Source organism: Xyrauchen texanus, chromosome 32 (genome assembly GCF_025860055.1).
Source record: "Xyrauchen texanus isolate HMW12.3.18 chromosome 32, RBS_HiC_50CHRs, whole genome shotgun sequence".
In the NCBI taxonomy this organism is placed as follows: domain Eukaryota; kingdom Metazoa; phylum Chordata; class Actinopteri; order Cypriniformes; family Catostomidae; genus Xyrauchen; species Xyrauchen texanus.
Window position 1 is genome coordinate 5,415,426 of NC_068307.1, and position 72,089 is coordinate 5,487,514.

General features: G+C 38.4%; 3 protein-coding genes across 4 annotated transcripts; 2 read left to right on the forward strand and 1 right to left on the reverse strand.

Annotated features, from left to right (window-relative positions):
* Positions 1-3,581: 3,581 nt before the first annotated feature.
* On the forward strand, positions 3,582-30,473 carry lactbl1b (lactamase, beta-like 1b). Of its 2 annotated transcripts, XM_052101995.1 has the most exons (8): positions 3,582-3,659; positions 9,680-9,757; positions 16,202-16,352; positions 19,772-19,878; positions 20,703-20,860; positions 26,903-27,150; positions 28,804-28,909; positions 29,088-30,473. In XM_052101995.1, the coding sequence occupies exons 2-8, from the start codon at positions 9,695-9,697 to the stop codon at positions 30,064-30,066; spliced, it is 1,812 nt and encodes a 603-aa protein (XP_051957955.1). In that variant the 5' UTR covers positions 3,582-3,659; positions 9,680-9,694; the 3' UTR covers positions 30,067-30,473. The 2 variants fall into 2 exon arrangements, with proteins under 2 accessions (XP_051957955.1, XP_051957956.1); XM_052101996.1 differs by lacking the exons at positions 3,582-3,659; positions 9,680-9,757 and adding an exon at positions 15,411-15,602.
* Positions 30,474-41,124: 10,651 nt separating this feature from the next.
* Positions 41,125-46,934, reverse strand: nmur3 (neuromedin U receptor 3). The gene is made up of 2 exons (XM_052102080.1): positions 46,070-46,934; positions 41,125-41,435 (listed from the first exon to the last, which is right to left on the reverse strand). Exons 1-2 carry the CDS (start codon positions 46,932-46,934, stop codon positions 41,125-41,127), a joined length of 1,176 nt encoding a protein of 391 aa, XP_051958040.1.
* A 20,832-nt stretch (positions 46,935-67,766) lies between these two features.
* On the forward strand, positions 67,767-69,334 carry si:ch211-220m17.5 (guanylin family protein). The gene is made up of 3 exons (XM_052101990.1): positions 67,767-68,077; positions 68,631-68,817; positions 68,910-69,334. The coding sequence occupies exons 1-3, from the start codon at positions 68,006-68,008 to the stop codon at positions 68,966-68,968; spliced, it is 318 nt and encodes a 105-aa protein (XP_051957950.1). The 5' UTR covers positions 67,767-68,005; the 3' UTR covers positions 68,969-69,334.
* The last annotated feature ends 2,755 nt before the right edge of the window (positions 69,335-72,089 follow it).

Here is a 72,089-nt window from a genome sequence, read left to right on the forward strand (position 1 = left end):
CGTGCACTAAGTCTGCCCATCCCCAGAATCTATCTGTTCTGTCTGCTCAGCCTGCCATGGCTTCCCACCAGTCTGTCCACCACACTGCAGCGGCCACCCACCAGTCTGCCCAGCCCACCACAGTAGCCGCCCACAAGTCTGTCCGGCCCTCAGCGACTGCTTCCCAGTCAGCCCTGTCCTCCATGGCTGTCCATGCCCTTCCTGTTAGTACCTTCCTCACTTCTGCAATCATCCTCTCCAGATCCCTTCACTCCCTGAGAATGACCATTGCCTCAGTCCCATCCCAGGCTTGTCCGTCCTCAACCCATTTTACCATTCTGACCTCATCCCTGTCCTGCCTGTGCTCCTCATGCCTCCAAGGCCACCAGACCCAGCCCCCTTCCATGAATCCGCTTCCAAGAACTCAAGACCTAGTCCCCTCCCTGAAGCGTCCTCCCAGGCCGCCGGACCCCGCTCCCTTTCTTAAACCTCCCTGGTCCCTCCCACCGTTTCCACCTTGGACTGCCCTGGCGGTTCCTCCCTGGTTTCCTTCCCTTTCCTCCCTTTCTTTTGTTTTGTGTTAGTGCCTGTTATGTTTGTCTTGTCTGGTTTTTGATGTCTCCTTTGTGGGATGCCACAAGGCATCCTTTTTGGGGGGTTGTGTTTTTATTGTCTCTTTGGCTGAGCCCTGACTGTTTGTGCCTTGTCTAGTCTGTGTCTAAGTTGAATGCATTGCTTTGTGCTATTCACCTGGCCATGTGCTCTATCTGTCTTTATTTTGTCTCTATGTGGGCACACGGCTTCGGTTTCAGTTTCATTGCTGTTCGCTCTTCTGTCTGTTTTGTGTCGGTTTTTGGTTTGTTGGTTTTTGATCTTTTCTGTTTTCTCTAGTTTTTCTCCATTGTGAGATTTGACATTGCCTGCTGCATTTTGGTCCTCCCTTGCTCTCTCATCCTGTGACATTTGTATTTAACTTCACAGGAGGTTTAATATTATTTTACAGATCTCATTTACAAAGACGCCTTTGTTCAATTAGTTTTCTGTTCGCCCCATTAACGTTGATGCTCTAAATGTGATAACCCCTTGTTGCCTCTTTTATTCCAGTCATTAAGGACCATGTTCTTTCTCATGCTATAAAGACTTTGCACCAATACTCAAAATGTCCACAAACTCAAGATAAAAATTTCATTGCATCTCCCAAATGAACTACAAAGGTAACAATATGTACCTCTCTCACTAATAAGCATGTAAAAATCCTACTGTCATAACCTGTGCTACAGTCATGGATTCGTCATTGTCTTTGAACAAAACCAGCAATCTGTTCATCTCTTCATCTCATTAATTACAAATGCATTGCAGATGGATAAGACTAGCTGTGAATGATTTGTTCATAAATCGTGGATGAAATCTCCATCAGTATATTGGAACAAAGATCCCAGCTGACCGTCTTTGTGTAATTGGTTTCAAAGATTGATTGCTGTACAATAGCCCACATGAGCATGCAACATTCATATAATCTGTTTTCATCTCTTTTCACTTGTAAAATTAGATGGGATAGGGAAATAAAGCCCAAAGCGAATGACAGATGGTCAAATCATTCAACAGGACCCTCTAAGTTATTTTCAGCAATGCATACCTGGCAAGAGGATTAAATCAAAGAGGACAATGCTTAACAACAATGCATACAACCTTTATTATAACTTTCTAGTATGAAAATATGATTGAATTGAACTGTGACACCCCTGGATAATGTCCATAGTTCATATCTTGATAGCTGTCAAAACTGTGTCTCCTTTCCCAATGTGTAAATTCATTTGGTCCTTTGTACCACATAATAGAAATTGGTTTTCCATCCTGTAACCCACATTGCTTCCAACTCTATTTATTCTTCAAAGCCTCTGTTAAGGTAAACTGTCCTTCGATAAGGTTAAGGTTAAAGTGATTGTGTGAGGACATTTTTAGGTGAATCTCTTGTTAAATGTATAGTGATGGCTCAAGTGGGTCTCAGATTGAAGGAGGTTAGAATTCATGCCCTATACAGGTCTCTTGAGGTATACAAAATAATAACAATGATACTTCTCAGATGTCATCATGCAACATGATCACATGGGAAGATGCTTTTCCGAGTGTTTCATTACCCAACACTCTTAGAAAAAAAGGTTCTTTGGGGTTCTATATGGAACCTTTTCTTCTAAGAGTGTATAGTATTAGCAACATTATGCCGACTCACTGACAACTGGCTCTCCTCTCTCTCTCCCACTGCTGGTCCGTGTTGGCCTTTTAAAAAATGCTTTGTTAATTTGGCACAATTGCCGTTACGGCGTGTAGGTGCCACACTTTTTTTTGTTTCCCTCCCCTTGTCCCCTCCCTCATCCAGGTAGACGGGGATGACCTGCTGGCAGACAGGGTGGAAGGCACGCCCCTTCCCAGGGAAAAGTGGGGAGGACGTATATCATGCCTGGGGCTCCCTGGCCTGAGAGAACAAAGGAGGAATGTGGCAGGGCGGAGGGTGGGGCAGATCGTTATTCCACACACCCAGCCCCTAATCAGGCTAATTAGCCATTGAGAGGGATAAAGGCCGACCGAAGACGGCAGTTTTACAGAGAGAGAGATTTACGGACAGCTGTCCGACACCTGTGTGTACATTTTTCTTTTTGGTTCCGTTTATTATTAAAATTTTATTCATATTGTCAAGCCGGTTCTCGCCTCCTCCTTTCCATTAATCCTTTTACATAATCATTGTTTCATAATCATTGACAAGTGCAATTTGGAGGTTGCATAAATATTTACTCTACTAATGGTTAGGTTTAGGGGTTGAGTTGGGGGGTTCAGTTTATAAAATATGCATTCTTCTTAACTGACCTGTAAACATAATGCAAATGAAAAAGATTTTAAACAAACCAGAAAAAGGGCATCTACATACGTGTGTGTGTGTGTATATATATATATATATATATATATATATATATATATATATATATATATATATATATATACTATGTATATATATAGTATTCATATATGACTTCACGCACTGTAGTATGTGAGTGTATATTTTATTTCATATTTAGCTTTTTTAACCTTTTAACATTTGAGATTTTTTTAAATTGTAAAAATTTCACATTCTATCAATTTATATGATGTCACTGCATTTGTAACAATGATACAAGCTGTTGTCACATATTATAAACACAAAATATTCACAGGTTTGAAACCTAATAATGAAAATAGAGTTTTAGTGCTATTATATAAAATGTATTATGTGTATATATACCCCGTATGTATAAACTTTGATGTATTTTTAGGTTTATGGGGCAGGTCTTTGCACTTTTGCATAAAGTTTGTATATATTTTGCATTGTATATATATATATATATATATATATATATATATATACATACATTGTTTTTATATTTTTAATAAAAATGACTTTAGATCATATATAGCAGCATCACCTGCTACAACTCAATCATAGGGCTGCCCATTCTCCAATTTTGGCAGATGTTGCAGATGGCAGATAATCCTGAATCTTGGGTCTGATACAAGCTGGATTTATTCATGGCCATGAAACATCTGTCGTGACCACACAGTAAGTTGGTTGAATCAGAGTGAGTGTGGACAGAATACGCCTCCATCAATAAAGAAGAAGAACGTTCCTGACACTCATTTGGGAACAAAGGGTACGTTTTAAATATGATATATGTTAACTATTATTTAGTCTGTGTAATTCCAATAGTTGAATATTTAGTATGTCATTCTGAGAGAAAATTCTAACAAGCAGTTAATACTAATGCTATGTATGTAGAGCTGAAACATTGGAATAGCGGTTCTTCGGCTGAACGGCAAAACTGAGATTACTTTTGTTTATGAAATAATGGCATGTCCTGCTGATAAGAGTATTTTACATTGAAATGTAGGAAAAAAAATCTATTCTCACTTTTTGAAAGTGCATTACCGTCTTTGTGTCTCTTTATTTGTTTGAAATGGTAAATTATTGCACAAAACGTGAATAAAATAATAGTAACATAGACAAGCATGACTAAAGCTAGCAAGAAACAGCAAAAGACATTTAATCTCACTGAAAGTCCAAGTTCACATGGATTGCATGCATAAGCTTTTGTGTGTGTGTGCGTACGCGTGTGTGTGTGTGCATGCATGTGTGTGTGTGTGCGCGTGTGTGTGCCTTATTAACAGAACAGTAGAGAGTAGACTGGAAATTAGGGGTAAGATGCAGAAAATGTGGATGCCTCTTGAGCTAACAGCTTTTATGGATCTTGAGCATGTGCATGACACACTGTGCCACAGCTCAACTTGGCAAATTTGTTAAAAAGTGACAACTTGTTACACTGTTTTTTGTTTTGTTTTGTTTTGTTTTTTTAAAGGAAATAATTTTGCTCATAAAAAAATTACATGCATGTAAATCCCAAAAGTATATTTGTGAGCAATGAGGGACGTTTTCTGGTGTGAGCAGTTTGCAGATGGCTTTTTATATGGGCCACTGCGGTGCTGTATATATTATGGTTGTTGCTTTGTGACAGTGTTAAAATAATATTATGAGCTGGCTAGGGACATTGCCAAAATGATGGTCATTAATGAAAATTGATGTAGCATGTTTGTATTCGTATTTAACATGCACTGGTTTTTATCAGATTTTTTAAAAATTCCGGCCACACTGAGATTTGGATCATCTGCTCTATCTGCGAGGAAAGAAGGAACAGGAAATGTAAATCACATTGTCATATCATAAGCCTCGGCTCTGCATAGACAGTTGTATTAAACATTACGCAACAAATACATAATTTAAAATGCGTCAATCACAACACAATTTTTTCAAATGACCAGGCAAGGAGAAGCTTAGTTTTACATGAAAAGTCAAACATTTGTGTCTTTATAACTACTGTCAGAAACAAATTCTTGTCATTTTACTACATGGATACCAGATCGTTTTTAAACCAGATTAAAAAAAAAAACCAAGGATGCAAATGTGTAGTTGCCATATGCTGCGGTGTGACATGCTACACTCCATCTAAAACTAACATGTCATGCTAATCCGATCACATGAAAAGTCATACATAATTTACGAGTTGGCTATTTCGTATGGTCTTGCATAGACTCGGAGGACTTTTCAAATTCCCGGGAATAACATGTTCTGCACTTATATAGTGTTTTTTTTTTTTTTAACCTTAGCGGTTTTCAAAGTACTTTACACTGTGATTCATTCACCCATTCACACACACATACACCAAAGATGGCAGAGCTGCCATGAAAGGCTCTAGCCTGCCATTGGGAGCAACTTGGGGTTCAGTGTCTTGCACAAGGACACTTTGGCACATGGAGTTATGTGGGCCGGGAATTGAACCACCAACCCTGCGATTAGTGGCCAACCCTCTCTACCACCTTTTTATTGTGTGTGTGTGTGTGTATTAACAAGTAAGCGCGAGTTCCACGCACGAGGCGTTAAGGACATACTTATTAATATTATGCCATTAAACCCCTTATCTAAACTTAACCAGACAATAGAGTGTGTAAACATAATAGGAATAACAATTGTGTGTGACAGAAGCAAGTAATTGTCGTGTATTAGATGGAAATGATGTCCAGTGACGTCATTGGCTGTAGTGAAAGTCGTAAGAATTCAAACTAGTGCAGACGCACGATATCATACGAATTAGCCAAATTTAGAAAAGTCATTCCAATCCTGAACATTTCACTTTGAGAGTGTGTTGGTCATGCTATAGGACTGTTTCAAATGAACTAGTAAAGGCAAAAAGGTGATGAAAAATTGTGAATACTGAAATAACACTAAAATATAGTACATACAAAACATCTAGGTTACTGTTGTAACCTCCGTTCCCCGATGGAGGGAACGAGACGTTGTGTCGAGTGAAGCGACACTAGGGGACTTATTTGAAGGCCTCATTTACCTCTGAACTTGAGAAAAGGTCATTGAGAAATTGGCAGACATAATTTGCATGTCCCTCCCCCGGACATACGGGTATAAAAGGAGGGAATCATGCATCTGTCCATTCAGGTTTTGCACTGAGGATCCAAGAATAAGCAGTGGCTCGGTTCAGCGTCGTGGCCACGGGGACATAACGTCTCGTTCCCTCAATCAGGGAACGGAGGTTACAACAGTAACCTTGACGTTCCCCATCTGTCGCTCACTTTGACGTTGTGTCGAGTGAAGCGACACTAGGGGTCCCAATTTAATCACGGCAAGCGCTGAACCGTGTACGTGCGCTGCTGATGCAGGTGCGGGCAGGCAGTTGCCTGCCAAAGCAACAGGCTGCGTCAGACTGCACGTACCCTTCCCCAACGCCCCATAAAATCATCATAAACTTTTTAGGTTCCTGACACCCCGAAGGGGGGAACAAAGCAACGTGCCAAGCATGGGTGCAGGCCTCGCCAGTGGCTGGGGCTATCTTAACGATATCACATGCATCGGGGAAGGCATTTTTTTTCCAACTCCTATTCTTTCAGGGGGAAAAGACTCTGTGGAGATTACCACCTACCCAGGGGGGTAGAGTGTGGCGAAATACGTCACATGGGTTTTCTGGCCACATGTGAGAATGGTGCGAGGGAGGAGTTGCTACAAACACGGAGACCGGGGAGCAAAGGGGACTGCCCAAGGGAGAAGCGGGTCCGCCCGTAGGAGGACCATACAAAAATACACACAGGGGGATTAATCCACAAGGGCCCATCCTGTGGAGCACCAATTCCAGTACAGAGTAATTTTAGTACCCATTGTGGGTCTGGAATTCATGGACCAGAGGGCTAGGGAGGAAGAACATTCAGGGAGCGCAAATCTAGTAGACTCTCCTGGGGAAAGAGCGCACGTGATCACCTCAGTGGAGGGAAAAGGCACTATGTGCAAGCGGAACACCCGGTCAGATGCTCCGTATTCCCGAGTTCTACGTGCTCGGACCTGAGAGAATATGGGACGAGACCGACTCAACCCTGAGATTGTAAAATCTCATAAAGGTATTGGGTGTTGCCCAGCCCGCTGCTCTGCATATGTCAGCTAGGGAGGTGCCATTTGCTGCACACCGCCTTGGCGATTTATGTACGCTATCGTAGCGGTGCTGTCTGATGGAATCAAGACATGCTTGCCCCGTATTAGCGGGAGAAACCTCCGCAGAGCAAGGATTACAGCCAAGACGGCCGTAACCGGAAGCCAGTGATTATAGTTTATTAAGTTATAACTATGGATATTTTTCTTACAAACACATCGCTTTGCTTCAGAAGGTCTTTATTAACCCCCTGGAGCCGTATGGATAATTTTTTTGATGGATGGGTGCACTTTTTTTGGGCCACTATAAAGCTTGGAAGAGCCAGGATATTTTTTAATATAACTCTGATTATGTTTTGCTGAAAGAAGAAAGTCATGTACATCTAGGATGGCTTGAGGGTGAGTAAATTATGGGATAATTTTCATTTTTGGTGAACATGACATGATATGAAATGAAATGAAATAAGACTTAAAGCCAGTAGGTGGCTAAAGTGATCCATTGATTTAGATGGGCCTAGTCTCTGTAACCCTGTAATGCTGAAAATAACGTAGATGTATTTCACAATTATGAATTTGATATAAACTTACACATCATGAAAGACTATTATTTGTCAAAGTGTAGCTTTTTTAAACCACTTGTTTTGAAGTGTCAGTTCTTGCAATAATGTTACATTATGCTAACAGTCAATCCTGAGGTATTTTGAAGAGAAGGCATAAAGCATTTTGTTACCTAATTAATTAATGAATTAATTTAGATATCAAACATCAAAATTCAACAACTCAATACAGAAAATAAATAAAAATGTCAATAAAACAAACAGCGGGGGCCAAGGTAGCTCAACGAGTATTGACGCGGACTACTACCCCTGAAGTCACGAATTTGAATCCAGTGTGTGCTGAGTGACTCCAGCCAGGTCTCCTAAGCAACCAAATTGGTCCGGTTGCTAGGGAGGGTAGAATCACATGGAGTAACCTCCTCCTAGTCACGATTAGTGGTTCTTGCTCTCAATGGGGTGTGTGGTACATTGTGCATGGATTGTAGCATGAGCCTCCACATGCTGGGAGTCTCCATGATGTCATGCAGAATGAGCCACGTGATAAATTGCGTGGATTGACTGTCTCAGAAGTGGAGGCAACTAAGAATTGTCCTCTACCACCCTGATTGAGGTGAGTAACCGTGCCACCACAAGGACCTACTTAGTGGTGTGAATTGGGCATTCCAAATTGGGAGAAAAGGGAATAAAAAAATCTAATAATAAAAAAAATATATATATAACAAACAGCAATAAACAGATATGAACAGCTATGTACAGTGATAACACAATTTCTGTACAGATTTTGCAATGGCAAACTTTTTCGAACATCACTTTTTCAAACATAAATTTTTTTAAACTTCATTCTAATCAGTGAAGTTAACAGCAGTAATGTGGGGTGGGACTCTGACATTGATCTAAAATAAAACAAAACTGCTCTGCATTGTAGTCTCACAAATTCATGTGTTAGAGTCTCACCCCATCATTTCTAAGTGGGTGTGTTCTGCATTGTTGCTGATTGATTGATTTTAATTGATAAATTAAAACAAAATGCTCCGTGTTATAGTCTCACCCATTCATTTCATATGGCGTGTCAAATTTGACCTGGAACAGTAGGAGTGTTATAAATGTTTTTTTAGCAACCACTTAGACTCATCAAATTAAGTCCAGTTTTTGTGTGCGTGTGTTAGTGTGTGTTCAGAAGGCAAGTGGAGGAAATGTAACATTTTAGGCAGAGTGACTTGTCACCATTCATTTTCATTACATGGAAAGACAAAATAACCGAGGCTAACACACTGTAACATCTCCTTTTGTGTTCCATGAAAAAAAGTCATATGGTTTGGATTATGGTAGGCTGTATAAACAATGACATTTTTTTAATCTTTAGGTAAACCATACCTTTAATTATCTTAATCATTAAGATACAAATTATTTTAGTTTTTGAAAGTTGGATTCGAAATCCACTTGGCTTGAACACGACGCTTATGTCTCACAGGACACTGACTCATCTGATAAACAACAGTTTTCATCCAGCATTTATCAGAAGTGAGAGAAGCCTTTGGCAGACACGTTTTGCCTTTAGGGATCCTGAATATGCGATTGCTTAATGCTAGCTGACAGTCAAGTTAGCTAGTTCCTGAGCTCCCTCGTCTGAGTAGAATACATTTAATGCCCATAAGAATGATGTGTAGTTTCCTTGAGGACTAAAGTGCTTGTAAAACAGCCTGACTTTGGGAGTTCAAATAGCTGTGATATGTGGATGAGAAGAAATATGCCCGACAGTGTAAAGCCATAAGAAAGGCATCAAATGGCAAAGGAAGCCTTTATTCACAGGTGGCAGGAAAAATGACAAGATTTAATCTTGATAACACCTGATGTGATGACTGTGATGACACCTGAGTGAAAAGCAAATGTTGTGATTATAGTAGAGTGCAGAATATATTGTGCTGCTAGATTTTGTTAGAACAAACACAGACATTTATAAAATGTAGGTGTTTTAAGTGATTCTTTTGGAAATGGTGCATCAAATAAAAAATAAAAAATCTTTTAAATTTCGCCAACTTTCAATCAGTATTGTTAACAAAAACGTTTTGAAATTAGATGTATGACTGTTTGCGTGTAATTTAACAGAATAAGTACTTTTTCTTGTGTTTTTCAGTTGATCTGAGCAAACATGGGAATGATGGGGAGCAAGGTTGTCCTGAGGGAGACATCTGTGGACGGGGTCCAGCCCCAGGTAATGTCCCTCAAAATTTAAGCTTCAGAGCCTGATATCAAATCTCAAACCCACTGTAACCTGTGATGTAATTCACTCTTGTGCAGTTTTCTATAGCCAAATGGAAACACAAATCCTTTTCATAAAGAAAATAGTAAAGTCATTCACTTACGTACACCTTGTCAGATTCTGAACTTTGCTTCACAAAAAAATTGGTGTGGCACACTTACTTTTAGCATTATCCACATGCTTTTTTGAATGAACATGCTGCGTGATGTGGGTGCTGCCTCCATGGGCGATGAAAAAGCGAGCTCCACACATCTCACTCCTCACTTTACTAGGCTTTAAATAATTTTTGAAGATCCTTATTAAATGGCCATGCACGCTTCCTTGACATTTTTCAAACTTTCAAACTGACTCTTCAATCAGTTCACTAACTGGACGTCTATTGATAGGGGATCGTGATTGGACAGTTTAATGTACTTCAAATAATACAGTGTGATTTTATTGGTTTTACAAGCTGTATCCTTGGCTACCTTTGATGAGAATACTCATGTGACTGAGAAAGCTGCATAGGCATAGCTGCATATGAAATTTGACAAGAGGGGAAATACGGGACAAAACATGATTTTTCAGAATAAGTCGGGACACTAGAGAAAGTGCTTAAATACAGGACTGTCTGGGGAAAAATGGGACATTTGGCCAACCTAGTTGTCACGATTCCCCGTTGTCTGCTCAGTGTTTCACCTGTCACCTCTCATAGAACTACACTTCCCATAATCCCCTGCCCTCATCACTTTCATTGTTCTCACCTGTATGTCATTTAATCATTATCACCCTTCTGTATTTAAACCCTGTTTGTTTGTTCATTCATTGTCGGTTGTCTAATGTTAATGTTTCAGATGTGTTTATGTTCAGATGTTTGCACCATTGCCTGTCTTGTTTGTAAAATATTTGTGTCATGTTTTAGTTTCAGTTTTTCCCCCGTGGATGTTTCTTTTGTTCCTGTTTGTTTTGTCTTCACTTGGATTAAAAATAAAGAACCCGCAGTTAGATCCCCACTCCTCGTCTGCCCTCGTCTGCATTCCTAACAGACAGTCCAAGGGAGCTCAAGGGGCCACAGAGGGCAAGAAGGCAGTCCAAGGGGCCACAGGGGGCAGACGGGAAGTCCAAGGGGGCACAGAGGGCAAGAAGGCAGTCCAAGGGTGAAACACTGAGCAGACAACGGGGAATCGTGACACTAGTTTTAGGGTTTGTTGACGTTACATCGTTATGGCAACAAAGTTGTAAAATTGGCTATAAATTTACACAGAAACGATTAGTAAGAGATTTTATCACACTATTGATTATGTCTTGTGGCTATACTTTTGAAATAGTGAATATTTTAAAGTTTACGGATTGGCTCCAATCAATTCCATTGTAAGTGCCTCACTGTAAACTCGATTTTGGCAAGCCAAAATATTTTTTTATGGTAATCAATATTATGCTACAAATGCTGTTGATTGAGCTTAACTTGAACTGAACACAGACTATTCCTTTAAATCTTGGTCCTGAAGCAAAACTAGTTAAGAACCACTGGACTAAACAATAAGATTATGGCTTCTCTTGTAGAGTCACAAGGTTTGAGCTGCAATCTGCTCAAGTCATTATTGTTTAGTGTATGACCATCTGTGCATATATTTTCATGCAAGCATGTGTGCAAGGCAGACGTACTTTGGAGCTCAGTGTGCATGATCAGAGTGGTTTTCACTGATATCCCTTCAGCTCTCTAATCATGCAGTCAAACTCACTAGCTTTAGTGATGCATGGCTCAGCAGGTTACGCAAGTGGGATCAAGTTTCATGTTCATTTGTCCTGAAAATATGCATGACCATGCCTCTATAGTGCATGACTGTGCTTAACTAATATAGCTTTAGCTGTATCATCTGGACTACCATGCAAGGCTCAAAAACTTCCCAGTTACCTGTCGGATATCACTGAAATAGCATGAAAAGAAAGAATCTGATCCTAATCTCTGTAGTTTTGTTTGCCAATCAGAAGACTTTGTGATGTCCGCTACCGGTCAGTCATTTTGAGCATTCTTGTTAGTTTTTGGAGAGAGTCTGATTCAGGCTCTCTGAAGTCTGAATGACTCTGATGGAAGATTGCTTAAAGTTGCACTCAGTAAATGTTTTTCCTCATTTAAAAAGTTTTACTTCTGAAGAAATTAATTGTAATTTTAAAACATATGTATAAAATCATATTCAGTCATATCAATAACCGTATAAAAAATATTTTATTCTACATGGGGCAGGGAAGCCTCATGGGGGCAGCCATATTTGCATCACATGACCAGCCAAACGCCACTAGCTTAATCTCAGCAACGCCCTAAAATTGGACACATTCATTCATAGATTAAATTCATCCTGGCTACTGTGCATAGTGTATTTCTACAATGGCATTTGTAACTGAAAACTACTGTGTTTGAATGGCACTATCCTTGCAGTTTTGGACTTGCCTGCTTACCCACTTGTCTTACATATTCTGGTGTCTGGCCACAGTGTGCAAGTAGACGTGATGACTTCAAGTGCATATATGGCATTTGAATGCACGTTGGGACGCTCGTAGACTTGGCAATGTTGGTCCAAGTTGCGACAGCTGTTTTTGTAGTTGCACTCTGAAGACTGATTGTGGTTGGTTGTGGTGACTGTTATAGCCTACTTCAAATAATAAATAAATGAATATTTTACCCATCCTTTGATTTATCATTACACTACTGGTTGTTGGAAGTGTATTGTGTTGTTGAAAATAAGTTTCATTGTGTGAAATTAATTGTGAATGTTCATTATTTTTGGTAATTTTGATTTTCAATACTTTGCACATTAAAATATGTTTAACTCTAAAATGTTGCTGTCCATAATCGCTGTAAAATACTAAAGCAATATCTTTTCTACTTTGTTTCTCAATATAGTGCATAAAACTGAATAGGTTTTTCAAACTTTATTCTATAAATCTGTATGATCCATCAACAGTTACTACCAAAAATCCTTTAAATTATTTGCGTTGGATTGTCATTTATATAAGACAACCAAAGACTACTTTACACATATGGTGATCACTTGAGTAGGTGGGGTGTCGGCTCCTGAATGTGATGAACTCTGGTCTACGCTTGGCCTGAAAGCACGCTCCGGAGCAGTGTGGGTTTAGAGTAGTTTAAGTGCACTAAGCTTTGGCATGTTTCAGACATGGGACAGTCTTAAACACTTACTCGTTGCCACATGCACTTAAGTATCAAGTCCGCAAGTGTGGGTATTGGGACAGGGCCAATGATGCAGCATCCAGGCCACTAGGTGTTAGTGTAAGCCAATGTATGGCACTTCAACATACTTCAAAAAATTACTGTGTGCATCTTTAAGGCACCTTTTACCATAAAAACATCAGCTTTTGAAACAGGCTGTGAAACAAGTCAGAGCTTTAGTTCTCATTTTGGCAACTTGATTATGAGTGTGTCTTGCATCATTTACCAATCACGTTAAATGGAAGTGGAGCGTAGTTCTAGCGGGAAGACCAGCAGGTGTACATCATCACATCATTAGCTGGGTAACTCCTAGCCAATCGCACGTAAGCCAATGCTTTATATGTCCGCTCACAATCTATCACAGATTGCTGTTTCGTGTGCTAACACGGCAACCTCCACCTCCCCACCACCACCAGTTGAGCCCTGTCCCGCAGGGGGTTAGGCTCCTCGCCCCTGCCTCCTATCTCCGGCAGGACATGACGGTTCCGGGTACAACTCCCTCGGACTGCCGGATGGGGCCTACGCCAAAGAGAGAGACATCACCTCCCGTTTTACATCTATCAAATTAATGGCATCTCAAACTTCACTCAAGCCTGCGTTTCTTCCAGATAGAACCCTATTTCAATAAACATGCACATCATTTAACAAAGAGTTTAACAATGTAAACAAAACAATAAAAAGCCAGGGGGTAAGATTAATACAAACTATATTTAGATAAATAAAATATTTACAAAGCTCATAAATATTTAAAGCATTTTGTATTTTGAGAGTCTCCAATAGCCACTGACACCTAGCAGCTTGGATGAAGCATCAATCAAAATCAATAGTTTTCAGTTTCAGATGCCATTGTAGAAATGCAGAATTCACTGTCAGCAATGATTATTTTAATCAATGAACAGACACATACCTCTGTTTGTGTGAACTGCACCAGGAGAAGACAGACATTTCTCACACATGCTAGTAATCACATAATTAATAAATAGTTTGATTCCGTTCACACTATGTGGAATTTCTGAAAATAAGGTTGTCACTATCTGAATTTTTTAATTAGGTTGAAGAATGCAGTTGTCCCTCCCATAATGTATTAAACTGTGTGTGTACAGAACAGGATTAAAAACTTAAAGGTGAACTAATCTTATTTAGCTGCTGTGTGTACATGGCCATAGAGAATCAAGTTACTACAACTACACTATAGGCACTACAACAACAATTACTTTTATTCCACTTTTCCACAAATAAAGAGTAAAATATCAGATTATCAGTTCATAACAACACTTATTTTTCACCTTGTTCCTCACCAAATGCTATCTTATGACATCAAAACCCTTTTACTGTAGCACATTTAGGGTAGGGACACCTAACTTATAAAACCCTATGCATTTTCTGCTCACTTTGCTTTTTATGGCGCTATCGGTTAGGTTTAGGTATAAGGTTTAGGGTATGGAGGTAGCTAGGTTTTGTTGATTTAAAACTCCATAGAGCATTAACCTCAAAAAACCTCATCTGTTTGGTAGAACATTAACTGTGTTTTAGCACTACGTAGTGGATGTGAATATGTTGTAGCACAAGTAAGTTGCTTTGAATACTGTGACGCATTCAGATCATTCTGACAAAACACATATAAAAGAGCATCAAAAACATTGTATGGGGAAGATACGCTCATTTTATTGGCTTCAGAGAGGATGTCTGTGTTGTCTTCACACTCCAATAATCGCACAGTTGGGTATTAATAGGTGGTGGTGGCTTTCATCCTTCTGTCAATCCCTACTGCTCCTGCTAATCCCAACATTCAGTTCCACCCCCAGGCCATTTTTGTCCAATCGAAGGCTGCTGCAATACTCACATGTCTTACCCAATGAGTCCTCGGTTGAGTGGAGTGCAGTGGTGTAGATTTAGCACCTGATTATGGCCTGATAATATTTGAGTTGTAGAATGTCTGCCAAAAGATCACTATTTTTCAGTGACTTATTCTAGTAATGATGTAGATTCAAAAGACAGCTTTCTAGTTGTAAACAGTATAGATACACTTCTGTCCCTTAAATAACCACTCCTTCCTGTCCTCTCGGGCATGTTCCCTCACCAACAGTCTTGTCTGACATGTCTTGTCAACTGGAGTCTTTATCAAGAGATACACAAAAAATCTCATGGGATTTGAAGTTTGATTCTCCAGCCCTGGTAGTTTGTAGCAGGGATCACCACACTAGAGCAGGAAGCAGAAAACAGCAGCCAAGCGAATTGATTTGCAAGGATTAAGACAAAGAACCGCCCTGGTCTGATGGGTTTTAGAGGGGTAAATCTTGGGATTATGATGTCAGGTTAGGCGTTGTGGTGGGAGCGGAAATTGAATTGCTGTAGAATATCTGGCAGCCAGGATTATGCCACAGAGAGTGTGGAAATGGCAGGAGTCAGGTCTGTGTGTGCCCAGTGGACTTGCATTGTTGTGGCCATTATGGAATGGGACTTATGTGAATTCTATATGGAATTGTCACACTGTGTGATTGGGAAAGCTACTTGAAATAGAACATAATATAGAACTATATGGATTGTTGAGTGTTGCGTACTGCAACTATAAATGGAAGTTTACATATGGTGAGTGATTATTATGTTAATATGTTTACTTGTAATGAGTCAGCTTCTACTTGCAGGTTCTATATCATAATGTGTTCTCTTTGACTAGTGATAACTTTTTCATTTAAAATCTGTTTGTTTGGCTTTCCCTAAAGCAATTAACTGTAATGAACAATATTGCAGACACTAGCAACATGCTTTGCATTTTAAAGGCTTATTATATCCAAGATAAACTTTTTGTTTTTGAGTTAATTGGACGCTCCTGGTGAAATGCATGCATGTCCTTCATGAATGTCCATACTGGTCCAGGCTAGTTTGTTGCCCAGCAAAAATTGACTTAAACGGATGTACTTGTACTTTCTGTTGGAGCTGGTTGATTGAGAATATGTTGCTGGTTAAGCTAGTCAAGAAGATTAACCAGCAAGACAACAGCACACCAGCATTCATAATTTAACATTCAATTCTGGCCTTTTCTGCAGATAATATATTGGTTAGGACTAGTACTTATGTTTGTAACAAAGACCTGGAAATTACACATATAAATTATTAAAATCCTCAAAAGAATGTCTTCCAATTTTATGCCATTATTTTTTTTTATTAATCTGTTTGTTTGGTAACAGCCTATCCCTGCACTTGCCATTGATGGATTAACCAAAACCAGCAAGATGAAGGTGAAGTGGACCAAGTTGGGCTTGGTCTTTTTCTTGCTGTTGTCTCTCGTCATGACTGCTTGCTTCATCTGGCAGTACCAATTGCCAAAACTAGAGCTAGGTGAGTGAAATATCCACCAATCATGTGTTAAAGCTGGGGTGACCATATTGTGGTCATCCAAAAAGAGGTCACTGTGAACTGTGTTATGGTGTGTGTATGTGTCCAAATTTATTTCCCTGCTAAACTTAAATATACATAGACCAGCCACAACACCAAAACCACCTGCCTAATATTGTGTAGGTCCCCCTCGTGCTGCCAAAACAGCACCAACCCGCATCTCAGAATAGATTCTGAGATAATATTCTTCTCACCACAATTGTACAGAGCGGTTATCTGAGTTACCATAGACTTTGTCAGTTCAAACCAGTCTGACCATTCTCCATTGACCTCTCTCATCAACAAGGCATTTCCGTCTGCAGAATTGCCCCTCACTGTTTTTCTTTTTGTTTTTGGCACCATTCGGAGTAAATTCTAGAGACTGTTGTGTGTGAAAATCCCAGGAGATCAGCAGATGCAGAAATACTCAAACCAGCCCATTTGACACCAACAATCATCCATGTGATTATCTAATCAGCCAATTGTGTGGCAGCAGTGCAGTGCATAAAATCATGCAGATACGGGTCAGGAGCTTCAGTTAATGCTCCCATCAACCATCAGAATGGGGGAAAAAATGTGATCTGGACCGTTGCATGATTGTTGGTGACAGATAGGCTGGTTTAAGTATTTCTGTAACTGCTGATCGTATCGAAATTTGTATGTAGATACATACAAATGTTATTTATACAATTAAAATGTGTAAAAATACTGCATGTTATTGTACCCATGCTAGTTTCTGATTCTCTCAGATGCTGGCCAACTGTGTCCCATAATTATATCAAATGTCTTTTCTTTTTTTTTTCTTTTATTTTACTGCTGTCAGTGGTGCCTTTTTCTAGTGATATCAAATCAAATAATTTAAATTAATATTTCTAAGTAGATATAAAGCACACCTTGCTTTTGATTCTAAACATTGCCATAGTCTTGGTTTTCACAGTGAATACAAGTTTTTATAGTGGCATTTCATCTCAAAACTGCGGCAGATAAAACTCTGCAAACCCTTTATTTTGAGTACACATATCTAGGTATCAGGATATCATAGAGACTTGGGGATGGTCTCTTTTGATTTGAGTTAGTAAGCAACCATCTAGCATTTTGTAATGCCCTAGTAATCACCTAGCAACACCCAAGCAACGCCCTAGTCATCACCCAAAACACCCTTACATTGCATAAAAATAAGCAAGGATCATCAAAAAGCACTTCAGTTCAGTCAGTTCAGCATGTATGACATGCTTCTTCGCAGTTAGCAATAAATACAATCCCTATTTATCAGATCTAGATCTGTGGAGCTGGGGAGGTGGAGGGTTTCAGAGAAAACTCACAACGAGTTGAAACTGGCAAATTTGCAAACTGAGCAAAATTAAATATTAAGCAAAGACAGAGTACGCAAGTTGATTGGCTACCCGATTACACGTCAAAGGACCTATACGCTAACATCGTGTGAACCGATGGACTTGACATATCACATGTGAGTGAGCTGATTGGTTAACATAGTTAACCAGTTCAAAGAACCTATCAGCTTGCACCATTCAGAGTTTCAAGCCTGACCTCATATTTTATAAAACGTATATTTTTTTACTTCATCCATCCATCCATCTTCAACCGCTTATCTGAAGTCGGTTTGCGGGGGCAGCTGCTCCAGCAGGGGGCCCCAAACTTTCCTATCCCAAGCCACATTAACCAGCTCTGACTGGGGGACCCCGAGGCGTTCCCAGGCCAGTGTGGAGATGTAATCTCTCCACTTAATCCTGGGTCTTCCCCGAGGCCTCCTCCCAGCTGGACGTGCCTGAAAAACCTCCCTAGGGAGGTTGCCAGGGGGCATCCTTACCAGATGCCCAAACCACCTCAACTGACTCCTTTCGACGCAAAGGAACAGCGGCTCTACTCCAAGCTCCTCACCCTATCTCTAAGGGAGAAGCCCGCCACCCTTCTGAGGAAGCCCATTTCGGCCGCTTGTACTCGCGACCTAGTTCTTTCAGTCATGATATTTTTTTACTTATTCAAGTAAAAAAAAATTGACCAACAACCAACATGATTAAGATGCATTTTCCCACTGTTTTTAACCTTAAACTAGTCAAAAACATAATAAATCCACACCCATAACTAAAAAAATCTCTTTTTCCAATTTGTATTTATTTATTTATATTTATAATTTTTCTATTCTATTCACAATAAATATAAATAACAGTACCAAAATAATTGTCTGTTTCGAAGTCAGACATGCAAATGTGTGAAAGCTTGTACAAGGTGTGTTTGTGTAGTGAACGTAGAGACGAAGGCAGGTGAAGGCAGACGAGGAGTGCGGATCTACGTGCAGTTCTTTAATTGAAAATAATAGACTGTAACAAATAAAACATCCACGATGGGAAAAAACAACATAAACATGAAAAAACCATCAACGGAGAGTACGGGACAGGGGAATGGAGTACCGACAGGATTTAAACACACAGACTATAAAAATATGCACAAACATCAACATTCAATGACCGACAGGGGAATGGAGAAACAGCAGGGTTTAAATACACAAAGGAACAAACAAGGGAATGATGGACACCTGGGGCAACAATCAGGGAAGGAGAACCAATCATAAAAAGAAACTACAAAGGACTACAAAAACCAAACAGGAACTAAACTAAACTTCAAAATAAAAGCACAAAAATAAAAGACAACAGTGAACATGACAGTTTGGTATGTAGATCCTATTAACTGCTCTCTTTGTGAGTGGAGATTGACTTAGAATGCTAAAAATGGCAGTCTGCATTCTTTTGTAGACGATGTAATTGTGGAGCTGTAGATAATTTTGTGGTTCCTAAAAGGTAAGTCACCCAAAATGCAAATTCTGTTATGAAGCACTTACCCTCATGTTGTTCCAAACTTTTCTGACTTTGCCTCTTCTGTGGAACATCAAGGAGATGTTGGGCAGAATGTGAGTCTCAGTCACTATTTCCCCATTCCATTTAGTAATGTTTATAGTCCAGAAATTTCACATTTCACCTTTAAGCTATTTCAGGCCTCTACTAAATGTATTTCAGAGACTCATTGTAAGGATATGTTTATTATGAATGGCTTAGATTTTATCCTCAAATGTCATTTAAACATTTATTTGACATATGTTTGGAATGATTCACATAATCCAGGAGTGTGAAAACAAATTTTCAAATCATTGAAAACATATTTTAAGCACAAAAGAATGACAAAGTGCGCACATTTGTCTCTATTAAAATTCATTTTATTATGGGAATTAAAGGAGTGCTCGTTTGTACTTGTATTCCAGTACAACTTGGATTGTTCTGAATTTCAATATTTATGCTAAATACGCAAAACTCTCGGCTAAACCTTCTTCTTCGCTATTTTTTTTCTCCATGTGCATGTGTATTCTTCAGATGAAAATCTCGGGAAAAATTCAAAATCTGTGAGAATGTGTCCTCGCTTTCCTGAGCCCACACCTCTGGAACACCCAATTCCCTTATTAAAGGAGGCACTTGAGAAGGTAAGCATGTGATGATTGAAGATTGAAAACCAAAGCCATCTTGACCTACATTTACTCTGTCTTATTTCAAAGCTCAAGAATACTAATATCTAGGTCATGAATTGAAAATGTCCTCTCACACCTCAAATGCCATTACCGCAAAAGCCCTGAGCTACAGGAAGTGCACCAGTTTATAAATGCTGCTCGTCACTTTGGCAATCTGTACATTGGGCCATAAAAAAACATGAAATGCCTTCATTGAATCAGAATGAGCTTTATTGCCAAATATGCTAAAACATACAAGGAATTTGGCCAGTGCACAACAATACTACAACAACAACACACATACTATGATAACAAAATTGATTAAAAATAAAAAGTGAATAAAAAATATAAGTATATATAAAAATATGCAATAAGACATTTATGGCAGAAGAGGTGGGGCATGTTGGATAAATATAAATAGATATGCATTGCTAAACATTGCTCTGGAAAGCTGCATTAAAACGTATTTGCTGTCGTTGGAGGCAATCATGATGGTAGAACTTCTGAAATATCTTTCTTCAAATACAATTGCAAGAAATTAAAATCTCACCTGAGGTTATTAATGTATGCATTAAACAGAGGGAGGCAGATTTACTCAATATTAAGGCTACAAAAACACGATTTGAAAACATAATTACTTTACTATCATAAAGACTGCACTCACATGGTAAAGTGCTTTGAACATTTAAACAATGAATTTAAACTTTAAGTGCTATTTAAATAAACCCTGTAATTGCTTTGGATTTTTGGCATCATTGCAGCTGTGAAAATTAACAATGTTTACAATGTTTATCTCAAAGGTTGATGCATTATTGCGCCAGAACATCAACCCTGTCAGTTTACCCTCATTGTCGGCTATTGTTACTTACAATGACACAGTGTTGTGGACTGGGAACTTCGGCAAGAGAAATGGGAGTGATCCTACCTCTGCACCACCAAATGAGTACACTATTTACAGGTAAGTCAACCCATTAATGGACTGATAATGTGCAGTTGGATCTCTTGAATTCTAATTAATAGGAATAGTTTACCCCAAAAAAATATTTTTACAAATTTTGTCAAATAAAATCTATAAATCAGGCACAGTGAAGAACAGACACACAGAAATAAATGAGTGAGATGAACACATCAAGAAGGCACCACACACACACACACACACACACACAAAGATGAACAAAGTCTGAGTGTTCTGTTTTATACACTAATTGTATTTTCAAAATTTATGACACATTAAATTTACAAATGCTAAACTTTGGCAAATACCAGTTTGATAATGTCTCAATAGAATAATTGATCTATTGTCGTTTTTTCCATATATACAGTGAAATTATTTTTTTCACATATCCCAGCTAAGCTGGGGTCAGAGTGCAGGGTCAGCCATGATACAGCACCCCTGGAGCAGATAGGGTCAAGGGCCTTGCTCAAGGGCCCAACAGTGGTGTCTTGGCAGTGTTGGGGCTTGAACCCCAACCTTCTGGTTAGCAACCCAGAGCCTTAACCACTGAGCCACCACTGCCCCCAACTGGATCTGATCACTTACTTTCCATTACTTTTGGATTACCACAAGGGCACATATGTGAATAAAGTCAAGATAAAATCAATACGATTTCTAATACATTAAATTATACCTTGAATGCATACAGAATATGTTTGAGTAATACTGTTGTATCAGTTATTATATCTAAGGAAAAGAAAACAGAAAAGGAACAACTCAGTATTTTTAAGGAAATCAGGCGTTTTCTACAAAAGAAGGAAATTTCTCATAAAGCACTTATTACCTTCTAATTATCAGGTCCTTGGATAATTAGAGCATCTTCACAGCTGGAAGGCATACATTCCACTGAATTTTAATGTTGTTTCACTTTTCTCTTTTAAAGAGCGAATAATTCACTATTTGTTTTGTCAGAAACTAAAACTTGTAATCCAATTTTTTTTTAAATGTAACTGTAATCTGATTACGGTGTTTTTACGTAACTAAAATGGATTACAGTTACCTAATTTTTGTATCCTGATTACCTAACGCCATTACAAGTAATCTGTTACTCCACAAGCCTGTGCATTACTTGTGATAAAATGTAGGATTACTACACAGTAGGTGGATGCAGAGAACACTGCAGCCATCTACAGGCTATTATTGTCATAACATGATTTTCAAGTCATGTTATTTTTATTTTTTCAGCAAATGGCAGAAATCTACATCTACACACGTTTGCTTATTTACATATGCAAATGAATGGTGAAATCGAGAAATGTATATGTTAATTAGATCCAAAAAGCAAAAAATCCCAAAATAAGTTTACAATGTTATTGTTGTTAATTTCTTAAAAAAAAAAAAAAAAAGAAAAGTTACACCTGTACAGTGTCTGGTCAAAAGTGACCACGAACAGTAAAATAAGTGGCCCTTCCTTAACAGAATAAGAAGGTTAAGTGCATAATTAGATCATACCTATGGTAAGTACTAACTAAAAGGAACAGTCTCCCTTTAAATATCTGTGTGTTTTAAAAATAATATATTATATATTTTGTGATTGATGCACTGGCAACCATTTAATGATACTATTTCTACCAATGCTTGAACACCCGGAGCAAGTGTTTTCAGATCTATATTTCATAATGCAAATTGAGGCCTGAAGACACGATCAAGCAGCTTTTAAAAGCATGCACTATTTAAATGATATACTCTTTCTTGTAATAATGGTCCAATTGGCTCGTTGAACTTGTATAATTGCAGGAGCTAGCACACAGAAATCTCCCACATCTAATTTGTCTGACACAGAGAGAGAATTATATCACAACTGGGAATTAAGAGTTCAGTAGTTTGCAAGTTAAAGTAATCCTGCAGTCCCCCACCAGACTTGTTTAGATATTGATGGATGGATGGATGTATAGGTGGAGTTGGGGAGGTGGAGGGATGCAGGAAGCATTGTCATGGTATAGTGGTAAGCAGCTGTTTATATATGCTTACTCTGGCATTGTGATAGGTCAGATTAAATTAACTTGCTCCTCCCGAACTTTGTTAAGGAAACACCATTCTGTGTGAGACTTTTAGCAAGTCCTTTAATTGAACCCATATAGCTGCAATTATTCACCCATCATCACCAAATAGCTATGTGCTCATTGGAGAAGAACGCAGCACCAAATTGAGCGCAATTATACATAAGATTCATCTATTAATCAGTTCAAATCCACTTCTAATGTGCTCCTTTCACATTATTGAGTGGAGCTGTCATTTCAAGCACCGAAGGTTGATGTTGTTAATTCTACTTTCAGATTGAACAAAAGGCTTTTTCCCCCTATTTTTAGCCTTGGACTAAACCACTGGCTCTCAAAATGAGCAATCTACTTATGATGTGAGTGACAGGATATTTTGGACAGTCATTACAAGGATTGTTCACACAAAAAGGAAAATTCTGTCATCATACTCTCATGTGTTCCAAACCCGTATGACTTTCCTTCATGCATCTCAAAAGGCGGATTGTTAGGGACTGACAGTCTCATTCGCCATTCACTTTCAATGCATATTTCTTCCACACAATGAAAGTGAATGGTGACTGAGGCTAAAATTCTGCCTAACATCTCGAGTAAATGATGAAAGAAATTAAATTTTGAGTAAACTATTCCTTTAATACAGTATATAGTGTAAAAGAATCCACTGATTGAAGGAACATAATAATTATAGTAATGAGTTAAGCTTTTAAGCTTTAATAATTGAAGCAGTCATGCTGAACTGAATTCTAATGAAGATGGCATTATTATATAATTATTTTTTGTACCTATAATTAATACAAGTTACATAGTAATGTGTCTGTGTTGTGCCCTTTAATTGTCATTTAATGACTAAGATCTTAATGATGAAGTTCATTACTTTTGTCTTAATATTTAATATATTATAAAAACAAGCCTGTTTATCAGTGGTGAGCCATGCATTTAAAGTCTAGGCCTTCAGTGTGATACATGCCTGTAAAGGGATTAAGGGTAAGGATCAGGCGAGAACCGGCTCTGACGATACAAACAATAGTTTTAATGATAAAATTAAACAAAAAACAAACACACAAAGGTTTCAGACAGCTGCCCGTAAATCTCTCTCTCTCTCTCTCACTGCAGCTTCCAGTCAGCCTTTATCCCTCTGAGGCTTGATTTGGGACCAGGTGTGCAGCATCACGACTTGGCCCCACCCTCCACCCTGTCACATTCCTCCCTCGTTCTCTCAGGCTGTGGAGCCCCCGGCATGATGTGCTTTCCAACCAATCTGCTAGCAGGACATCCGCGCCTTCCTGAATCTGGGAGGAGACAGGGGGAGGGAAACAACAATAATTAAAATCACAGGGGGTACTCCCTGTAACAGTGCAGTACCACCTAAAAACCAAAGTAAAATTTAAAAAGAGAGGGAAAGGCCAACGTGTTGCGGCAGCGGGTGAGAGACAGAGAGAGAGAGAAGGAAAAAATCACTTACTCGCCAGTTCTCTGATACGCTATAGCTTGGTACTCGGCCACTACTCCACCCTCTAACGGACGATATCCAGAGGCAGTCCAATGGCCCCTGGCGGACGGAACACCCCGCTGCATTTTTGGTGGACGATAGGGGTCTCCCCCGCCCCTGGCAGCGGTAACCATTCCAGGTGGTTGGTTGGGAGCCCCTCCTCCCATCGCAGTCGGTGGCCATTCCTCCACTTCCAGGCGGCCGGGCTCCTCCGTCCTCCGGTGGATGGCCACGGCTGCTCCTTTGGGGTGGATGGTAGTGGCGAGAAATCCACTAAGGCACATCCCTCCTCCTTCCCAGATTTCGGCACAAGTGTAAAGGGATTAAGGGAAAGGAGGAGGCGAGAACCGGCTTGACAATATAAATAATAGTTTAATGATAAACTTAAACAAAAACACAAACACACAAAAGTGTCGGACAGCTGCCTGTAAATCTCTCTCTCTCTCTCTCTCTCTCTCTCTCTCGCGCACTGCAGCATCCAGTCGGCCCTTATCCCTCTGAGGCTTGATTAGACTGATTTGGGGCCAGGTGTGCAGCATCACGACCCAGCCCCGCCCTCCGCCCTGTCACAATGCTATTAAGAAAACACAGTTTCACAATGAATAAGACACCTTACGCCTTTGGGCATCATACATTATGTCACAGCTAACTAGTAATACCAACTGACATTTAAAAAACACGTCCACGCACGAAAGCCAGAACTTTAAACAACACTTAATGCTCAAGTAAGCCTAATTTTAACCGCCGAATGACCGTTTTGTGACATGACGGTCTCCCAAACAGACATTCAAAAATCATAATTTTTCATATGAATCTAACAAGTAGGTCTTTAATACCTGGAAAAAAATCTAATAATATTTGTGATTTAAATGTTGCTTGCAATACATTTTGTTTCATAAGGGTACATCGTTATGCACGGTTACATTCCATTCAAGTTGGATGTGGGATATTCCTACTTGAATTCTCTGACATTAAATGCATTCCATTCCCGATATTCAGAAGATGATGTTTAAGGGAACAAAACTGCTCCCGTTAGCTTAGCAGGGGTTTGACTCTCATTAGCGATATCTCCCAGCAACCCAACTGATAAACAATGCTGCAGCGCTAGCATTTGTGCTTCAGGTGTACGATTATCAAAAGAGATTATGTTTTATACACTTGTTCCTGCAGGCGTATGTTAAACAAGCTTTAATATAATTTCTATCAGGAAGACTTGCAGACTTGAGTGAAATTTAAGATGACATTTATTTGATGAATATAAAACAGAAAAGTAATGTCTCTCTTTGGCGTAGGAACCGTCTTGCGGTCTGAAGAATTTGTACTCGGAACCGTAATATCCTGCCGGAGATAGAAGGCAGGGGCGAGGAGACTACCCTCATGCAGGACGGGACTCAACTGGTGGTGGTGGGGTGGTGGAGGTTGCCGTGTTAGCACACTGAAACAGCAATATGATAGATTGTGAGCAGACTTATTACCCAGCTAATGGTGCGCTGATGTACAGCTGCTAGTCTTCCCTCTAGAACTACGCTACGCTTACATGTAATGTGGACACATACACATTTATCGATATTACTTAATAAAGTGAATGTTTATCACTTACTTTGTATATCTCCCTGAGTGTCAACATGTTTGTGTGACATCATGCCCCTGCATCTCGGTGGAGTTGAAAGTTTCTGCACAAGCCTAAAAGTTGTAATTCTGACTTCAAGATACATTCCATTGCACTTTTCCTAGTAGGAAGTTGTAAAATCCGACTTTCCAAGATGAATGGAACGTAGCACTACTTTTCAAAACTTGACACTGAATGCTCCAGCAGCCTAATTTACACTTAGAAAACTCCTGATGTTGCTATAACAATGCAAAAAGCACTTACCAATTTACTTGAAGTGAAAATCAGTCCTCCTTTCTTGTTTAATAAAGCAATCACACAGTCATGCAGAACATCTCAAGTTTTTAAATCCATAAGGATCTTTTTCTCAAAGGCAATACCAGCAGTGATGACAGCCACTTCTTCAGCAAGATCTCACGCTCTTCGATTTCAAAATACATCACTTAAAGCATGATTGCGTCACTCGGGACCGGGACATATCCTAAAGATCACACCCACCAAGAACAAATAAATCAATCTGATTGGCTGATGAATCTGACAATTTGACTTTAGTTACTCATTCATTTGCACTGTTGAGGGATTCTGTGGAAATTCTGAAGGCCTGACGGGGTGGAGCTCAAGATCACGCGCTGCTTCGGGCATGCGATTTGTGAAACAGTTTTCATACTTTGCTTGATAGCATCAAGGAATAAATTCTGACTGGATAAACTTTTAGTTTTTCTATATTTGTTTGTAGATTATCTATTGTTTGTTCTAATGTTCATTTTATCATTCTATCATTCATTCTATCGTTCTATCTATCTTGAATATTTATTGATACATTTTTGTAAATAATCTTCTTTGTGCACATTTGAATAAAGTACATTTGATCTATTTGTAACTCAGGCTCTGTGTGATTGCTTCTTCTGTAGGATTGCCAGTCTATCCAAGATCTTTCCCACCCTGATGCTGTATCGATTATGGGAAGATGGCAAGATTGGCTCACTGGATGACCCACTAGAGAAATATGTGGACAACTTCACCATTAAGAACCCCTTGGGCAAAAGTAGAGACTCTGAGCTAAAATATGTTACTGATGGCCTAATCTTCCTGGACAGTGGTGAGGTTCAAATACGATCTTCATCAGTAACACTGAGGAGAATGGCCAGCCAGCTTTCTGGTAAGATTCCATCTTCCATATCTTTTATAGTTTTTGATTTTAATTTACCTTCCTCAGTTGTTCCAAGTCTTTGTCTTGTTTACAACCACTGATTGTTAGAATAATACAGAAGTAGTGTTTGTTCACAGCATGTGAAACACTCAGACCATCACACCCAAATTAATTTAGCTTCAATTGCTGGCTGTAAAAATTGCCACTTCAGTGTGACACTCAAGAGCTCAGAATTAAAACTGAGAAACCTATTTCAGTGTAATCACAGTATTATGCCTTTAGCGACCAGCTAAATGTGCCTTCCCCCATTTAATTTGTGTGATGTTCCTGCTGGGAAAATTAAAGCTGGTCACATTAATATAATTTAAATCCTTTCAATGCAGGGATAATATAGCTCTATGGTATGCATTATGTCCAAAAGATTGAATATTTTTCAAAATGTTCTGACTTATGACATAAAATAGCTCTAATATAATAAAAGACTATAAAAAAAAATTATACATTTCTCATTGAATTACATGAATATTTATTTAATTAACTGATACATTTATACACTTGGAACCCCTACATACTAAAATTGAGTAAATAATTTTCATGCATTTTTTAATATTGTCGATTGTTATTTTTTGTTATTTTTACTGTCACTAAAGCTTAGCTTATCCTCACTGTTGTCAGTAAGAAGTGAGCACTCTGCACTCTTCTGGCCCTTTCCATAAAACGAGCTAATTTACATGCACGCCAATACGCTGAATACTGATTTAATAATCAGATAATAAAAAAAAAAACAAAGCAAGAAAACGCTGCTTTCATGAGATTTTTTACATTGAAACGTCAAGATGCAAGCACACATGTGTACATTGGATAAGCCATTAAGAATGCTGTTAAAGGTTTTTACATACAACGGAAAAATGGATACTGAGCAAAAATCGAAGTACATTTCGTAACCTACGTTGTTTCGACAACCCTATGCAATGTCACATCATTTATTTCCATCAAGAGTTGCATTAATGTTTGTCTGAGTTCTTGTATTGATGACAGGACAGTCGAACCACTCCGTTAAGTCTTCTCCAGCACATCCTAAAGACTTTCAATGGGGTTAAGGTCTGGACTCTGTGGTGGCCAATTAATGTATGAAAACGATTCCTCATGCTCCCTGAACAACTCTTTCACAATTTGAGCCCGATGAATCTTGGCATTGTCCTCCTGGAATATGCCCGTGCCATCACGGAAGAGAAAATGCATTGATGGGTTAACCTGGTTATTCAGTATATTCAGATAGTTAGTTGACTTCATTATTGCCGCATAATGTTATTGAGACTAGACCTGACCAACTGAAGCAACCCCAGATCATAACACTGCCTTAAATCCTTTTTTTTTTTTGTTGGCCAGACAGTGTAGTTTTTAAGAATGTCCCACTGTTTACTCTTATCATTATTTCTTCTGACATTTTTAGGAATAGTAGCATCTTGTGTCTGTATCAGTTCACCTTGGTTGGATGGGCCAAGTTTTCATGAAATTACCTTTTTAAGAGCTGGTATTTTTGTATGATTGACAGAAGCTTTTAATGTCTTTTTACATGGCAAACTTTTAAAAACAAACAAACAAACAAAAAACAGCAAAACAAATGCTTATTTTATTTTCATCTACGCATCATTTTTGCAGGTCTACCCCGAAGACTTCGTGCAACTAACTTGCTCTGGAAAGGGAAGACCCAAACTGCAGTCAGTCTCTTACATGATGATGTACTTGTTGCAGATCCAGGGACCAAGTATGTTTCCAATATTCATTTAGCAGATGAATGTAGCAATATTTGATCCTACCAGCTACTTAATTGTACTTCTTGTCTGCTAATGTGAACTGCTATCTCTTTGACGATGTGTAATGGGCCGTAACAATGATAGTGAAAGAAGACATAATCTACTCTTCTCTCCAATTTTCTCTGTTAGATGTCACTACAGCAATTTGGCCTTCTCTTTGCTGGCCCATGTACTGGCTGATAAAGTAGTGGGTATAAATTACCAGCGATGGATCACTGATAACATTCTGGGCAGATTGGGCATGGAAGACACAGGTTTTGACATCACATCTGGCATCCAGAATCAAATGGCTGTAGGCGTCTATGCCAGTGGCCAAACAGCACCTATTTATGACTTGGGTTGGTACCGCCCCTCAGGTCAAATGTATTCCACTGCTGCTGACATGGCTAAATTATCCATGATGTTGCTGGGAGCTTATCACCGTAAACTGTTGGAGCCTGACACTTTAAAAATTATGCTAACTCCCCTTTTCCGCTGTGACAAAGACTACTTTGCCAACCGTACTGGAACACCGTGGGAAGTGAATGAACAGATGGGATATGAGGTGCTTCGCAAGGATGGAGATCTGGATGGCTACTCCGCTACCTTCTCTCTGTTGCCTCGGCTCAAGCTAGGCTTGGTGGTGCTTATGGCAGGAGCAAGACCACAGAACCAGGATATTGTGGCAAAGGCCTACTCGTATATTATTCCGGCCATGGAAAAGGCCTTCAGAGAGGCCAGGCGTGTGCTTGCTCCTCCTCCAAATCCTGCCCCCTATGTGGGCTTTTACACTTATGGCAATATCACTTTTTATGAGATAAAAGCAGGGCCAGATGGTGTCTTGATCATGCAACAGTTTGGACCCCAAATAGAAGACCTCATCCCTGAGCGTTACCGGACCATAAAATTGAATTACCTAGTAGATCGGGTTTTTAGAGTTGTGTTTGAGAAGCAATATCCTTGTGTGTTGCGTGTCAACACAGCCTCTGTATCCCTTGAAGCCCAAGATGGGCAGCTTTTCAACTTTTATGTCTTTGACAAAAAGGGGCTATCGCCGGGATTTGATGCTCCAGGGCTTAACACTTATAATGTGATTCGAATTTCTCGCAGACCCACATTCTCTAACTGAGATCGTAAGGATGAAATGGCTTTAGAAAAACTGTTATTTAAGATAACTTGGGGCTATATTGGATCGAATGACAACAGAGAACAGTCACCGCTGTCATGATGTTTCTAATGATTTCTGTAATAGCATGTTTAGCCTGTGAACAAATATCAACAAAACCTATTTTGCACATATTTTCATGTCCTTGTATATAAAAATGTCCTTGCATATAACTTGCCATTGTACTGTATATAAAAACCTTTTTGTAAATTTAGCTTCATACATTATTATTATTTATACCTATAATATGCATATTTATATACTTGTTATTTATATGCATGTATATACACACTATACACAACCCTTATAAAATAAGAGTGGAATTGAGTGTAAATTAGTATATGTTTCCCTTATTATGTACATTGTTTGTACAAAGGCATGAATAAAATAGTATATTAATAAAATATAAAGTATTTCAAAGTATATCTTAAATGGCAGCAATATACAGATACATAAATCTTACCATACCATTTTCACAGACTAAAAACCTGGTTATCGTCAATGGGAACCAAATTATCTGGTATAATGGTAAAGCAGACGATTTCTAAAACCTGAAAACCTGAAAAATAATTTATAACAGATTAGAGGTTCAGTAGAGTGTGCATTATAATTATATTTAATATATTATTATTATTATATTTGTATGTCTGTGCCAAGAAATAAGTCATGTGTTACATATGAAAATGATGTTAAGCCTCCTTTTGCCACTTTTTTATCTTCATTTCTATCTTTCTCTCACACATATTCTGTAAATTAAAGATATCAAAATCTTTCCCAAAGACACCTATCCTCTTCACCTCTTATCAGTATCACAGCAGGATGAAACTGGTAGACTGAACTGACAACAACCAAGGTCACTAAAATGGAGAAGAAACAAATAAAGGGACAGACACAAAAACCAAGACTGAAGAAAGATTTGAATTAATTTAGAAATGAACACAGTTCTTGATTGCCTCTATGAGCTGCAATGCACAGTTACAAGTAATAGCTTAGTTCTCTTACGAGAGGTTCTCTCGTATTGCGTAAGCTAGCTTACGCTACGGGAAAGATTCATCTTTTCTGAGATATTGAAGCCAAAAAATTATCCTTAATTTTGTATACATTGTCAACGCAGTGCGGCAGCTGCAGACCTTGAGCGGGCTAGCTAGCGAGCTCATTGGTTGCTCTGCGGCAACTGCTGCAGCCTATAGACGAGCTTGGGCTGAACTTCGCATCCAATGAGAGGCGTCCCACGCTCACTGCATCAAAGCCCGCCAAAAAGGGCGTGACTAGAGTGCATATAAGCGTAGTTCGTAGGCTGGAACCCTGATTTTCATCTCTTCAAGCGAAGCTCTTCGCATCACTGAACCGGAAGCCGCGTCGCCGTTCGAGGGGCATCAAGCAAGCGTGGACAGCGCTCAAAGAAGCCGGCCGTCTTCGCCACCTTCAGCCATCCTGTGAGCTACGCCATCCGGCGACGTATCCTTTTTAAAAGCAAGCTAGTTCTTAAAGAACTTCACAAAAGAGTACGAGCGTCTTTTTTAAGATGCCTCGCTCCACTTGCGCCTCATGCCGCGCTCCTCTCAGCACCGGAGACTGCCACATCTTCTGCGCTCTCTGCCTGGGACTGGGGCATGCAGAGCTCGCCCTCGCCGAAGGCGGATGCGATCTCTGCGAGGAGCTGCCGATGTCGACCCTGCGGGCTCGACTCGAGCGCTCAGGACCGAAGCCGCCGCGCCGCCTTCCGTTCAGCCGCGCAGAAAAAAGCGCCGCTCTCAAAGGCTGCCGGAAACAGTGGTAGAAGCGATTGCCTCGCCGGAGCCCATCCCTCGAGCATCGCCTTCACCCTCCCGCCCACCGGGACGCGCAGTTGCCGCCGAGCGGCTGCTCTGCTGCCATCTCGGACGAAGAAGCGGAGGATAAGGGCTGTTCCATCATGGCTTCGGACAGCGAGGAGTGGTCAGGCTCACACGCCTCCTCCTCGGCCCAGGAATCCAGCAGGACCCGCGCCAGAGTCGAAGGGGAACTAACACGCCTCCTCACACAGGCTGTCGACCGCCTCAGGCTCGAGTGGTCACCGCCCCTTGAGCAGGCACCCAACAGACTTGTTGCACACAGCACACCTTTGCCCGCCCTCCGCGAGATGGCGGTCTAAACCAGTGCTCCCGTCTAAGGCCTGCAGAACAACTTCCGCCTGTGTTGGCCGCGCCTATTCCGCCGCCGGCCAAGCTGCATCTGCTCTGCACTCTATGGCCGTCCTACAGATCCTCCAAGCGGACCTTCTGCAGGAGTGGGATGAGGAAAGCAGGCATCCAGAGGCGGTTGCAGACATACGGAGTGCTACGGACCTCGCCCTCCGCGCTACCAAAGCTGCAGCCCAAGCTATAGGGAAGTGCATGGCGCGCTGACTGTGACCGAGAGACATCTGTGGCTAACGCTAGCCGACATGGGAGAAGCAGAGCGTCTACGTTCCTCAACGCACCGCTCTCTCCATCCAGTCTCTTCGGCTCAGCGGTGAGTGGTATCATTGACCGGTTTTCAGAGGTCCAAAAAGCCACACAAGCCATGAATCTCTTTCTGCCTCGTCGCGCTAGCTCCTCTGCAGGCCGCCCACGTGAGCCTCCTGCACGAGCCTCTTCATGGCGCCCAGCTCAACAAAGCCAGACTTCTCAGCGTCGACAGGGCGGCTGCCCTCGATCAGCGCTCAGACAGCCGCCGCAGACCGCCGCCCCGCGGGCCTCGGACTAGAATTGCGCTGAAACCTGAACAACCGAAGTCCTCCTAGCTTTGTTGACAAAACGACGGATCAGTCCCGCTGCGGCCGGACCACCGTCAAAGCTTCGCCCCCTGTCAGTCCCCTTCCTTCAGGCTACTACAGTGGTAGATTCAGCAGCCAACAGGCCGGTGTTAACGCCCGCTTGCCTGCGCTCAAACGCCGTTTTCACGGCGACCCAAATAAATCTGGTAAAGAGCAAGCATGCCATATGTGTAGAAAATGTGCCCACAACACAGTGTTCACCTCTACACACAAGCATTACACATCCCGTGTCCATACCAGAGAGTGAACATGTCTTATGTGTAGAAAATGTGCCCACAATCCAGTGTTCACCCCTACACACAAGCATTACACATCCCGTGGCCCTATCACGGCACACTCACATAAAGCGGTTACGAACCGCTCGAGTGTTAGGGTTAATAAACGCACCCACGAATCCGTGCGCGCGCCCATTCTCTGGCCGCTCTGTCACACGACCAGCCTTATGTGTAGAAAATGTGCCCACAATCCAGAGTTCACCTCTACACACAAGCATTACACGTTCCGTGTCCCCATCAGAGCACACTCAAAAGCGGTTACTGAACCACTTCGAGTGTTAGAGTCAATAAATGCGCTCACGAATACGTGCGCGCGCCCATTCTCTGCCCGCTCTGTCACACGGCCAGCAAACACTTCTCTGTATGTAAGTCCCGTGCCCGTGACTATGCTTGCGTATCACTTAACAGGCGTGACTCTTTCCCCATTCACCTCAATCGGAAGTCACTCACAGAACAGCCTGTCCATGCTGTCTGTGAGCAGTCCAGCATAAGCACAGTAAGCGGCTCACACATTCTGTTCAGCTGCTGTGTGCGGCAATCAGAGCGATTTGGCCACTCACCCTCTAACATTACGCTTCAAAGCGTGGGAAGATATTCCAGGGATATCCGAATGGGTGTTAAGCACAATAAAATGGGGCTATTTGCTACAGTTCGATCGCCGTCCTCCTCGCTTCAGAGCGCGGCTCGAAACTACTGTGAACACGGAAGCTAGCGTGCATGCTTCGTTCAGAAATAGCAAACCTTCTGTGCAAAGGGCCATGAGAGAGTGCCACCTCCCCTGAGCGAGTCGGGGTTTTACAGCCGTTATTTTCTTGTCCCCAAGAAAGACGGCGGCCTCAGACCAATATTAGATCTCAGGGTTTTGAACAAAGCGCTTGCAAAAAGACCGTTCAAAATGCTTACAACCAGCAAACTCCTCGCGCATGTGCGCCAGGGGACTGGTTTATTTCTCTCGATCTGAAAGATGCATACATTCAGATTCAGATAAATCCCGTCACAGGCCATTCTTGAGATTAGCCTCGACGGCCAGGTTTATCAATACACCGTCCTTCCGTTCGGCCTGTCCTTAGCACCCCGTACTTTCACGAAGTGCATGAACGCGGCGCTCGCACCCTGCGGAGTCAGGGTTTGCGAATTCTGAACTATTTGGATGATTGGCTGATTTTGGCACAATCACATACGGAGCTTCTGTCTCACAGGACAGTTCTCCTCAGTCATCTGACAGTTTGGGCCTTGCAGTCAATTGGACCAAGAGCTCACTACAGCCCAGTCAGACAATTTCCTTCCTTGGAATAGAACTAGACTCAGTGGCAATGACGGCTCGCTTATCTACACAGCGGCGCCGTGTGCAGCGACTAGCAGCGTCATTTCAGATGAACAGCCTCACACCTCTGAAGAAGTTTCAGAGAGTGCTAGGCTACATGGCCTCAGCCGCAGCAGTACTTCAACTGGGTTTACTGCGCATCGCCCGCTTCAGCATTGGCTAAACACCCGCGCGTCTCGCCGGGCTTGGGCCACAGGCCGCCAGCCAATCAGAGTGACTCAGACCTGTATTTCAGCTCTGCAGCCCTGGACAGTGGCCGAGTGGTATCAGCGGGGAGTGATGATGGGCGCTGTATCTCGCCGAAAAGTCATCTCGACAGACGCGTCCAACACGGGTTGGGGCGCGGTCTGCGAGGGCTCTCCGGTTTTTGGCCTATGGTCAGTTCAGGAAAAGCTCCTTCACATAAATTGTCTGGAAATATCAGCGGTCGAGTACGCGCTCGTGCGCTTCCTCCCGATCATTCAGGGTCACCACGTCCTGGTCCGCTCGGACAACAGGTCTGTGGTATCCTATCTAAACCGTCAGGGCGGTGTCAGATCCAGGAACCTCTTCCATCTGACGAAACGCATACTGAGTTGGTCCCAGCGCCACCTGCGCTCGCTGAGGGCGACGCACGTGCCAGGCCACCTGAACGGCGGCCCAGACAGACTGTCCAGAGACAATATTCCCCCAGGGGAATGGTCCCTGCACGCTCAAACAGTCCAGACGTTATGCCGCATATTCGGCAGAGCAGAGATAGAACTCTTTGCGTCAGAAGAGAACTCTCACTGCCCAATATTTTTCTCGAAAAGCGAGGACGCACTGGCCCAGGACTGGCCCAACCGCCCGCTTTACGCCTTCCCTCCCGTCTCGCTATTGCCACAGGTAATGCAGAGGATCAGGAAGCAGCGCCACTCGGTGCTCCTCATAGCCCAGCTGGGAGAATCAAACATGGTTCCCGGAGCTTACGCAGCTGTCACTGACAGCGCCGTGGCCCATCCCAGTGAGAGCAGATCTCCTCTCGCAAGCTCGCGGAACGATCTGGCATCCCCACCCAGAGCTGGGCGCTACAGCGTGGGTGATCAGCGACTACCCGTCGCTTTGCCAGAAGGAGTAATAAACACCATCATACACGCTAGAGCCCCCTCCACGAGAAGACTCTATGCGTCAAAATGGTCTGTGTTTTCAAAATGGTGCACCGACAGAGACTTGGACCCATGGACATGTGGGGTGTCGCCGCTGCTCGTGTTTTTACAAGAGCTGCTGGATAAGGGCAGATCCCCATCCACGCTCAAAGTGTACGTGGCGGCGTTCGCTGAACCCCTGCACGGCCAGTCATCCGCTTCCTCAGGGGAGCTAGAAGGATGAACCCTCCGCGCCCCCCATCGGTTCCTATCTGGGACCTTTCTATAGTTCTCGAAGCTATGAAAGCCCCCCTTTCAAACCACTTCAATCCGTGGATGTGAAACACCTCTCACTTAAAACCGTTTTTCTAACTGCCCTATCATCAGTTAAACGGGTGGGAGACCTTCACGCGCTATCTGTCAGCGCTGCGTGTCTTGAGTTTGGACCAAGTGACTCCAAGGTCATTTTAAAGCCTAGACACGGCTACGTCCCCAAGGTGGTCGGTACTCCTTTCAGAGCACAGATCATTTCCTTGTCGGCGCTACCAGCATCTGATAGCGAACGCGACACCAATCTCCTTTGCCCAGTCAGAGCACTGAGATTGTATACTGTGCGCTCCGCATCTTTCAGAAGCTCCGAGCAGCTTTTCGTTTCGTTCGGAGGGCGCACCAAAGGTCTCGCCGCCTCGAAACAGACACTGTCCAGATGGATAGTGGACGCTATTGCTGCCGCGTACGCGTCAAAAGACCTACCATGCCCACTAGGCATTAAGGCTCACTCCACTAGAGGCATGGCCTCCTCGTGGGCATGGTCCAGCGGGATTTCCATTCACGACATATGTGTGGCAGCGGGCTGGGCTTCCCCCTCCACCTTTGTCAGATTTTACAATCTGGAAGTACCCGCTCTGCAGGCTAAACTGCTAGCGGTTTAATACGCTACAGCTCCCTGGTGAGCTGCATTAATGGGACACAGTCCACACAGACCAGCACCGCCGCTCTGTCTATGTGCTTATGTACTACACACACACTGGCCCGCACTCTTGCCGGCCAAATATTAATTCCCCACTCACAAGGGCTCCCCGGGTCCCCTTAATTCCCTGGGGCTCATGCAGTGGATGCTTGGCGCGCACGGCGTTGACAAAGGGTTCCCGTAGCGTAAGCTAGCTTACGCATACTGAGAGAACCTCTCGTAAGAGAACGAATCGGTTACTAACGTAACCTCGGTTCTCTCTAGATGAGGGAACGAGTATTGCGTAACCGGCCATGCTCGCGCCATGAGCGATTTTTCGCTTCATTCAATGAAAACCAGGGTTCCAGCCTACGAACTACGCTTATATGCACTCTAGTCACGCCCTTTTTGGCGGGCTTTGATGCAGTGAGCGCACGGACGCCTCTCATTGGATGCGAGTTCGCCCAAGCTCGTCTATAGGCTGCAGCAGTTGCCGCAGAGCAACCAATGAGCTCGCTAGCTAGCCTGCTCAAGGTCTGCAGCTGCCGCACTGCGTTGACAATGGATACAAAATTAAGGATAATTTTTTGGCTTCAATATCTCAGAAAAGATGAATCTTTCCTGTAGCGTAAGCTAGCTTACGCAATACTCGTTCCCTCATCTAGAGAGAACCGAGGTTACGTTAGTAACCGATTCGTTTTCATGATTTCTAATTAAGCACTTTTGGCTCAGCATTTTAAACTGACAATAAAATCCTTGACTGCAACAATTACTTTGAGCCGGCATACCTGCACACAGCGTTCTTGCCACTGCGGTTTATTGAAACATAAAATACACAGCTTTCCATAATAGTCTGTACAGATTATTGTTCCATGCATTTCTTATTGTCCTGTTTTCACACTGTATTTTCCAGATGACTCCCTTCTCGCATAAGGATGTTGTTAGTTTCTCTCCACTTTAGTGCTGGCGGAAAATGGATGTGCCTGTTACCTTTCTTGTCTCAATGAATAAACACACATGCATTCCAAGCAAGACCGACAGCACTCTTTGGAAAAGCTAGACACACAGACATACATGGATTGACAGAAAGACAGACAAACAGACTGACATTGATTAATTTATGAAGAGACATTTATGATTGATTGATTGGTTGGTTGGTTGATTGATTGATTACTAACTGACTGAGTGACGGACAGACAGATGTTGATTGACAGACAGACAGAGAGACTGACTGACTGACTGATTGATTGATTGACTGACAAACAGATAGACAGACTGACTGACTGACAGATTGATTGTCTGACTGACTGACTGACTGATTGACAGACAAGACAGAGAGACAGACAGACAGACTGACTGAATGACTGATTGACAGACAGACATTGATTCATAGACAGTCTGACAAATAGATTGATAGATAGATAGATAGATAGATAGATAGATAGATAGATAGATAGATAGATAGATAGATAGATAGATTTATTTGTAGCTCTATTTTTATCTATCTATCTATCTGCTTGCTTAATATTGCACATAGTATCAATATAATCTGCATTAACAGATGCACAATGTTTAATGTGAATTTAAAAGATAAGAATAAAGACACAGGGTGAGTTATTCCTTCACAAAATGTGGAACAATCTAAATTATACTAAACATTTGATACAGACATTTCTATTATCTCCCATTTCATATTTAAACAGATAAATGGTATAACAGCAATGATGCCATTTACAAAGTAATGACCTTGTTGTCTTCATTCTACAAAACTAATGTTCACAGGCACTCTAACATTGGCCATGAATGACCTGATAACAAGTGGCACTTATACAAAATTGTTCAGTGTTTTATTTTGTTTCCTTTTTCCTCTTGTATTAGAAAGACAACATGATTATGCAGCTTAACTGTGGCCAGCACAAAAATAAATAAATTAATTAACAGTATTAAAAACAACAGTATTAAGCCTAAAATCAATGAAATATTTTAAAAACATATATAATATATAAAATGTGTTTTTGAATTAATAAATTAATTTGAGTTAAATTAAGTTTAGTTTATACATTATGAACATTGTGCAATGTTTATGAAGCCTACCACTATCATAGGTAACTAACTGTCTTGGGTATACTTTATTTGTTTCTGCGTGCTGTTCAGTTTTGTGCACTTTTAAGTGCTCAACCTTAAGAAAGTATAAGCTGTGTCCCAAATGACACACTATACAGCACCCAACCATATAGCATATGAATTTTCAAAGTGTAGTATCATCCCAAATAGAAGCCTAATGGTTTTTTAATACAATTAAGCTTTTTCCTTTTTTTCAGCTGATGGAAGGGACGTTACAAATGCAAGCGTTGCATTGCCGTAAGCTTTAGCGTGTTCGCCAAAGTAAGTTCAACACTGTTATCTCAAATAATATACATGTTCAGACAGCGTAGAGTATTTGCAAGGCACTGTCTTCACAGATGTTTCGTTATGTGCCAGATTCACCATTAATTACAATTGTTTTGTCAGGCCAGCATCGTGGCCAGGTAACCCCATCCTTCCGCTGTGTAGGGCAAGCCGCAACCAGTGAGTGCATGAAGTATCCAACATTTCACACTGTTCGCAGTACACTTCTTTTTGTTAAATGTTCAGTGTAAATGCACTACAAAATGCCATAGAATACTGCAGAAGTTGCGATTTGAGACGCACCAATACTTTTTTGACTGCGAGCCCATATGGACACATTACGACTGCTTTGTATGGAATCAATTCCATGCCACATATATTTGCAAAAATATAAAGTATTGCTAAGTTTTGCAAAAGAAAAAAGTATTGAGCAAAAAAAACTATTTGTAATCTATTTATTGTCTCCTTTAACAGTGATAATGTTACATCTATTTATTTATATATTTTTAAATAAAGACAACATACTATGGTATAGACAATTATAATCTATAAAGTAAACATAATAATCAATCAATAGTCCAATCAATTGAGAGAGAAAAAAACTGCAGATGCTGGCTATTTCAGACGCGTTAGCGAGTGTGACTAATAAATCCACCGCTTTAACTGATCTCTAAATTTTATCTGAAGCAAACGCTGTTAAAGCACATTTAATGCTAATTAAATAAAAGGAAACAATCAACTTTACATAACTGAGATCCACCTGCATGTCTCTGCTCAGCCATGATGTTTGATCCGTGTCTCAAGCTAATGAGGTAACTTCCAGGGAGCCATCACTGGTTGTACACGCCCCAATCTCCTGACTCCACCCCCATGTCAAAACAGTGCCATAAAGTGAAATGCACAGAAAAGTGAAGCGCAAAGGCAAAACGGTATCATGAGCTCACACGTGATGGAAATGCAGATTAAAAGGAGCATTGCAAAATAATTAGTAGGCATTGCAAAGAAAAAGATGTGTGGCAAAATCATTGCTGCCTAAAAATCTGTTGCAGAGATAAAAAAGGATAAAAGTTCTTTAGTTTCTTTTACAACAGTCATTGATTTTTGCAATTAATTATATCTTGGTTTTTGCTATATTTTATTTATATTTTGCAATTCTTTATTTTTGTTTGCAAAACTTTCTTTTTTTCTCTCGATACTTTATTTTACTTTTGTGTTCCTAAATTTTGTTTAAAAAAAAAGTTTTTTTTTTTTGCTCAATACTTTTTTTCTTTTGCAAAACTTTATATTTTTGCAAATATATGTGGCATGGAATTGATTCTATAGCTTTGTAATACTCTTTTAGCACAGTCAATGGTAGGTGCATGCACCGATGACACGCAGAGACGAAAAACTTGGCTCAGTTTCATAGGATGACAAGAGAAGAGTCATTCATATCTATGAAAAAAACACTACCTGATTTGTTAAAGTTAGCTTTATGGGTAGGGTTAGGGTTGGGATATAGCTATCCTGATAAATATTACTGAATCATCCATCACTTTCTTACCGGCACTTGGAAAAACTAAGTACACTTTGGCCTTTAATCTTAGAGACTATATAGTGTCTAAAGTAGATGTACAATAAATAAAGGCCGTAGTCAATAAAAGGCAGTTACCATTTGACTAAAGTGCCATGTGTTTAATATAAGTTTCTCGCAAGCTGCATTTTTAAATGCATGTTTTATAAATATTTGTTTTCTGTTAATTCCATTGTATTGGTCTTAATTCTGTTGTTTTTAACTCTTGTTTGCTTTGCGTGCACCTCTGGGCCACTACAATTGTGAATATTAAGCCAAATTGTATCTTATTCTGGTAGATACTGTCAATGTACTCTGGAAAATCGTAAAAATGCCTGGACTTTATAGAATATGTCAACTGTATGTCCTTTGGCATGTATTCCGAATCCAGTATATGTTCATGCATATGTGGATTTAGGAAATTGGCTATTATTATCAGTATTATATTTGAAACATTCCATTTTCTGTTCTTGGTGAGAACAGAAGTACCACTGAATAAAATGTATGCCCATGTAAAATGGCACAGTGTGACCTGTGGTGCAGTGCATGTTGTCTCAGATCAAAGCAGTCATTCACCTTTTCCCACACTCTGCTGATAATGACAAAGGGATATGGGCTGCCCGTGTCCCTGCTCTTAGCCTGAACGTTGGGGATTGGTGGGGAGGTCTTTGGGGATTATGTAGAATGGTGTGGATTCATTACGAGGAGAGCTCGTCGGCAAGCGTCTGCACACCAGCGCTTTAAAACGTTCTCGGAAGCGACTGGAGAGCAGGTTGTAGATGATGGGGTTAATGGCTGAGCTGAGGTAGAAGAGCACGCCCGAGATTATGTGCACGTATTCAAATATGTTATACATGTGATCCGTCCAACTAGTGATGAAGCTCCACAAGAGTCGGTCGATATGGAATGGAGCCCAGCAGATGGCAAAGACTAACACCACCACAACTACAGCAAGAGAGAGAAGAGATAGAGGAAATCAAAGTTACAATCAATTGTAAAAGAGAGCTCTTGGATCCAAAGCTTTACCCCTGGCATCATGCACAGAGTCCCACTGGCACCTTGGCCCATTTAAAAGAAGTTTAATTTAATCATAATCAGATCGGAGTAAAGAAACATGAATAGACGTTGGACTTAAAAGCAGTGGCAAAATGAGCAATGACAAAATAAGCAATGGCAAAGAAAAGATGATGACTTCAGTTTATAGATGTGGACTTATTGCTTTCACTTCAATACTACCTCCCAATGCCTCCTTTGGCTGGAACAATTCTCAACAGATTTGTTGACAGTTGACAATAAATACTTTTGGGGAGTTGACGTGTCCTGCGGTGTGACATACTACCCATAGACTACACACTGGGCGGTGCCATGATGATTCTAATTGCCGCTGGACTGTTTTCTGGTTCCGGTCTCTATAAGAAACTATCAATACGAGCATTCCAGATGGAAAACAACAACCATTATATATGTCTTTGCGATTTTAAATGTCTTTGTCTTTCTGTTGACAATTTCTACCAAATGAATACGCTAAACATCACATTATCCACTAAGAACATGCACTGATGTGAGTGAAAATACTGGAGACCGGACAATGAAAACAGATGCCCGTTATAAATCGTGGAACACTTTCACTAATTGGAAAAAGTTTAATATCTCCATCTAAAACTATTTTAAACAACATTTGGCCAATTCGTTTAAAATGTGAATACATGCAACTTTTAATATCTCATATAATTTGAGAGACTACATGAATATTTGCACTTTTAAACTTTTTTTGTCACACTAGTGAAGGCAAAAAGGGGATTAAAAATGGTGAAAGACTTAAAGGGATGATTTAACCAAAAATGTAAATTCTTTCATCATTTACTCATCATCATGATGTCCACAGATGTGTATGATGGGTAACTTTCTTCTGTTGAACACAAACAAAGATTTTTATAAGAATATTTCAGCTCAGTAGGTCTATACAATGCAAGTCAGCAGGGTCTTTTTTGAAGCTTGAAAAAGTGCATAAAGGCAGCATAAAAGTAATCCATATGACTCTGGTGGTTAAATACATATCTTCAGAAGCAATATGATAGATGTGGGTGAGAAACAGATACATTTTTAAGTCCTTGTTTACTATAAATTCCAAGTAGGTATAGCTGCAGGCTGGAGACCTCCAAATGGGGGTGAAATATCCAAAAGAGGACAGGGTTACCCCAGAAGGGTGAGTGGTTATTCCAAAAGGGGGCATCACTTCCACTCATGGTTAAGGTTTGGGTAAGGGTTAGTAAAGGGGCTCCCTAGGGGGACCCTGTTGACTTGCATTGTTTGGACCAACAGAGCCATTTTTGTTTGTATTCTGCAGAGGAAAGATCTGGGATGGCATGAGGGTGAGTAAATGATGAAATAATTAAAATTGTTGGGTGAGCTATACTTTTAATATGGTGACCAGTCACCAAAACTAAAACAAGGACTTTCTTTAACACATTCATATATAACTTTAAACAAAAAATAAAAAAGGACAAGTCAATGGACACATCAAGCCATAGAATATTTATGATAATATTGACTAATTAATTTAGCATAAATACATTTAATTGAATAACAATGAAATACATTTAGACAAGAGTCCATACAATATGCAATAGGAGGCATGCAGGCAGTATTGGGAATGCATTTTCGCTGTATTTCCAGAGACAGTAAATTATGGTGATACCGAATTAATAAAGTTAGGCTGAAATCTTTCAGAAGCTGCCGCTCTTCATTTAGTAAAACTGAAGCTGTAAGTCATGCGAGCCGTGATTCAAAAGAATGAAAAGATTCTATACAGATTCTATTGACTCATTATTATATATCATTCAGTGCAAATAAAAGAGAATATTATTCAATTCTATCCTACATGCATGCTTCGTGAAATCAAGAGACAATTTTCCCTTTTATGACAGAAAAGCCATCTTTAATCATGTCTCACACACTCACGATATAAATGAACCATAAAAACGCACTGTGATGTGCAGCTGTGATGAGTCCATCATTCAATCACAGCTGTTATGGTCTGTAATTTTATCGACACATGCTCTCTAAAATCAGGGAAATATGTCTTGCTTCTAGCCCCCATTTATTGCTGGTTAACTTTATTTTGCGAAATATGATTCTTTCCAATGCAGAGAACCTATATATGAAGATAAGCCTGCTAAGAGCTAAGGGCTTTGGGAATAGCGTTATTGCTGTTAAGGAAAAGCGTACAGATTGTGCTTTTAAACAATTATTTGCTCAGAGATTTCACCACTTGACTCAAGCAATCCAAAATTAAATTGACCAGATAGATGTTTTCAAACATTTGAGTGTTACTCAGCATTTTTGCTTTTACAGTGTGATTTGGAGTTGCTTCCAAGTACTTGAAATTACAAATGCACCAATCTTAAATATAAATTTTAGTTGCATCTCTCCAACAAGTCAAATGTTTTAATTTGGCAGCCACTTAATTGCATCAATATGTTTAATCTTCTTTCAAAATACTGATGGAGCTGTTGCAACTGTGGTACCACATGGGGGTGACACGACTGTGGAAATTTACAATACTAAAAAATATTAGTATTTTATTTAAGATGTTCTTTTTTCCATGTTGTATTTCAAATATATTAATCTATTTACAATTTTTATATAGCTTTGTGTATCTATGACTATATGGCTGCATACTAAATGTTTTTTAGATGATCTCATTTGATCCAATATAGTTCTTGGCCTGAAAAGTTTGAGAAAGGAATAGTTCAACCAAAAATGAAAAATGATGATTAAAATGTAATTTACTCACTCTCGTGTTCTAGATCCATATGATTTTCTTTCTTAAAGGGTTAGTTCACCCAAAAAGGAAAATTATCCCAAAATGTACTCACCCTCAAGCCATCCTAGGTGTACATGACTTTCTTCTTTCAGCCAAAGACAATCAGAGTTATATAAAAAAAATATCCTGGCTCTTCCAAGCTTTATAATGGGAGTGAATGGTATCTTGAGCCCAAAAAAGCGCATCCATCCATCAAAAAAGTAATCCATATAGCACCAAAGGGTTAATAAAGGCCTTCTGAATTGAAGTGATGTGTTTTTGTAAGACAAATATCCATATTTATAACTTTATAAACTACAATCACTGGCTTCCTCTATCCTCTGCGCTTCCACGTTCGTCACTTCTCACCAGAGCTTACACTACACTTACGTCATACACCGGAACTCGACTCTCTTGTGAACGTGCGGACGGCCGATACCGGAAGTGGCAGTGATTATAGTTTATAACGGTTTTCTTACAAAAACGCATCGCTTTGCTTCAAAGGCCTTTATTAACCCCTTGGAGCCGTATGATTACTTTTTTGATGGACGGATATGCTTTTTTGGACTTCAAAATGTTAATAATTTTTGGGTGATCTAACAAACCATAATAAATAAGCTTCTTTCATAGCACTCATCAATGCGTAATTACTTACATTTCCAACCTAGCCTCGTAGAATGAACATTGCTATAATTATATTTTTGCAAACTCCGCTCTCTACATTTTCCTGCAGTTTCCTTGTGAATTGAAAACTAGAGCCACTAGAAAATGTTTTTTTTTTCACACAAACGGATGCTATGGCTGTTTATGACTTTATAAACATTTACTTTTGCTCTGTTACACACACACACTGCTATGTTATCATATCGAAAAACATTTACTCTAATGGATCATTTGAAAAACTATATATTTTAACACTTAGTATTACAGACCCACCTACTGTACATTAACACACTTATTTCAAATGTGATTAACTTCTGAGGTAGCTCAGTTGATAGAGTGTTGGATTATGGGCTTGGAGACCGAGCCTTGAGCCTAGCAAGGACACATGAAATGAAAGTGAAAATGAAGAGAAAGTGCCATTGATGTGACATGGTTGCTTAAGTAAATGTGCTTTTAATGTTGAATTTGCTTTTAAAACACTATCAGTTAGGTTAAGGGTAAGGTTTTCACCTCATTTATTTATTAGGGCACTATTGGTTAAGTTTAGGCTAATGTTGTAGGTTAGGGAGATGCGTTTACTCATTAAAGCATCCATCTAATATTCACCTTAAGACTGACTGTACATTTTAGGGTGTTTCTCACCAAAACGTATTGTATACCGTCAAAAAACTCGGAAAATATAATGCACGAGCCACATGGACTACTTTTATGATATTTTTGGGTCCTTTTTTATGCTTTATAGTGAGTTATAAGTTAATCGCTATTAACAGCCATTGTGTTGAAAAGATGAAGTGCAATATTCATAAAATTAATATGGGTTGGAAACGACATGAGGGTGAGTAAATGATGACGTAATTACAATTTTTGGGTGAATTGTTTCTTTGACAAGAGAATTGTATGTACACTGTGAAAAAATGTTTGTCATGTAACCTAAATTATCTTCATTTTAATTTATTTCATGATACCTAATGCATTAACTAATGTTAATGTATGGAATCTTATTGTAAAGTGTTACCAAGTAGTTTTTAGTGGCTAGATCGTTTAGAAATAGCTCCTTAAGATACTTGGCCTAACTTGGGACTTTTACTGTAAACATCTGGATGTCACTCACAGTGCATTTTGGTGACCTGTCTCCTCCTTCCACTCTCCAGATGGATTTTCCAGCTGTCATTGCTGCAGCTTTTACCCAGCTTGTCCTTCTTCTGCCTCTGTCCCCTGCTCAATGTCAGACCAATCATCAGATACAGCACACTGATCACCATCATGGGGACAAAGTAGAACAGCACTGTGGTGACCTGGATCACCAAGTTGTACATCCATTTGGGTTTAAGCAGGTTGCAGGTAGCTGACTCCAGAACCTTATCTGGCAGGTAATAGTACTGTAAGCCATGGAGTGACGTGTTAGGAATGGCGCAGAGCAGTGACATTGCCCAAACGCTACAAATGACCCGCTGAGCATGCTTGTTTGTTAAGGTGTAGCGGGTTTTCAGTGGGTGAACCACAGCTATGTAGCGCTCCATGCTCATAACTGTCACATTGAGCACAGAGGCAAAACAAACTGTCTCAAATAAGAGGATCTTGAAGCAGCAGATGCTCTCACCAAAAGGGAAGGGATAGTTCTGCCAAAGTTCATAGATCTCCAGTGGCATCCCAAACAACAACACCAGCAAATCAGAGATGGCTAGGCTAAAGAGGTTAAGGTTGGTAGGTGTCCGCATCTTCCTGTCTTTAGTGATCACGGTACAAGTGAGGAGGTTTCCTACAACCCCTGTGACGAAGATGAGGATGTACGTAAAGGTTACAGGGAAGAAGAAAGGAGACTTTCTGGGGCCCAGAAGCCTAAACAGTACTTTGTCCAGAGGCTGAAGTTGACATTGTCCACTCTCATTGCCAGTTAAGTTGAATGTTGTGCTGTTGCAGAACACGTAGTCTTGTTCCGATCCATTTACAGGCTCACAAATGCAAGTCAGAGCCATTGTACGAATCCATGAGGTGAAATGCTTAAATCAGTCAGTTTTAAAATCAGCACTGCCTTAGAGACTGTTACCTCTCAGACTTCACATTCAGCATGATGGAGACCTGTGTCAAACAGATTACAGTTGAGCACAATCTAAAGGTGACGTGGACAATATAAAGTATCTATCAGAGGAGTGGAGGCACATAAGGCAGTATGTTTACAGAAATACAAACTGCATATTTTTTCCTTGATGATCCTTGATTTATCAACTCATAACAGATTCTAATCAGCCTGAGCAATTAGACACAGTTTGTCTTTACCTGCCACCAAAATATCTGTAGGATTTTTTTATTCTTTGCTCTTAAAAGAACAATTAATTTCCTCACAAAAGCAGTTTATTGAGCACACTGAAGCATCTCCTTCATAGACATCCCCTCAAAATAATAATAATATTAATAATTGGCCTCTTGTCTCCTCACCAGTGTAATGCCCAAAGAATGTCAGTGGGACTGATGTGTTATGCATTGATATGCTAACCTTGTATGCTTCCTTGATAGAAGGGCTCTGTCGGGGCAGTATATTTGTAATAGACTTAAAGGAATATCCTGGGTTCGATACAAGTTAAGCTCAGTCGGCAGCATTTGCAGCATAATGTTGATTATTACCAAATTAATTTTGATTCATACCTCCCTTTCTCAAAATAAAAAAAAAGCGAGGGATACAGTGAGACTCTTACAATGGAAGTGAATGTGGACAATCTGTAAACAATAAAATAATCACTTGTTGTCCTTTTCTGTGTAAAGCTGAAAGCAATTTTACAACTTTGATGCAATAATGATACTGTACGGCTATAAACCCTATAACGACCGCAACAAATGAAAATTTTACAGCTTTAACAGAATAATTAATTTGTGCTTTCATAAAATTATAAAATTTAAATTTCTGTCTTTAAAGCAGCCATAAATTGGCCCCATTCACTTTCATCGTACTGTAAGTATAAAAATGTTTATCATTATGCTACAAATGCTGTTGATTAAGCCAAACTTTTATTGAACCCAAAATATTCCTTTAAGCTTTTCATTCAGTTACAAAAATCTTAAAGGAATACCCAATACAAGGTTCAATACAAGTTTGACTTAATCGACAGCATTTGTGGCATAATGCTGATTACCACAAACATTTATTTTGACACGTTTCTCCATTTCTTTAAAAATAAAAAAGAAGAAGAAGCAAAAATCGAGGTAACAGTGAGGCACTTACAATGGAAGTGAATGGGGCCAATTTTTGGATTGTTTAAATACAGAAATGTGAAGCTTATAATTTTATAAAAGCACTTCTGTTAAAACTCATTATTTGAGGGTTTACAGTATTACGTCGTCATGGCAACAAAGTTGAAAAATTGGCTATAACTTTACACAGAAAATGTTGGTAAGTTATTTTATCACCCTAAAATGTTAACGCACATATTGTTTTCATTTTGTGGCAATAATTTTGAAACAGTGAGTATTTTAACGTTTACGGATTGGCCCCTTTCACTTAAATTGTAAGTGCCTCACTGTAACCCAGATGATTGCCTTTTTTTTTAAAGAAAAGGAGGGACTAGTCAAAAATTATTTTTGAGGTTATCATTATTATGACACAAATGCTGTCGATTGAGCGTGTACTGAACCCGGAATATTCCTTTAAGTGTCATTATTTAATATTAGACTTGAAAAACGCCATCAAATATCTTTAAACATGACACTCAAAAGTCCTTTTCAAAAGGACTCCATGGCTTATTCTATACATTGATTAATCCCGTACACATTTAACTAAACGTCATGAAGGGTTCTTTTTAAATCATCACAGCATGTAATTTCAAAAGATACTTAATAGCTACTTTGAGCCATCGGTGTTATAAAGTTCTAAAAATGCGAAAAACACGCACCTCTCCAGCGTCCCCCATGCACACGCGTCGATGCGCCATGCAGAAACTTACCTTTAACATTCAAACTTGCCTTGATGTTCAGATATCCGAAATCACGCTATGTCAAAACAATCTATGCAAACAATCACCGTTTGTCGTGCAGCCATAACAAGTGCTTTACAGTCATAACAATGTCTGTCCCTTGATTGAATTGCTTTGGATGATGGATCTTTGCGGTGTACGCACCCCCCATACACGTAGGAGATGAAAAACTGCCGGGCTTTTATCCTTCCCTGTTTTCGTTTCTCATGGCTTTCATCGACAAATCAAACAGGTTCACCTTTGATTGTTTGTGCATGTCATGCTTTAAAGTGGCTTCAATGCACCAGGATGCGAAGTTGGATATATTAATGACGGCTCGGTGTGCGCGCTCAGTAGGCTATAGAAGTGCGCGCGTCCGTGTCCGTCTCCATGATCAAGTCTGTTATTTTTCAAATGCAAGCTTACTTCAGTACACTGCTTCTGTTATCTGGTCCCAATTAATTCCAATGGAAATGTTTCATATTTACACTGTTAAGAAAATGCTTGTACACTGATTTTTGTCATTTGAACGGTACTGTACTGTAATACGTACAGCAAGATACTGTAAACTGTGTATGTAGTACATTACTGTAAACACCTAATTTAGGAAAATATATGGTAACTATTGTAATTCTACAGTAATTATTCTGTACTGTAAATCCATTTACAGTAGTGAACTTGCCCACAAAAAATGTTTTCCATACTGTTTGGTGAAAGTGAGATAAAGGACAACTGAGAATGAAAATTTACAACGGTGATTCATCGTAAAGGTTAGTATATTGTTTGTATTATTATATTTTATATATTTTATTATATAAAACACAAATTTTGTGTGTTGCTCTGCCACTTTAAAGTTACCTAATCAGGAGGAGTTTAACACTTATTATTATTATATTATTATTATTAATTATTATTATTTATGAGACAGTATTTTCAAGTGCATGTTTTTTTTATTTTCAAGGTTGTGGTCTGGATTGTGTTCGATTCCCAGATTGGACATGTCTTTTGTCTTTTCTGGTGTTTGCCGTCGTAACGGTAAATTAAGCAGACAAACATAAGATAAAGAATCTGACGATTAAACCAATGTTATTTGACTTTAATATTAAAACCATTAAATCAGCAGCCTCTCATAACATTATGTTTCGTGGTTGATATTTTCCAGGTTTTACCACCATATCAAAATACATAGGAACCTGGCTAAATCTTGGCTTGGCTTGGTTTTCCAACTTGTCCTTGCAGCTTTCATCTATGATTACCTCAATTATGTACTTGAGAGAGAGGGAGGATTCACTCTTCCTTCTGGCGGATGTAAGTATTAATGCTAATTTGAACAGCTGTTTCTAGACATTTACATTAATGCATTTGGCAGATGCTTTTATCCAAAGCTACTCACAGAGTCCTTATTACAGGGACAATCCCCCTGGAGCAACCTGAAGTGAAGTGCCTTGCTCAAGGAAACAATGGTGGTGGCTGTGGGGATCCAACCAGCATCCTTCTGTTTAACAGTTATGTCCTTTAGCCCACTACACCACCATGTGTCATGCATTTGAGGGTCCATTTTATTTGCATCATTCAAAAATCAAACTTTTACAGGTAATAAGCCTGTTATAGAATTTAACTGTAAATTGTAAGATAGGCAGTCGTACTTGAGCTGGTCTATGGATTGTATCACAAAATATAACATATAGTGACATATAAGCATACACTTTATAGAGGAGCCTATAGTGGTGGTGGTGTAGTGGGCTAAAGCACATAACCGCTAATCAGAAGGTTGCCGGTTTGATCCCCACAGCCACCACCATTTTATCCTTGAGCAAGGCACATAACTCCAGGTTGCTCCAGGGGGATTGTCCCAGTAATAAGTGCACTGTAAGTCACTTTGGATAAAAGCATCTGCCAAATGCATAAATATAAAATATAAATATATACTATGGCTGAGATTATGATCAGATGGAGGGTCTGTACAACACCAGCTTTAAGCTTTTCACATATACTGAACATAGCCTGCAAATCTGCTGTGATGGTGTTTGTTACAGGAGATTCTGTTCTCCAAGCAAAAACATGAATGCCATAACTGTGGAGGGCAGAGTCATCATCAAGCCGCAAGAGCTAACAGATTTTTTTATCAGCATTAGCTGTCCTGTTTGGCTGCTACTATGTATTCAATGTGCAGTACCAGGAAGAGGCGGCCAGTAAACTGGAGTTTATTCAGAGGTTCGTACATCATTAAATAATTCAAAAGCAGCATAACACCAATTGTTATTTAAAAGCGTCAGTCTGAATCTCCCTGAGGCATCTCTCATCAGAGAGATTGTTGACTTTGATTGGCAAAATTACTAAAAAGTAACAACAAACAAAATAAAATTTACAGCAACCTTTTTACAGTGTATGAACCAACTAAGGTTCTCTCTAAGTCAAAATGACTTAATCCAACATGTATTTGATGAATCTAATGGCTGCACAAAGCCATATTTTTTCTCCTTGCTTTGTTGCTTGGCTAGAAACAGTATGTAATACTACGCAATCTATCCATACGCCTTTGGGTCAAACTAATTCACAACCTTCATTGCTTGAATCCACTTCTATTCAGCTTGAAAGCACCTGTATTAGGATTGCTCTTCACTTTAAACGACATGAGGATTTCTGTATTTTTAGTGTAGCCTACACTGTAAAAAACAAAAGAGTAAAAAAATGGTCAAATGACTGGCAGCAGCGGCTGCTAAACAAAAACTGTAACATTTTAGTGAAATATCCTTATTCAAATAAAGTGCAAAAACAATACATTTACAGAATATTTCATAAACGTTTTGCAGAGAAACACTGATTTTACAAGTATTTCCTGAATTATTTTGATCGAACACCTTCAATTAGAATCAGAATGAGTTTTATTGCAAAGTATGATTACACATACAAGGAATTTGTCTTGGTGACAGAAGCTTCCAGCGCAATCAATACAAAAACAGCAGCAAGACATAGATAATAATAATAAAAAAATATTATACACATACGTACATACACCCACAGACCCACACATACATACACTGTAAAAACATTCTGTAAATTTACAGCCAAATTCCTACAGCAATCTACTGTGATTCTTAAATACAGTAGTTTGCCATTAAAAATGTTACTCTCACTGGTTTTATGGTAAAAAGCTGTTGTATGCAAAGCATTAGGGGAAAATGAACATTTAAAATCATGATATCATTTTGGTGAAAGCTAGTGACAGTTTGAAATTTATATTTTAAAACCCCCATGAAAATGTTAGTTTGTGTCACATGGTTAGTGTTCATAATGTTTCAGGCCAACACCTCTGTTTTTATCATCTCACATTAGCCTTCACTTGTCTGTCTAATGAGAAAAAATCAAGCTTTGATGTAATGTTACATATTAAATGAATAATGTTGCCAGGATTGAACAGTGTATTTTTTATGAAAAAACAACAACCTGTACACAGTAAAATAACACCCCTAAAAATTGTAACACAAAATTGTACAAAAAATAAACTATTACAGATGTTTTTATGCAGACTTAATAGAAGTCTTAGTTTAATAAGTGTTGTTGTTTTGTTATCAATAGTTGTGTTTTGTTTGAAGTCACAACTATGGTGATTAGTGTTGGCACCTTAGCTGGCACCTTAGACCTTCTATATTATTATATTATTTTCACCCCCCGCAAACACACACACTTGTTTTACTATAATAGTGAGGACAATTCATAGACTTCCATTGATTTCATAGAAGGCTAAATATATTTTATTTCCCCTAACCCTCACAGAAACCTGTGCATCCTAGTAGACTTAAAGCTAAACATGATTTGGCCAATTTATGAGCCTTTTTTTTACTAGTGAGGACCACATAAAATGTCTCACTTGTTGGTTTTCTACAAGTTTCACTATATTAGGCATGTATTTGTGGCATCACTGAGTAGGTGTGGCCAGAGGTGTAATATGTAAACCAGTGTAATCCATTAAATCCTTATGGAATATTGGTATTAAAAAAAAAAATCTACACTTGCAATGGTAGTTGTAGTGGAAACTATTAGTATTACTGTAGTGTTTACTTTTTCTAAAGGGTCAGATCAAGTAGAAATAGTAACTTATGGTAACATGGTCTGGTATTGATACAGATTTCCCGATTCGATTTGATTATGATTCACAAGCTCTCGATTTGATATCGATTCATATTGGTATATTTCAGTAATAAAGTCCCTTTTTCTTACATATGAAAGAAATTCTCTCCCAGCTAATGCTGTTAATTATACAGGGGACTGTCTAACTAGGTACATTACGAAAATATTACATTTACCAATCATATTTTATTCGTTTTTTATCATTTTGGTCCTAAAAATCAATGTATTTAATCAATATATATGATATTATGTTGCATTCAGTGTATTTTGTTATGTGTGTATTGTTTAATTGCATCATTTGTACTATTTACTGGTATTTACATTGATTTGTTGAACAAGCGATAAAACCGGTACTGTCTCTTTAACAAAACCGGCATTTCTGTAAATAATTCCTTTAAATTAGCGCATGTCAATGAGAGTGGCTCAAATGGCTTTATCTCAACTGTGCTATGCCCGATTACAATTAAATATTTATTTATTTATTTTTGTTTTTTTATCAACAGCTGACTGTAAAGAACAGAAAGTGTATTAAAAGGAACATTATTCAATGACAAATCATTTACGTGGATCTCGTCTTTGGACACACACGGAACAAGTTTTCGGAACATTTACCAGCCAGTTGCCAAATATAGAACATTTTAGTCACATAGCGCAAAATTTGGTTGCAAATGCAAATGATTTACTCCCATTGTAGTGGAGCGTTGTGCATAGAGTAAAAGATCGATATTGGGATTTAAGAACTGATATATATCGAAATCGTTTAAATGAAGACCGTGATGCAACGGGAAATCGGGAAGTAACCGCATATTACCACTTAACAGTGTTGTTTGTAGGCTATAATGTAGGTATGTGTTCAGCTGTATTTAAATATCTGTACATGTTTTGTGTGTGCATATTACATGATGGGTGTATGGGACACAATGTGAGGAATTGCTGTTTTGACCATCTTTGACAGCTTCAATGTGCACATGTATAGGTTATGTGTGTGCACATTGACAATGAAATATTTTATGGATGTTTAAAAGATTAAAGGATACCTTCAGAAGACCTTTTCTGACAAGGAAGTGGATAGAACAGCTATATGTGATTCAAATCTTTTTGAACTGGAGGACTAGAGGACTAGATTACTTAAGTGCTCGTGATTTTCTTGATTTGTTGGAAATGAAAGGAAGTTGTTAATACATTCTGCATGCAGCAATTTATTCAGCCAAACATTATGCAGAGGCTTATGTTGAAGACATTGCAATTTAGTAATTCATTGAACAGTTGGTGTTAGAGTTGGTATAGTCTACCATAAGAGGGCAGCGTATGTGTCAGAGTAAATGTGAAATTCAATGAGTGCTGACAGAAAGGAGAGAGAGAGAGAGAGAGAGAGAGAGAGAGAGAGAGAGAGAGAGAGAGAGAGAGAGAGAGAGAGAGAGAGAGAGAGAGAGAGAGAGTGCTCTCAAAGACACAAATGTTTATCTGCCAAGTCAAATTTATTTGATAGATTAATTTATTAGATATCTGCTAAATGAACAATGCAGAGCAATGTCTATTGTAACAATATCTTAGCATCAACACTGAATTAAAATTTTATAATGGAAATTACCAGTCCAGGAAACAAATCATGCTTACGAAAGTTGAGAGAATCAGCAAATCATTGGCCTCTCCAAACTTTTCTTATTCAAAACTGGAAGTCTAGCTGTAGCTAAGATTATATAAAATGTATAATCTTGATATAATATATGGGAGAAAATACATTATAAGATTAGATGAAATTGCACTTTACACTCTTCTTTGAGCAGCATCTTAAAGACAGTTATTTTCTATCTGATAACTTTTTCCATACAGTGTTAGAAATAGGTTATGGAATTTTATACCACAAAGGGTGGTCAGAAGCGTAAGTTAATGTTCACATCAACCATCAGAATGGGGAAAAATCTGTGATTTCGACCATGGTATGATTGTTGGTGCCAGACGGGCTGCAGAACTGTCTCTAGAGTTTACTCAGAATGGTTCCAAAAAAAACTAAATCCAGTGAGCGACAGTTCTGTGGATTGAAATGCCTTGTTGATGAGCGAGGTCAACAGAGAATGGTTAACTCAGTTAACCGCTCTGTTCAATTGTAATGAGCAAAATAGCATCTCAAAATGCACAACATGTCAAACCTTTAGGCGGATGGGCTACAACAGCAGAAGACCACGCCAGGCATTTTATTAGGACCATAGTGGTCCTAATAAAGTGCGCACAGAGTGTATATACGTATATATGTTAATTACAAATAGTTTTATTATAAAATGGATAAAATATGAAATTATATAATGGATAGTTCTGACTCTAAATTCAGACTGGATGAGCCATGCACATTCAAATCAGTTGTAAAATAGAGATATACACCTGTAAAAGCACATCTATTGAATTCTGTATTAAAGGAATATTATGGGTTCAACACAAGTTAAGCTCATTTGAATAAAAAGAATAGAGGTTACAGTGAGGCACTTATATTGGAAGTGAATGTGGGCAATTTTTGGAGGGTTTAAAAGTGGAAATGTGAAGCTTACGATTTTTTAAAAAGCAACAAAATTGTTGTAATAAAAATTTTAAAATTGGATATAACTTTATAGAGAAAATGTTAGTAGGTGATTTTATCACACTAAAATCATGCATATGGTTTATGCCTTGTGGCTGTACTTCCGAATCAGTGGCTCCATTCATTTCCATTGTAAGTACCACACTGAAACCTTGATTTAAAAAAAAAAAAAAAAAAATTATGAAAAGTAGGGACAAGTCAAAATACATTTTTGTGGTTACCAACATTATGCCACAAATGCTGTTGATTGAGTTTAACTTGTTGAACCCAGATTATTCCTTTAATGTTGCAAGATGTGACGCTGCCTGGCAACCATTAACACCCTTACGAAAATCTGTGCAAACTTGCCACAAATTCGCCACTGATCATTTTCATATGCAAATTAGCTTTGCTGCAAACTTGTGGCAAATTGTCCATTGTTTCCAAAGGTTTGCTGGAGGTTCACCACTTCCGGTGAAGAGCAGCAAACATTTGCAGCGAATCAAAAGCACATCTGCATGTGAAAATAACAAGTGGCAAACTTGCGGCTAGTTTATATTTTTTGTAAGGGCACCCATTAACTTTTCTACTTTGAAGAATCATGTGGAGTGGAGCGTTGTGCATAGAGTAAAAGATCGATATTGGGATTTAAGAACCGATATATATTGAAAACGTTTAAATGAAGACCGTGATGCAACGGGAAATCGGGAAGTAACCGCATATTACCACTTAACAGTGTTGTTTGTAGGCTATAATGTAGGTATGTGTTCAGCTGTATTTAAATATCTGTACATGTTTTGTGTGTGCATATTACATGATGGGTGCATGGAACACAATGTGAGGAATTGCTGTTTTGACCATCTTTGACAGCTTCAATGTGCACATGTATAGGTTATGTGTGTGCACATTGACAATGAAATATTTTATGGATGTTTAAAAGATTAAAGGATACCTTCAGAAGACCTTTTCTGACAAGGAAGTGGATAGAACAGCTATATGTGATTCAAATCTTTTTGAACTGGAGGACTAGAGGACTAGATTACTTAAGTGCTCGTGATTTTCTTGATTTGTTTGGAAATGAAAGGAAGTTGTTAATACATTCTGCATGCAGCAATTTATTCAGCTAAACATTATGCAGAGCCTTATGTTGAAGACATTGCAATTTAGTAATTCATTGAACAATTATAGAGTTGGTATAGTCTACCATAAGAGGGCAGCATATGTGTCGGAGTAAAATGTGAAATTCAATGAGTGCTGACTGAGAGAGAGAGAGAGAGAGAGAGAGAGTGTGCAAATACACACAAAGACGCAAATATTTATCTGTCAAGTCAAATTTATTTGATAGATTAATTAATTGCCTGGCAACCATAAACACCCTTGTGAAAATCTGTGCAAACTTCGCCACTGATAATTTTTATATGCAAATTAGCTTTGCTGCAAACTTGAGGCAAATTGTCCATTGTTGTCAAAGGTTTGCCGGAGGTTCACCACTTCCGGTGAAGAGCTGCAAACATTTGCAGCAAATCAAAAGCACATTTACATGTGAAAATAACGAGCTGCAAACTTGCGGCTAGTTTATATTTTTTGTAAGGGCACCCATTAACGTTTCTACTTTTAAGAATAGCTAATTGTGATTATTGAAATTAACAGTAGTAAAATTGTTGTGCAGAGATTCTTGTGGCTAAATGCTTTATCATACACCATTTCAGGATATATTTCATTGTCCAAATAGACAATACCTTATCATGTGAGTAGTCACAAGTGTATTCATTTCCCCACAAATATTCACAGCACGTACTGTGTTTTTGTTTTGCATCACTTGACTGCTACCAACCAACCTGACACTGAGGTGCTGTTGTCTTTCATATCCCAGTAAAAGCTTCCCTGGTCATGCTTGGCCTTTCTAAACCTCACTTGTCAGAGTGCATCTCCACCATGGCCTTGCGTTAAATGCTTCAATCACTGGAACAAATTCTCCCATGAGTAAGCCCTGTATTGCCTTTATCTTAACTCTTAGTTGTACACTGTTGTCATAGCAGAGATAAATCTTACCACAAACTTATGTGTTCTATAAGTTTGTTATGAATCGACGGTAGGTCTAGAAAACGTTTTGATGATGGCATTATGATGTTGAAATCAGGATAAAAAATATATGAGGGAGATTTTCAAACAGATAAGGAAAAGTCAAAGCCTTTATGATGCAAAATCACCTGTGCAAAGTCACAATAAACCTACTTTGACTTCAACTAGCTCTGCTTCATCAGGCTTTCAGTATAGTCAGGGAGTATGTTACAATTGTCACAAAAAAATGTAACTACTGTAAAATTCTGGGCCAAAAGGTTTAATGCTCACAGATAAAAAGATACAATTATATAAGTTTATGTCAGTTCAAAAGGAGGGCTGCCATATAAAAAAATGCATTTTGTAATTGCGTGTAGTCTCCTATGTGAGCAAGATTGAAATATGGGAATCTGGAATATTAAAGGTATAGTTCACCCAAAAATTATAATTCAGTCATTGTTTACTCCCCCTCATTTCTTCCTTCAGCTGAACACAAATGAAGATTTTTAGAAGAATATCTCAGCTCTGTAGGTCCATACAATGCAAGTGAATGGTGGCCAGAACTTTGAAAGTCCAAAAAGCTTATAAAGGCGTCATAAAAGTACATGGAGTCGTATGGATTACTTTACGCTGCCTTTAGGTAGCCATATCACCCTGCAGCTATTGCCTGGTTGCCCACTAAAGCTAAGCAGGGTTGAGCCTGGCCAGTACCTGGATGGGAGACCTCCTGGGGAAAACCAAGGTTGCTGCTGGAAGTGGTATTAGGGAGGCCAGTAGGGGGTGCTCACCCTGTGGTCTGTGTGGGTCCTAATGCCCCAGTATAGTGACGGGGACACTATACTGTAAAAAAAGCACCATCTTTCGGATGGGATGTTAAACTGAGGTCCTGACTCTCTGTGGTCATTAAAAAAAATCCCTAGGGCACTTCTTGTAAAGAGTAGGGGTTTAACCCCGGTGTCCTAGCCAAATTCCCCCATTGGCCCCTATCTATCATGGCCTCCTAATAATCTCCAATCTTGAATTGGCTACATCACTCTACCATCTCCTCTCCACCAATAGCTGGTGTGTGGTGTGTGGTGTGTGGTGTGTGGTGGGTGTTCTGGTGCACTATGGCTGCCGTCGCATCATCCAGGTGGATGCTGCACACTGGTGGTGGTTGAGGAGATTCCCCCTATACAATGTAAAGCGCTTTGAGTGCCTAGAAAAGGGCTATATAAATGTAAATTGATGTTGTTGTTTATGTGCTTTTTGGACTTTCAAATTCTGGCCACCATTCACTTGCACTGTATAGAAAAGTGTACAGTAATTGGGTCATAAAGTTAAATAAAGTCAAAAGATACAATGGTTGTAAGGGGTGCACTGGTCACGGCTCACGGCCCAAAAATGTGTTTCAGATTTGTGCTGATAGAGTCACGGACAGCACGGAAAAATAATGCTAAATGCAAGTAGTAAAATGCAACTAATCATATTATTGTGCAAAGTTATGATATAAAAACAATGGGGCTAATATCTAATATCTTCTTTTGTGGATGTTAAGGAATGCGTGTCCAATCAAACTCTGTGGTATGTTAGTGTAAATTCGCTTAAATTACAATACTTGATTTTAAGAACATTTCTATTTACTTTCATCCTTTTTTTGCTGATCCTGAGGCCCACTAAATTATATCCTCATTCTCAGCAACAAATTTGCCAGAACGTGCTAGAAAGACAAAAACAAAGGTTTTTGGCATATGCACAGTATATGACCACCCACTTTAATGTATTCTGGTCTGCCCCCTCTCACGGATGATTGCCTCTTTTACAACTTCAGTTGACAACGTGAGCTCATTAAAAACATTCTGACAGATAAGAAAAGGTCTCCCAAATTTATAGGATCAGCTATACATCAAATAGACAGCCTGAGGAACTAGTGCGTCAATATATTAGTACCTAACGGCATTGAAATTACTTTTAAATGTCATGACGTTCTTCTCTAAAACTATAAAACTGTGTGCTTTTCCACAGATGGCCATGAGAAGAGGACAGTTAACAAGTTATGTTGGAAAAGTCGATTTCTAAACTTAGGGAAAAAAGGTAAAACGATCGATCATTGGATCATTTATATTTCTCTATGGGGAGTTTACAAGTCAACAAGTATGATTTTGCCACCTCATACTTTTATAACGACTTTTCGTTGTTTCACTTTATGGTCTATAATTACTTTATAACTGTGTTTTCAATCTCTCAAATCTTACAGTTTATAAATAACAATAAAATATTCCTTTGGACCCTATTAGAAATCCTTTCATCCAATTAATATGTTGTTTAATCCATCAGGAAGTATGATTATTACCTTGCAATACACTGTAGATACTGTAGATTTGGTTGTAAAATTGGCAATAAAAATATCCCTGTTTATTAATTTATGCATGTTTAAATAGTATTAACAAATAAAGTGTTTTATTAGAATCTTTGATAGGCCTTTCCTTCTTAAAATAACAAACAGTGAACAGTAATTGCACTGTCACTTGGCATTGATTTGACTGATTTATTATTTGTCATGTTTCAAATTAGTATGTTAATACATTTTTGCTTCATCCATAAATTAACCAAAAATTGCTTAAAATTCCATGTTGCTTATGATAGCCTGGTTATTGGAGCCCAGAAAGAAGCAAAAACCATCTTGTCAAAGACGAAGCTCCTAAAAAAGGTCATTATAATGCTTCCACTGGGCCAAAACGTTGAACAAAGTTGAAGTGTAAAGTCAGTTTTTCCTGTCAACAAGATTAGATGCTAAATCAACATAACTTATTCATTTAATATTGAAAATAAACCACCTACATCTTACTTCATTGCCAACGCATGACATTTACAAATGTACTCTAAATTTGCCATGCTTGTTAAAATACCAAATAAATGTAATTCTTTTTAACAGGCCAAAAAAACTAAAGCCTAAGCTAAAATAATCTCCACTGAAATGCACATAGTAAATTACAGAATTATTTCTTCTTTAACTTTCTTCTTTAAGTGCTGCTTCAGTTTCCAAGTCCAGTTTATTTATGTTAATCAAACTCGTGCATTAATTGAAGTTTCATGGATCCTTTTGGATACAAAGTTCATGAGGCCAAGAACTCTATTAATGGTCCATTCTGTGAGTCAATAGTCTGGGCATGTTAGGATTAGTCATCTGCTCTCTGTCACTAACAGCTGCAATATTTCACAAACTCTGTGATAAAGTCTTGATCTGAGAGTTACTAGTCACTAATTAACATTCAATATGCAACTCAATAACTTTTTTATAGTCACTGTAGAGTAGTTTTGTTTGTTTTTTATTTACAGTATATTCTCTATTCTATTGTACACTTTTACTTACAGTTGCCCCCATTTTTTATTGTAGTCTTGGCATAAAGTCGTTAACTTGAGAAAACTTGGTAGCACTTTATAACAAAGTTGCATTTGTTAACACTATAATGCATTAGGTATCATTAACTAACAATGAACAATATATTTGTTTACAGTTTTTATTAATCTTTGTTAATGTTAGTTAATACAGTTACGATTGTTCATTATTAGTTCAGGTTAATTCATTGTAGATTAACTAATGTCAACATATACAACTTGTATTAGTATATGTTGAAATTAACATTAACCAAGATTAATAAATGCTTTAAAAGTATTGTTCATTGTTATTTCATGTTAACTAATGTTAACAAATGGAACCTTATTATGAAGATTTACCAAAAACTGTGATTAAACAGGTTGCTTTATAACATTTGTGCATCAAAGTGAAAAAATAAATAAATGATAATAATCTGTTGCTTGATTTTATCTGTTTATTTCTTGAGCTAAGATACTTACAATTATGTGGAAACCTTTTATTTGAATTAACTGACTTGAAAGTCAGTTTTAGGTTACATCAACTACAACTTTTCAGCAACACATTACAATATGTTTGTTCTTGTTAACATTATTTAACTAAATGAGTTAACATGAACTAACAATGAACAGTACTTTTATGGCATTTATTAATTTTGTTCATTCTTATTTAAATTTACACTAATACATTTTCAACATTTAAAGTTGTTAACAGTAGTTATTGTTGAATGCATTATGAAACTAAGAACAAACAAAACAAAATATTTTGGCAAATTAACGAAGATTAATAAATTCTGTAAAAAAGTAATATTTCATTAATAGTTAATGATATCTAGAGCATTATTGTTTACAAATAGAACTTGATTTTAGAGTTACCACAATTCGTTTACACTTTTCACACCCCTGATTAAGACTACTCTATTCTATTCTATTCTATTCACTTCTGTTCTATTCTCTTCTGTTCTGTTCTATTCTATTCTATTCACTTCTATTCTATTCTAGTCTGTTCTATTCTATTCTATTCACTTCTGTTCTATTCTCTGTTCTATTCTATTCTATTCACTTCTGTTCTATTCTAGTTCTATTCTATTCTATTCACTTCTGTTCTATTCTCTTCTGTTCTGTTCTATTCTATTTCTATTCTATTCACTTCTGTTCTATTCTCTTCTGTTCTGTTCTATTCTATTCTATTTCTATTCTACTCTCTTCTGTTCTGTTCTATTCTATTCTATTTCTATTCTATTCTCTTCTGTTCTATTCTATTCTGTTCTATACTATTCTATTCTATTTCTATTCTCTTCTGTTCTTGTGTTCTATTCTATTTTCTTCTCTTCTGTTCTATTCTATTCTGTTCTCTTCTATTCTATTCCATTCTCTTCTATTCTCTTCTGTTCTGTTCTATTCTATTCTGTTCTATACTATTCTATTTCTATTCTCTTCTGTTCTGTTCTATTCTGATCTATTCTGTTCTATTTGATTTCTATTCTATTCTGTTCTATTCTATTTCTATTCTGTTCTATTCTATTTTCTTCTCCTCTGTTCTATTCTATTCTGTTCTCTTCTATTCTACTCTGTTCTCTTCTATTCTCTTCTGTTCTATTCTATTTCTATTCTGTTCTATTCTATTTCAATTCTATTTTATTCTGTTCTATTATATTCTATTTTCTTCTCTTCTGCTCTATTCTATTCTGTTATATTCTGTTCTATTCTACATCTATTCTCTTCTGTTCTATACTATTCTATTTCTATTCTCTTCTGTTCTGTTCTATTCTATTTCTATTCTGTTCTATTCTATTTCTATTCGATTCTATCCTGTTCTATTCTATTCTATTTTCTTCTCTTCTGTTCTATTCTATTCTGTTCTCTTCTATTCTATTATGTTCTCTTCTATTCTGTTCTGTTCTGTTCTATAACACACTCTTAGTTTGTGTTATTTTCAGTGGTGGAATCTGTCATTGCCAATTGATTTGCTCAATATTCATCAAACTGTGAGCTATTGTTTGCCTCCCCCCGTCGAAGGCCTTTTGACCCATTAGTCAAGATCTGCGCAATCCTGCTGGCCTGAAGTCCAAGTACTTATAATAGAGATAGCTTTAATCTTATAGTTTTATAGGGATAGATATTTGGCCCTTATTTATTCCCCAGAGGGTAATTAATTACAAAGGATAATGCTTGTAAAAGCAGAAAAACACTATATACATGCTCTCATTTCCCAAATATGAGTTATGTAGTGGACTCCTGTTGTAATATTACATTCTGTGTATTAAAAACACTGTGTTAGAGGTGGTGCCGTGGTTAATGCACGTGTTGCTGGGAATGCAGGTTCGAATCTGGTTTCCCTATTCTGAACATTTTGAATGACTAAAGCTTTTTAAAGACCTCAAACTCTGGCAGGAAGTTGATGGCTGTGTTGAGTGCACAGCTGTTTCTTTATATGAATTCAAGGTTATTATATTCTGTCTTCTATAATATTTAAAAAAAGAAAAATTGCGAAGGGACTCCAATGTATTTCTGAGCACGTTAATATTTCCCATTATCCTGATTTCTTTCTCACAGTTGTCGGAGCATCTGATGTAAAGGTCAGAGCAGTAACAATCTAATTTGGGCTATTAAATCATAAAGCTGTTTTAAAACAGAGGGATCATTCACAGGGATGAGAATATTGACAGTTAAGTAAACACAATAAATAATATATTGTTTTGCATCCCTGAAAATCAACAGCAAATTGTATGTAAACACTAAGGATTCTACCTCTTCTTGATTGATGTCCACATGTGCCAGATAAGCATGAGATATGTGTGTTGAGATAGAAGCTGCATGCATGTGTGCATGAGTGTCTGAGATCATTTGTGACTGCTGTACGAATGATTACGTATATCATAATGGCAGGAAGAGGCTTGGTCGATTAGCAATGTTGAAATTACATTACATCAACAGGTGTGGGTGCCATGTCAGACTAAAGCCCTTCCCTAAAAATGCCCATGAACATGGACATTTTTGTCTATTTAAACCAATAATATAAAACCAAAGGCATTTTTTTAGATATGAAGTCTTAAACGAAATGCTGCCGCCAAAGACCAGCATGACACATTTTGTGTGCAGTACGTGACTATATATTTTCAAATGTTTCATGAGGTTGGAAAATCAGATTTATCAGGTAGGGGAGTGTAATTAAAGCTTACTGTTCTTAACCTCCATATATTAATTATTAAAGGAGTAATCTGGGTTCAATACAAGGTGCTCAATCAAAAGTGTTTGTGATATAATACTAATTACCACAAAAACAATTTTGCTTTTCTTAAAAAAAGCAAAAATCGAGGTTTCAGTGGGGCACTTACAATGGAAGTGAATGAGAGCAATTTTTGGAGTTTAAATGCAGATATTTGAAGCTTATAATTTTGAAAAAGCACTTACATTAATTATTCAGTTTAAACTTGTGTGTTCTTTGATCTGTAAAGTTGTATAAATCATCTGTTTTACTGTCGTTTAAGGGTTTTATGGTTTACAGTGTTATGTCGTCATGGCAACGAAATTATAAAATTGAGTATAGCTTTACACAAAAAAGATTAGTAAGTGATTTTATCACACTAAAATCATGTTAACGTTCATATTGGTTACTTCTTGTGGCTATACTTTTGAAACAGTGTTTATTTTAATATTTAAGGGTTGGCTCCATTCACTTCCATTGTATGTGTCTCACTGGAACCCAAAGTTTTGACATTTTTTAATGAAAAAGAGGGACATGTCAACATACATTTTTATGGTAATCAATGCCACAGATGCTGTCGATTGAGTTTAACTTATATTTGACCCGAAATATCCAACTCAATGTAAATACGTTGTGAAATATCTTGACGAGAGCAGTTTTCTTTCTTGTGTTGAAGTATTTCCTATTTTAACAGAAATTTAGGGCGGGACTTATCAAAGCGCTTGTCTCTTTTCTTTTTCATAGCCAATAATGTTTAGTTTAATAGTGAATTATTACTGAACAATTAATTTATTATTATTATGTCTACAGACAAGCACTATCCAGAGGCAGGGCAGTCTCATAAATGAGACTTCAACTTAGTGACAATATTCCAGCATTCTCATCATTACTCTGTTTAGTTTAATTTTACTTATGTAACGGGAGCTAGCTGGTAGCCTTTAGCCTCCTTGTTAGAGCACCCGCCTCCCATGCCGGAGACCTAGGTTCGAGTCCCGTACGGAGCGGGTAGAACATGAGTGTCACATCCGTGACCCTGATGGGAGTGAGGTTTAGGGGTTGAGTGTAACGGGAGCCAGCTGGTAGATAGCTGTGCAGTGTATAAACCTCACTCTCCTGACCTCAAGAGCCGTGCTCCATGCCGGAGACCTAGGTTCGAGTCCCATACGGAGTGGGTAGAACAAGAGTGTCACACATATAAATACATTCTTTTAAATATGGATATTTTAGATCCCCTAACCCAGTCCTATTCCTAAACCTAACCAATTATCAACAATATAAAATATGTAACAGGCAGGTAAATTTTGTCACACAATTTTAGTTACATTACAATGTTATATGGATATTTTTAAACACCTAACCCCGCCCCTATGCCTAAACAAGTTTGTGGTACTCAAGACCGGACTCAGTCTAAAGTTTGAGTCTGTGACTATATTTTCAAAGTCTTGGTCTTGTCATGGATTCGTGAGCAATTTGATTGGGTCTTGACTCATATTTGAACAAGTGTGGACTCTGACTTAACCCTGAGTCCATTCGAGTCTCTTTTAAAAAAAATATACAGTGAACGCTTTGACTTACCGGACATACATTTTTGACTGACAATATCAGAAATCTTGACGCTTGTCCTGCATTTTTGTCTGCTGCATAGAATCATAACTAGTGATGCCTACTTCACAAATAAATCATTCTATTGTGTCTATCTCACTGAATAATTTACAGCAGTTTCTCACTCATTAAAACAGCGTCGGATATTTTAGAAAATGGAAAACAAACCTATGATATTGACCTACAGTCAACAAAAAACTGCTTATTTGAGAGGTAACTTTGAGAAACATCCATTAGTGCTGTGGGGCTGTTCGCACCAAAACTTGTTGCATCCATCCATGTTGTCTCGTGCAGGAGCGCCACTTCTTTTAAGTTCTTTTGTCAAGCTAAAAAGAACATCAGCTGTTAAAAATGTCTCGAGACACTCTATTCGTTGCACTGCGTTGGACTGATTGGCCCAGTCTTTTAGAAATGCTTTAGCCATTAGTTACATGAATGCTACACATACTGAAGAAAATGTAAAAATACTTCTCTCAATGTCATCAGAAATTAATGGTTTCTAAACAAAAATTGTCATGTATTTCATTTTAATTCTCAGCTGGTAATATTGTTTAACCAACATAAGCTTAAGGAAATAATAAAATAGGTTTATTTGATATATATATATATATACACCTAGCATCAATAGATCTTTAAACTATACATTTAATACATTCATAAAATCTCTTGTCTTAGACTCAGCCTTTACTGGTCTCAGTCTCGACTCAGACTCGGCCCTCTCCAGTCTTGACTCGAATTCAACCTACTTTGGTCTCAAACTGGATTTGGACTCGAATGAGCTGGTCTCGACTACAACACTGACCTCTCCGACTCTAAACAATATAAAAGACCTATAGTAACAAGCAGATACAAGTGCAGCCACAATCATTTATTCCAAAAATGGACAAAAAAGGCACTAAAAATGGATTACAAACGACTCAAAGTCCTCCGAAAGTCACACAATAGCTCCGTGTGAGTGAAACGGAAGGTTTTAATTGCTGGAAATCTTCCTCTCCGTGAAAGTTTTCCTAAGTTTTCCATATCTATTTCAAAACTACAGTGATACCCAAACATTAGAATATTAAAGCAGAAATATTTTTATGTTTAAATGAGTGCGAGTCATTATCTGACAGTTATGACAGACTGAAATGCTGATCCTTAAATAAAGACTTAAATTTAGATCTGTTCCTAACACAAAGTGATGACACAACATCGGAAGACCTGAGATATTGTGCACTAATAGAGGGTTACTTGTATAATTATTTTTATGGTGCTTTTCTAATTATTTGAGCTGCAACTTGGATATTCTAAAATCTCCACTGGTGTCTCATGGCATACACAATTCAAATTAAACGATAAAGCATTGAGTAGTGAATGATGCCTAAATGATTTGATTACGGCATCACAGTGACATTTAACATACGGGCCAAGGGTGACATTTTGGTAGTGCCCTCTTCATAAGAGTATGTTGCGAGAGGACGTTTTGCTCAAATATGTTCGAGACAAGGTAAAGACCAAAATGAAGCAATGTCCACTTTGTGTAGTAGACCACAAAACTGTCCCAGAATTCATTTTGAATGTTCAAATACTTCCTTGGTGTCTACAAGGACAAAGTTGGTATCCAAAGAGAAGGTAATAGTCAGTTGTTCCTCTTGTAATGTACAAGGGCCCATTCAAGGTCCATACTACACAGACACTACATACTGAACTAGATCATTAACATTTGCAAATATTTTACTAAAATGACTTATGTTAATGGCTAAACTTTCCGTCATAGGCTGTGACCAAAATGCTCAATGTTCCAAAAATGTAAGGTGTCCCTTTGTTTTTATATTCAAATTGCCATTCTGACTGGAACCTGCAGGCTCTAAACACAAACCGGTATTATGTGCTCATTGTGCAGTTATTAATTAACTCTAACTAGAGATTGAAGAACAGGCCTACGCAGACTTAACTAAAAGATCCATAAAAGAATGTGCACGTCACACCTCAGGACAGGTAGGATTTATGAATACCATTTTACAACATTGTAAAATGTATCCTCTTTATTCATTAACTGCTGAGGAAAAAGTTGCTGATAGGTTGCCACAGAGCTGGGCTGGAGACTGATTCCTTTAAAAGAGGACAAGGAAAGACTGGGAGAGCAGATAGAGTTGTGACAACCACCGAAAAACATACAATTAACACTTATTGAGAAGAACGGCAACACCAACCAACATGAAGATAATTCTGTCCATCGCTTTCCTTGTTGTGGCTATTTGCCTGGTCTCTGAGGCTGTGCAAGTCCAGGTATGCTGTTTTTCTTTTCTTTCTCTTATTATTATATATATATTTTTCCTGTTCTACAATGAAGACTACAGCCTTTAAAGATTATTTAAAGGGATATTTCACCCAAAGCATTTAATTCTTTCATCATGCCTTTCTTCTGTGAAAGACAAGACGAGAAATTTTTAATGTTGACCATGCTTTTTTTCTTCATAAAATGAGAGTGAATGGTTAACAAGGCTATCAGTCCCAAACAATGTGCATAAAATCTTCTTTTTGCATTTCAAGGAAATAACCGGTTTGGAACAGCAAATATTGTGGTGAATCATCACTTTAAATACAAAGGAGACCATTACTTCTTTTTACTTCAATTTACGCAATATCTTTAGAATGATGTCAATTTTGCTTTGTGACTTTATTGATTGTTATATGTGTCTTCAGCATTATTCTAGCCATTGATAAATTAAATGTTGTCATAAAGTTCGACTCCACTGCTTAAGCTTTTTCAAATCCTGTTGCATTGTTCACCTTGGGTCTTGACATAGAAAATAGCATTTTTATGTTCTCTCTCCTGCAGGAAGGTGAATTTTCCTTTTCATTGGAATCGGTGAAAGTTCTCCAGCAGTTGACCAAACAACCTAAATCACAAAACCCCCGCCTGGCCAAGACAAGCTACTATTCTGTATGCGCCAATCCAACCCTGCCACAGGAGTTTGTGCCACTGTGCAAACAAAAAAGTTCAACAATGTCCTTTGCTAGACTAGGTAGGAATCCATTTACATAAATACGATTTTAATGCAGAAAATTCCAAGTTTATTTTGATCTAACTTGTGTTATCACTTTGTCTGTATTACAGCTTCTGTGCCGGTGGATGTGTGTGAAATATGTGCTTTTGCTGCTTGTACTGGGTGCTAATCCTGATCAATGCCTCCTGATCTTATCATCCACACCTTCACCTATTCAAAATTCACATAATTTCATCAAAATTCATCAAAAGTTGTATAATAAGTGCTCATCATTGAACAACTAGTACTAATAAATATTGACCATATGATCATTGTGAATGTAACAGCCTTAATGACTCAATATGTCTAGGAGACTGTTTTTGAACTGTTACTTAAACTTCCCTATTTCAGTTCCCTCATGTTTTATTTTGTTACAGCATATACATGTATTTCATTTATTTAAGAAAGGGATGTCTTTTTATTTTTCTATTTCTCTGTTTTGGGGGGATTTTATGCTCCTGCATGTGTGATTCTGAAATAAATGCTTTCTAAATAATCTGGTCTCTTTGTATTTGATGCTTTTTTTATTGCTAAAAGTATATGATGAAAGCAGTGATGGGAAAGCTACTTTGAAACTGTAGCTTCACAAGCTACAAGCTCGAAATTTAAAGTAGTTACACTACAGTCAAACAATTGACTATAAGATGTTTAGATGGAGTATCTAAGTACAGCATAAATAATCCAGATGAGAATTCAAACCTATATAAAAAACAACATTTTTAACTTGAAGAATTAGCCACCTTTATTTTGCCATTTTAATAAGGATCCCTGGTGCTCTGAGTAAAAACTGATAAGATAGAATTGTCCTTTTTACTGCTCTCTGTTTTGGTTGATGTAAGCTCGGGATGACTGCTGATTTCACTGTAATTTTCGTGTTCTTTGAAAGCTGCGCTGAAATGGTGAACAAAAGAATGGAGAATACACCATCTCTTTCAGCTCCTACTTCATGTTTTCATTGAAGGTTTGGGTCATTAGGGTAGACCTCTGTCCAAGTACTGCAAACCCTAAATACATTATTATGTGTGAATTGTGAGTGACAGTATTGAAATCTTTGGTAACACTTTACAATAAGGGTGCACAACTAATGGACAGATAATATTGAGTTAATGTATGACTCATGATTAACTAAGCCATTCATTAATGATTAACTAAGCCATTCATTAATGACATCAGCAACTAATAAAGAGTCTGTCTGATTAATATATTAAGTCATATATTAAATACTATTAATTAAATGTGTCATCATGGTTTAATTCCCTAACAACTTATTATATGAACTAATAGTGTTTATTAATGTGTTAATGACCACAATGAGCCGAAGCCATGTATTTGAACTTCCACTAATATGGATCATTACAAAATGCCTCGTATTCATAATTGATCACACAACAGCGTTTACTATTTTAAAATAATAAAGGTATAATTCCTAAAATAATAAAATCATTCAAAAAGTTATTATTGCCTTTTGAGGGATTTTGTTTCTGTTCTAAATATGTTTATATTGCCTCTTATCATCTGTGCATTATTGGGATCAGCTTGTGAATTATTATTATAATATTTATAAATATACAGTATATAATATTATAATAATTACTATCATGCAGAACTGTTTGATTTCTCAATTTCTTAGCATTAAATTAACTATTATTTTCATGTAAAATAAATAAAATGATTGGTAAAAAAATCATTTATTATGCAAAACAAATGCAACTTTTTTCACTAAAGAGACCTTTTTTTCTGTTTTTGGTTGATGCATTTTGTTCGAAAGAGCCACTCCACAAACTAATAATTTACTATTTATCAATTAATTAATGATTAGTTAATAGTCATGTGCCTCAAGTTTTTCAATAAAATTAAATGTTTATATTGCCCTTTGACTACTCAAAACAAACAAATATGCAAAAATGTATTTTCAAAATGTTAAAAACATGTTGCAATATGGAATTGAGTACACACGTTTGTGCGGGTCTCCATAAAATTACATCATTTTACAATTAAATGTAAAGATTATTATAATAATCATCATAATAAATAAGCCTAACAAAATTCCCTTTAAAAATGAAAAATGTATATTTCATGAAAAATTTAATTTGGGCTGGGCGATATGTAAAACATATTTTAATAATAATCACATTTAAAATATCGTGATATCCGATTATATGGTCAACCCCAAAGGTCAGTAAATATTTTTGCTTTATTGATTTAAAAAAAAAAAATAAAATTAATGTATTGAATCCAACAAAACAAAATACATTTCTGAATTCAAATTGCACTTTAAACTAAATGAAAAAAGCAATTAAAATAAAGAAGTGATTAAAATTGTTTCTATATAACCACCTCCCCAAATCCAAACATTTACCATCTCCTACAGCCCCATTTGCCATCACCAGGGATGGATTATCAACCGTGCCAATGGAACCAGTGCCCAGGGGCCCATGACTGCCTGGGGATGCCCTGGGCTTTAATTTGTTTAGTTTGGTGATCCCCCCGCTTGAAACCCCTTTTGGGCATGAACAGCTTTTGGGTGGAGAGGGGCCCTAGGGAGATAACATCACGCAAGCATCAGTATGCAGCAACAGGTGCAAATTAAGAACTAAAGACAATTATAAATGTTAAGAAAATTATAATAATCATCATAATAAATAAGCCTAAATAAATTCCATTGTGTTCCCAAATGTGTGTTCTTATCGAATGTGTTTGTATTGCATTTTGTTAATACAGTTTATGCTGCCTAAAGAAAGTACAATATAACTTTGCAGCATTCTCATAGATTACATTATCTTCCAAACAGTTTTCAGTTGAATATAACTGATAAAAATGAGTGATAACTCTTTACATACGCTTGCTCAATGAGACAAAAGTGAATCACACACAAGCATTGACGGCTTTTATTTTGTCTGTTCTTAAAAATATAATAAAGTGTGTATCTTCAAGCGCGTATTTGTGACTAACAGCATTTCTTGGCATGTGTCACTCCGAGACATCTTACATGTCATCCACCTGTTGCGGTTAGATGAGCAAAATTACTCGGGCATGAAATACATTTGGACGAGGAGCTCATGAACTGGATTGAGCCTCGTTGCATTTTGCGGGTGCTATATCACACCCTGGGTGCACATAAAAATAACAAACTTTCATAAAATCGCTCGTAGAAAATGATCTTAACAGCTAAGATCAATAGTTATTGGGAATCAAGGCCCAGAACTCTATGAATGTGTGTGTCTTGGAGAAGCTATTTCATTACACTCAGA

Coding starts and splice junctions, on each gene's coding strand:
- lactbl1b (XM_052101995.1), top strand. CDS start 9,695: ATGGGAATGATGGGGAGCAAGGTTGTCCTGAGGGAGACATCTGTGGAC. Junction 20,861..26,902: donor AATGAGTACACTATTTACAG/GTAAGTCAACCC, acceptor CTTCTTCTGTAG/GATTGCCAGTCTATCCAAGA. Junction 28,910..29,087: donor GTTGCAGATCCAGGGACCAA/GTATGTTTCCAA, acceptor TTTCTCTGTTAG/ATGTCACTACAGCAATTTGG.
- nmur3 (XM_052102080.1), bottom strand. CDS start 46,934: ATGGCTCTGACTTGCATTTGTGAGCCTGTAAATGGATCGGAACAAGAC. Junction 41,436..46,069: donor ACAGGTCACCAAAATGCACT/GTGAGTGACATC, acceptor CTCTTGCTGTAG/TTGTGGTGGTGTTAGTCTTT.
- si:ch211-220m17.5 (XM_052101990.1), top strand. CDS start 68,006: ATGAAGATAATTCTGTCCATCGCTTTCCTTGTTGTGGCTATTTGCCTG. Junction 68,078..68,630: donor CTGAGGCTGTGCAAGTCCAG/GTATGCTGTTTT, acceptor TCTCTCCTGCAG/GAAGGTGAATTTTCCTTTTC. Junction 68,818..68,909: donor AATGTCCTTTGCTAGACTAG/GTAGGAATCCAT, acceptor TCTGTATTACAG/CTTCTGTGCCGGTGGATGTG.